Here is a 72089-nt window from a genome sequence, read left to right on the forward strand (position 1 = left end):
AGCTTTAGAAATGCTGAAACGATTATTCATCTACAACAATTGATGCTGATCAGATTAATTTTTGAAGCCAGAATCAAAGATTGCCTTGGGTATTCGGTATACAAAGAAGAGTCATGATGAATGCCCTTGTAGAGACAATAATCGACGTGAATCCCAAAGTGGAAAATCTAATCCGATGATATGAAGGAAATTAATTCAAAGCGAAAGCCTATGGTCGATTTTACCATATTGAATTTTCTTTGAAACTTTCTTTTTAAAATTTCTTTTTAATTGTTTTTGAAATATTTTTATTTTTCTTTCTTCTATTTTATTTCTCTTCATCTATAAATCCCCACCATTACTCAAATTCTACTATATCCACTTCTTGGCTCAAAGATTAAACAAATAACAAATAAATCAGGAAATTTCCTTGGTCTCTGTGGGATTGACTCTAACTTCTCTTTTAGTACGTTAAATTTTCTTTATTTATTAATTGAGAATAAGGAATTATTTTGACGCAAAAAACGACCACGTCACTGGGCCACCAAGGCAACCCCTAAATTTCAAAACCTATTCATTTTCTTTTCAAACATACTGAATTATATCATAAATAAAACATAAATAACTGTTATATAACATTTTACAAAACTGGAGCTCTGTGACACATAATTTAAAACCAAATAATACAACATTGAATTTAATAAACTGGATACATGAGTAAGGTTCTATTAATGCACATGCCCACTAAAGCTAAAGTACAATACTCTGTCGGAGATGCTGGAAGTCCTGTTACGACAGTTCTCCACGAATGGCTCAAGCTACTGACCTACCAATGAAAAATATCTGAAGGCTGAGCTTGCAAAGCCCAATACTTTAATTGCTAATCTAGAGCAACATAAGATTTTCATAAGCATAAGCTTATGAAGACATGGTACTAACCAGTAAGTACATGCATGACCTATATCAAGTGCTACATACTTAAGGCTTTACTGCTTTATCACTGAAGTATGGGTCTCATGCTTCCCTTAATCCTCTGCTAAGGGCCTCACCATGAGTACACCTCTAAAGGGTATTTAACCCTAATACTTGTACTAATACACATTACTTAAATGCAACATGAACGTACAATGCATTATCTGAATGCACCCTAACATGTTGTGCATTATCTGAATACATACCTAACTAGTATCTGATCTCACATAGTCATCAGACAATAGTTACTTGATAGAACCTCAGTGTCACATAGCATCAACGTAATTCCCACAAAACATACGAAATGATCTCCTGGTCCTTACATAGCCATCAAGTAGATCACTAAGAGGAGGCCAGTATCACATAGTATCGGTATAATTCCCACACAAACTGAAGCATTGGCTTGGTCTCACATAACCTTCAAGCTAAGCCTAATAATAACCGACGTAGTGAATTGATGAGGCTATACGTGCATGACAGACTGATAGATTTTGAAGAGGCTCAATTGAACAACCGAAAATATTGCAAAGGGGGGAAATTAATAAAATTTGTTTAGGGAGTAAGGAGAAAAAAAGATAAGACAATAGACATAAGGATTTATAGTGGTTCGAGTTCTCAAGTTCTCAACTAAGTCTACCTCCACTACATTAGCTCCTCACTAAGGATTTTCTAACAAATTCACTAATTTGTTCTTTCTTTTTCAAGGGCAAAGAGATAACCTTTCCAACTCCCTATCTTTTCAATTGGCTAAGATAGAACCAAACCCTTTTACAAAAGGTAAAAAGAAGTAAACAATAAAACCTCTTAAAGGTAAGGCGATTACAAATTTAGCTCACTAGAACAAAAATATTTACAAGAGAGATAAAATAAGATTGGAAAACTCTTCTCTTGTGTTTGATTGCTTGGATAGGTGTTCTAACCCTTCTTTAAGTATCCTCAACTTGTATTTATATGTTGGAATGTTGTTGTGGTTGTTTCTAGTCGTTGGGATCAATTTTTGTGCAAAATAAAGCTGCCCAAAACAGAGAGTATTGGTACTCCTAAAGGGAGTATCAGTACTACCTTTTTTATATTTAAATCAACTAGCCATTGGGGCCTAATGGTATTGTTGGAACCGTCTTTCGGTTGGGCCCCGGAATTGGGATTTGATTTAGGATAATGTGGATTGGGAGTCACCACCGATCATTTATTTTAAAACAAATGGGTTTATCAGATATCTTATTTCTTACCTGATCTGTGTCTGACCAAAGATGTGTCGGATTCGGGAGTCGGTTACAGTCTAGGAAGGGTTAGCACTCTTGAACTGCCCTTTCGGTACTACATAATTTCCAGTTGTCTTAAATTACAAAATTGTAACTTTGAATTAAAAGATAAAAATATTGATCCAAATTACTTACTTCCGACAGTTTTCAAAATGTACCTTTACAAAGTCAGGGAACGGGTTAGAGAACAATATAAATATAAATAAAAGCAAATAAAAATAAATAAGATAGAGAAAGACAAAAGGAAACAAAGAATATGACACGAGGGTAAAAGGATAAAGAGATTACAAAAGAACAAAAATAAAATGAAGAAAATAAATAAACAAATAAAATCTATATACAACCAATGAATAAGTAAATACAAAAAAAAGCATCAAAGGAACAAAAATAAAGTAAAAATAAAAAATGATTAAAATATATACATAATAAAATAAAATATAAAACAATGAAAATGAAAAAAAAATATGAGTAATATATATATAATAAAAATAGCAATTATAATAGTAAATCTAGTAATAAAATAATAATGATGAAAATAATAAATAAAAATAATAAAGAAATATATGTATATAAATAAAAAGATGTACATAAGAAAAAAATATATATAATAAAAGAAAATAAAATAAAAGAAAAATAGGTAAGATATATATATATATATATATATATATATAAAATAAAAATATAATATAATATAGCGTAAATAAATAAAAAACCAAAAATAGGAAAAAATATAGTAAATACGAAATATAATGAAATATATATATAAATATAAAGGGGGGAAATGAAACAAAATAAAATTAGATGGCCAACTTAGAAGATAACCGAGGGAATTAAAACTGATTTGGGGCTAAAATGAAGTAATTAAAACAAGCGAGGACGAAAACTGGATTTACCCTTTTATACACAAAACGCGCGGATCCTATATGGATGGGTCGAGTTGCAAACGGGTTATACGTGTTTACTATAAAGGTCAAAGAGCTTTAAAATTTCCATTTGTTTTCATTTGAATCAAAAGTTCCCCTTCCCCCTATTATATTCTCTCTAATGTTCTTCGGTAATGAAGAACACATCGGTGGGTTCCAGCGAACCCAGAAATCGGCTACGGCGCCGCTTCGTCGGTCACCGTTGACCGGCGTTGACCACCGGCGTCGACTACCGGTCATCGGCAGCACAATTTTTTTTTATTTTTAGAAACCTTTTTTATTCCTTTCTTAAAAAAACCAAAACAAGTTTGTTCAAACCAAGCCTCAGGGCTAGATCTAAAATGAAAAGTTTCGAAAGACCCCCTTATTTCATTGGCGTTTTTGGTACTCAAATCAGAAAAAGCAAGCATGCATGAATGATGAAGCCAATAAGGTAAAAATTTCTACCTTTTTATTTCCTTAAAAAACATTACAAATTCACCGAGTGGTTCGGTATTTCTCTGGTATGTTTCATGTGTTATTTTCAAGTATATTTGTGCGTAAAATCCATGCCTAATGGGTTTGATTACATCAACATTTATAGTGTAAATCTATGTTATTTTTAGACTTATTTTGAGTCCTAATAGAACTCTAATACCCTTGTTTGTTGGTGATGGATGAGTCATGCGAGATCCTTGCGCCTGAGAACTCGGGTTGTTGTTGATGCGGTGAAAACCGGTGGCGTGGGGTTGACTTCATGCGGCGTAGAGAAGAGCAGGGAGCATGCGGCGCTGGTGAGAAGCTGCTAGGGTTTAGGAACCCTAGCTGATCTGTGTTGGGTCTAGGTATTGGGTCCGCGTGGTGGGCTGCACTCCAACGGATCTTGGGCTTTAGCAGATTGTACTTGGGCCTGTACAAAAGAAATAAAATGTAAATAAACATATATATATATATTATAATTTATAATATCATATAATAATATTATATATATATATATATGTTATAATTTGTGTGGGCGAAATTAAGTGTCGTTAGGTATCAATATTATGCCTATGGTATCGATACTACTATGTAGAGTAGTACATGTACCCCTTTGGGTATCAGTACTATTTTTGTATTCTGGAATTTGAGCAATACTGGTAGTATCGATACTAATGTAGTATCGATACTACCTAGTGAGTATCGATACTTACCTTACCTTTGGTATCGGTACCATATGAATAATATCGGTATTGTTCATTAGGTATCGCAGTATCAATATTACTTGTCCAGAAAATCATTTTATGCTCAATTCCACTTTTAAATGGACTTTGAATTATTTTTTAATACTTTGAAAAACTTTGAATAAATTCAATTCAAGTCCAAAAACATTTTGCCTTAATTGTTACATCAAATTATAGTTCAACACGGACACAAATAGACATGAGGTGGGTCTGTGGTATGGTCGGAGGAATTTATGTAAATCTCGGAACAACACCCTAGTCTACCATGAATACAGATTATCGTAGGAATAAGAACCATAATTTATATGCATCAGAAGCTTACCCAACTGAATTAACCTGACATAACTACCCATGTATATCTAATGTCCACATGCCACATAACACTGACATTGCTAACGCACCCCTTGCGAGTTTTCTGGTATCGCACCCTAGTTAGTCCCTGAAGTGCCTCACATACTAATAATGTCTCACAAGGGGAACTAAGGTAACCTGAGTATACCATAACATAGCTGGACTCAGTAAAGTGAAGGCAATATCACACTAGCTACTATCTCGCTCGCTCTCTCATCTAGAAACTTATATAAAGGCTTATTTCATAACCGTTGAACTGACGAGCCCGATATCTGGCTCATATTCATTTTTGAGAAGCAATTCTCCATTCGATCTTATCGTACTTCCCTTAAAAACCCCTTGGACTGAAAATGATGGCTTACTCTTTTTAGGTTTATTGACATTCTCAAATTTTATGCTTTTCACTACCGCTGAATCTGACATAAACATAACACCGCTTATTGGATATCTCCTATAACAATCCTCGATCCCAACTATCCGTATACATCTTCATTTGAAGATACTTCACCGTAATATGCTTAATATGGTTACTTTTGATGTAACCCACTCCTATGAGTGTCTTTACGTATGCTTGGTCATTTATGTCCCTCAGACTAAGTCTTACTGTTACAGATCATATTTAGCTCTTATGGGCCTTAAACGGGTCAAAAATGACCATCTAAAGTGAGTAGTATCAATTCTATACTTGCAGTATCGATACCTTAGGGTCAAGTATCGATACCCCTATGAGTGCTGGTACCAAAAATGTATTCTGTTGTGAAATTGGGGCCTCAATATCGATACCTCTATGAGTACTAGTACCAAAAATGTATTCTGTTGTGAAATTGGGGCCTCAATATCGATACTTTCACCCTAAGTATCGATACTATAGGGGTAGTATCGATACTACAGGGGTAGTATTGATATTGCCGAGATCTATAATTTTTCCCCAATTTAACCATTATGATACTGTTCATCCCAATATCGATACTTGAACCTCGAATGACTTAGTTTAGGCTTTAAAAATACTCAAAATTCATTCTAAAGGTCATAGTTTGATTCTAAATCATGCACCAAAGTTATGAGTAGTTATTTAGGGTCTTAAGGTGTCATAATACACATATTAAACAACAAAATCATGATTTATGGCATGAAACAAAAATAAAACCCTAAATGCTCAACTACAAAAATCTTAGCAATTTGTTATGATTTATGAAAACTTAATACTCCAAAGGATTATAAATGCACTACATTGATAATTTAGTCCCGAAATAGAGCTATTTTAGCTAGCAACCACCCTAATCAAGGCTTGGATGATGAAAAACTCTTTTTTTCTTGTAAAATAAAACCCAAAGCATGAATCTTAAAAAATAAGGTTGTTGGGAGGTTTACTAGAAAATGAAGTATAAAAGAGATCAAGATCTTACCTTGCTATGGAACTTGGAGATGTAAGGATGAAAGAAGAAGATAGAGAGGAAATGGGAGAAACCCACGTCAAAAAAGGTATAAAACCCCAAATTTTAACTTCAATTTCTTTTAATGGTCTAATTGCTCTTTTAGTCTTCTGAATTTTGTCACGTATTTAAAAATCCCCCTTTTATGGCTAATTGGGCCCCAAAACCTGCCCAATTAAGCCCAACAACTTAATTTATAAAGTTCACGAGGTCCACTTACCTCTCGGACAAGCCCAAAACTATTAACCTAGAAATTGGGGTGTTACAAACCATTACATAACGTTCTAGATGAGATAATAATGTAATGATATATGTGTTCAAAACATAGCAACCCTATAAAATAAGATTTCATAAAACTACCGTTTGTATGACACTCGGGAAACAACAAGGACACCCGAGTTACTTTAGCAGTATGGCGATCGTCTTGTGTGTCTTGTTTGTTAGAATATCCGGATATGTCTAAGCAAGTGCACGAGGCACTTTAGTGGCTAACTTGGTCACAAGGCCTAACACTCACGAGGGATAGGTTAGTCGGGTGTTGTTTCCAATGCAAAATTTCGGATCTCACCCTAGGTAGGCTAAAGGAGTGTGAGTCCCAAGATGCTAAATGATCCTCCGACTACACCATGATACCTACCCTTGTTTGTGTGGATGTTTGTGTGTCGCATGATGATGGATTGTAGCATGATACTAAGGTTAGAGATCTGGTATACATTTACTTATGGCGAGGCCCTTAGTAGGGATTAAGAGAGGCGTGAGACTTACACTAAGAGATAAAACTATTAAACCTTAAGTAGGTAACACTGATTAGGATCATGCATGTACCTACTGTTTAGTACCATATATTCATCATTCTTATGTTTATGAGACTCATAATGTTTCTCTATATTAGCGATTATACTACATAGCTTTATAAGCTCAACGTTCGGATATTTTCTGTTCGTAGGTTGTTAGTTTGAGCTGATTGAGGTGCACCGTCGCAGTAGGAAGTCCAGTATCTCATTCAGAGTACTATACTGTACCTTTAGTGGACATGAGTATTCATAGAACCTTACTTATGTATTTGGTATATTAAACTCCGAGTTTGTATTATTTTACTTTTAAACAATGTGTCACGGAGTTCCAATTTTCATAAAGTGTTTTTAAAATAGGGTAAATTATTGTTTTCGTCTAGTTTTATTTTTAAAATTAACGGCTACTAATAAAATTTTGCTCTATATCATGTTTTTATAAAACATTTTCTTATTATTAACTAATATAATAATAAAATTATATTTCAACTTTTATAAAAAAATAATTTTAACCCCTTAAAAACCCACGGCTTCCCCTCCTGTTTACTTTAACTCTTAAGAATTATATAAAAAATACATAATATTAAAAGAATTCATAAAGTTTTGCATAATAATCATTTTGGTCACATCCTTTTTTGGAGTACTATAGTCTAGGGATACCAATAGGTAGAGTTTTTGGTCAACTTGATCCGGCTTGAAAAATATGTATCCTCCATCTGATCCGACTAAAAAATTAGATATCTTCTATCTGATCTGACCCAAAAAATATATATCATTCATCCGACTCCGACCCCACCTGTCCCAATCTAAAATAAGTACTTAATCAATAATAATAATTTTTAAAGGAGATTACATTATTATCCCGGGTTGGGTCGGGTAAGAGTTTTTCACCCTCAATCCAAAATGAACCATACCCAACTCTCTTAAAAAGTTGCCCCGACCCAACTCGGACCCTAAATTTAAAAAAAATATAACCCTATCAGATCATGTCGGGTCAAAACCTGTCAGTTTTGGGTTAAATTGCCATCTCTACTATAGTCCCGAATGTTTCATTTTGTGACAAATGATTCGCGATTAGATAAAAACAATTAGTTTAGTAACAATTAAAGTTTATTGTTGATATAACAAATCTCATGTGTCTAAAGTGATGATATGACATATATTAAGTGTACATAAGTAATGATGTAATGTGTGTCATATATACATAAATGATGATGTTGCATGTGACACATATTCAAAGTAATGTTGTAATATATACACATGTTAAAAGTGATGACGTGATATGTCACACGTACGTAAGTGATGATATAACAAATGTCACGTCATCACTTTGAATATATGAGATATTACGTTAACGATGAATTTTGAATATTAATTAATAAATAATTTTGATCAAACCAGAGACATCTACCTTAAAATAAATATTATAGATCAAAATATTTGAAAAAATAACTATTTATTAAATATTACGAATAAATTTTAACATTATATCTAAAAAAAATTATGAAATTAAATTTCTTGATCCATTATAATAGAAAAAAAAACGAAGATATCAAAACTTTGTTTTAGAAAGGCTTAATACAAAAATAAGTGTCTCAAAAATATTTTGAAAAATATTTTAGTGTCTAAAGAATTTTTTATAAATAATATGTGCCTAAAGTTTTATCCGTTACATTTTTGGATGCCTACCATTAAAAAAACGTTAAATAACACGTGTTACATCTTGTTTTTTTTTAAAATAAAATATTATTTAAAAATATGTTAAAAAATCTAGACGTGACACATATTACGTAACGACTTTTTTAACGGCAGTCACTTAAAAGGATAACAGAAAAAACTTTAAACCTCTATTTTTAATGAAAAATTCTTTATACATCAAAAATTAATTTTGAGTATAGTTTAATTACTTATTTTTATATTAAGCCTTTTGTAAAAAAAAATCAAAGTTATGGGAAGATTTTTTTAAAGCTGCCGTGATGTATTGACTGTTTTATTTATTATTTGTTTATTGTCCATGTAAAGGTCTGTTTTCTATTATATATTATTTAACCATTTATATTCATTGCAATAAAATAAACAATTTTTTATTAGTATTAAATGAAACAATTTAACGTCCTAAAGGCTTAGCATTATAATATATATTGAAATATTATTGTTTAAATTTGTATAATTTAAAGGAATATGTCATTATTTATCATTAAAATCATTCAAAATCTTAGCATTATAATTACAGAAAAATATTTTAAAATTCCAATAATTAATACTCAATCTTAATATTAAAATAAGTGGCAAATATGAGTTTTTACTAAATGAAATAATATGGAGTTAGCCATGGTCATAGGGTACATTGAGGAAACTTTAGCCCATTCTCAAATGTTAGGCTGCTAATATCTCAGCCCATGAAGCATACTATACTACATGCAGTGTTTATACAACGAGTCGAAAAATAGTTATAAGGTTTATATTTTTATGTATTAACGACATAAAAATTATAGGGTAAAGTATAAAAATGGTTCTCGACTATAAAATATTATTTTATTAAGTCACTCGACTATTAAAAGTTAAAAAATAGTCCTCTGACTATAGAGTGTTACTTTGTTGAGTCCCTTGACTATTAAAAGTTACAAAACATTCACCGACTATTCTTTGTGTTCCATACTTATATTTTTTATTAAAAAATTGAAAATATTTTAAACTGAACGTTAACCTACTGATTGTAATATAATAAAATATGATCCTAGAATCTCAAATGACTATTATATCTCAATCATTATGTTAACGTCCAACTTAGACAACTGTTATTTTTTAAACAGAAAATGATGAGTTTGGAACATAATGAATAATCGGGTGAACATTTTGTAACTTTAATAGTCAAAGGACTTAACAAAACAACATTCTATAGTAGGAGGACTATTTCATAACTTTTAATAGTCGATGAACTTAATAAAATAATATCCAATAGTCGGGGGACCATTTGTGTACTTTACCCTAAATTATAATTTTACGTTTTATCAGTTAATAGATGATAATAATTAAATCATTAATTCTAGATTAATTTAATTTAATTTATTGAATTTAGGCCGATTGTGACAAAAATGTTATTATATATACATGCTGTAATGGTTAAAGACTTAAAGTTGGAACTTAGTGAAGCATTTTATACGGACGCCATGTAATTAAGACAAAAAAGGTTTCGCTAATCACCATGTCTATTTTCACACATTGAACTTAAAGTATGTTATGATCTTTAATTAATGTATGAGACAAGCTCATGAAGAAAACAAAATTGGACTACCAATGGAAAGCCAACATAGTATACATTATTTGTGTTTTAATCATGTTTAATGTCTGTCTAATCACAACCACCTCAGTAATCCACGTTGAAACTTCAAAGCATCATTAATCAATGATTAAATTATTAACAATAATTAATGGGAGCAAGACATGGACCAACAAATCCTATGATCCTTTTTCTTGATCATGTTCTGGGTGACAAAAGTCTCCGGCCAAACAGTAAACTAAAGGGTAAATTACGCGTTTAATATCTAAACTATCAGTTTTTATCCGTTTTAGTACCTAAACTTTCAAAATTTTCAAAACTATACCTAAAGTTCAGCATTTGTTTCATTTTAGTGCCCACCATTGAAAACTTTAGTTTTTGTTTCATATTAGTTTCTGTGTTCAAAATTTAATGCTAATTTTTTTAAAAATAAAAGTCTAGGTACTAAAATGAACCAAAATTGATAGTTTACGTACTAAACGCGTTAAGTTTTTAACGGCGGGTTACTAAAATGAAATAAAAACTAAACATTAGGTATAATTTTGAAATAAATTAAAATTTTAAATACTAAAATGGACCAAAAATGATAGTTTAGGTACTAAATTCGTAGTTTATCCTAAACTAAATACCATATACTATTTATATATGACGTTATTATATTATAAACCCCAACTATTTATTTTTTGATGAATAACACCCTTATCAGATTTGTTAGAAGAATATCCCCAAAGTGTACACGTAAGACCAACTCGCGTCCTACCCAACGCGTGAACATGTCTCGCATTTCACAGGACGCGAGGTACTATGCACTTTTCAGATTTCTCAATTTAATATATTTAATACCCCGTGTTTCCCATAACGTGAGGTCCATGAGATATTGAATCGTCCCGATAAATTTATCGCGAAAAGTATTCAATATATCTTTCGTTTTCCAAAAAGCGAGGTATTTAGTTTTTCCAGCAAACCACAAGGTGTTTATAGGCATGTTCGGGGGGCATGTTCAGATATTTAATCTCGAAATTTTTGTAATTTATAAGATTCTTCACTTAGTATTGAAATTTATCTTTAAGTTGAGGCCAATATAGAGATATACGAAATATCATAATTGGGGTTAAAAATCGGGTTGAAAATAGTTCCAAAGCTTGTTTGGTGCTTGAAGGAAATGCTAAAATGGTTTGGTAGGCATATTCAAGGTTTTTTTTTTTGTAGTTAATTTGAAAATTTGTAGAATTTATAAGAGTAAATGTGTAGTAATGTAACTTATTTTCGATTGAGAGTAATATTAGCACATACGAGACATTGTAATCGAGGTAAAAATCGTGTTAAAAATGGTTCTAAAGCTTATTTTTCACATGAAGAAGATGCTAACAAACTAATCGAGATTAGGGTGTGATCGATTAGGACATTTGTTCTTCGAGTGTCTGGGATTCCTACAAATACTAAAAACCTTCGGCTGTTTGGTTCTTTCTCGATGGTTAACCAAATCTTCGTCACAGTAAATTCTCATTGATTGTGGACGACCCCTTATTTTTTGGCATTGTAGTGCAAAATCTGGACGTATTGTAGGTTTATTATCAACTGCATCCGAATTCCTTTCGCTTTGAATTAGAGGAAACTCATACCAATACACATTGAATACAATTTCCAGTAAGTACACGCGATCAACGAATTATATGTAGTCAATCCGTACAGAAGAACAAACAGTAATGACACGCATACACAAATATTTAAATATTTGGAATACTCTGCAGTCTCATGTTCTATCATGTAGATTGACGACGTATGCGTTATGTTGTATGCCTTCGAATGGCCTAAAATATTTCAAAACATGAAATTGATTTTGTTCGCGAGAGACACATGTCGCACTCATCGCGTTTGAGTGCTGGAGAAAGGTTAGCAATTTTCGATGGAGGTTTGGGTTGATTTTGTGACCACTTGCAATCCACTTAGCTGTTTGTCTTCCCAAGGTTGTAAACATGGTTGCCAAACAATAATATGTTGCTTTGACAACGGAAGTGATAGGCAAATACCACACTCCCTTCAGTGATGAATTGATTGCCTCAGCCAAGTTCGTTGTCATGTGACAATATCATCTACTCCCATCAAATGATCGAAGCCATTTCTCCCTCAGGATTTTAGCAAGGTAGTTGTAGCCTTCCTGATTCATGTTTCTCAGTTCTTCAAATAGCTCATTAACCTCGAGTGTAGAATGCGAGTGGCCTACCCATTGAAAATGGAACAATTAATTATAAATAATAAATGACAAGATATCTAAACCCAAATAAACTAAAAGATGTATACATTCGAAGCACCATTACGCGTTCACCTTCGTTCCTAAATTTCTGTAAATAATTTAAGGTAATATGGTGTAAACAATATCGATGATAAATATGAGAAGGCTTCTAAGAAGGCTCATGCACTCGATTATGTATCTGATTTCTACGCCTCTATAAAAAATAAGATATATCCTAGCAGGACGCTCTCACAAAACATTTGATAGAACATACATGTGTTAGTACTTAAAGAAGAATTCCCAATAGTGTATATTTTCCTTTTCTACTATTGCAAATACGATGGGAATTATTTTCAAATTGTCATCCTGTGTCACTTTCAACAACATTATTTGCTTGTATCTGTCGTACAACCAAGTGTTGTCGATATGAAACATCAGTTTACAATACTAAAATACATTAACAAAACGTGGAAATGTACAAAATAGCCTGTGAAATTGCCACACACCTTGTATGACACGATCGTTTTAATACGCCAACACAGTTTCCAGTTTGATGATCGTCCCTGATATGTATTTCTTCATCAGTTTCATCCATAGCCGCAACTCTTTGTACGTTTCTTCACATTGACCATACACTTTTTGTTCGGCATGATACCTAGAATACCATGCTTTATGGTAGCTAACAATGTATTCGTATTGAGATGTGATTGTAGCAATACAAATGGAAACCATAGTATGTGGATTTGCTTTGACTAGTAGTATGAAGGCATCACAAAGCACGTGAATATCTAAGTTTGGATGATTCTGAGTGAGCCTGCTGACAGTATATGTATGAGGTTGTTCATATTTTTTTAGCCTCCATAAGTTGTTCAACATCTTCATGTGTGATATACGAACCTCTAATTACATTCATTGGGCTTATAGAAACGTTTAGCCATGCACTTCTCTGCGTATGCTTTTTTCACAATCGAGTAACCGAGCGACGCATATTATAGTTCTTAATTACAGCCACAACGAGTTCTTTTATTCTGAATGTCATTCCAACATAGAGCTCACCATCACCATGTTCGTTGTATTGATCAAGCTGTGGGAATTCTGAAAAGTCCATAGCGTTTAAAGGTTCAATCTCAACTATTCTGAAGTGGGATGATGACTGGTAATAAGAAAAAAGAGGCACGACATGTGGAATGTCATCATCAAACGCTCACTCTGGCATGTTAAGGTCATCTAGTTGTTTATTGAAGGGGCCTACCTCGTCGCCATCTAGGTCAATGTATCTTAATGATTCTTCGTTAGAAGTATTCTCATCAAACCGAAATAGTTCAGTTTTGTCGACTACGATGATAGCAAGAGACCACTCATAAACCGTACTATGAAGATCAAAGTCGACAACACCATCACAAGAATGTCTCCCTAGAAATGTTGGAAAATCTTCAAATGGGTTAAACACTTTATCTTCTTGTAACCTCATTTCATGCTGCGATGATGATGTACCCACACCACTGCTGTATGGATTATACGATCTAGATTGCAGATTCAAGTCAAAGTCCAAGCTAACAACGCAAAAACACCTTGGCATCGAAGAAAATGATGAACCAATTTTATATCCCCAAGCAGTAACACTCAATAAGTCAATGCCGTTACGTAAATAAGCTGTCAAACTATGGATATTATGATTAAAGTTAAAATCAGCCCATCTCCAATTTGAGACAGTAGTAGCATCATTATCATATGAGAAATTTGCATACAGCTTAGGTGGCCCTCCTAATAAATATTATATGTGGTAATCAATCATCATGTCCATATCAATATTATCGTCAATGTTGCATATTGAGTATGTTAGTGGTTCTAACAACGTCGGTAGTCGATAATTCAACGTTCTCAATTTTTTCTCGCAACCATGTGGAACAACATTATTGACTTATTTCATCAATTTCTTATGAGTTAATTTCTTCGGCAAGGTTATCGTCACAGTATGTGTGGACTGAAAGACGATGCCAAGATATTTATGATGCACCATTTTGCCATAATAGTATACCATAGAAGCAACAATTCCTCTCCTCAACATGTTCTGAAAATATATACGATCATGCAAAGAGAATACCAAAATATGCACAAAATTACAATCCCTTCAAACTATGTAATAATCAAGAAGCGTCAAATAAACTTACAAGTGAGATTAAGCTTGCTGATCAATTTCATTCTTTGCTTTAACTTTGTGTGTGTAGTTTGCTTCTTCACCACTATTTGCTTAAAATATGAATTGGAATAAAAGTCTCCTTTTTTAGTAGAATAATTTGTTAATAAAATGTGGAAGGGACTTGAGCGGCCTGCAAATAATATTCCTGGTGTGGAAGGAACCTTGTGTTTTACAATGCGTTAGTTCCAAATATTCCTGACGTGGCAGCAGCTGATTTGACATGGTGGTTTGACAAGTGAGATTGAGAATTTTGCATAATAATAATTTTACTCTGATTGATCTAATCAATAATCACTATAATAAACATTACTTCTAAAGATTAACACAATCTTCCAAATCTCGTACACCTAAAGTAAGGAAGTGAAACACGTTTGTGTTACTCTTTTTAACAAGAATTTTGTTTAAAAAAGCATTAATTATATATCAACTAGAAAAAGAGACTAATCATTTTTATTAAAGTAATAGATAAATAAAATTGTTAAATTACAAGTATTCTCTTTAACCGTTCTTTATTGTAATTCACACCCTAAAATTTGCATACAATTCAAGTGGCCCTCCTAATGAATATTGCATGTGGCAATCGAGCATCATGTCCACATCATCATCATCGTCAACGTTGCATATTGAGTAAGTTAGTGGTTATAACGATGTCGGTAGTCGATACTTCAACGTGCTCATTCTTTTCTTGTGACCATGTGGAACAACATTATTGACTTCTTTCATCAACTTTTTATGAGTTAATTTCTTCGGCAAGGTTATCGTCACAATATGTGTTGAATGAAAGACGATGCCAAAAGATTCATGACATATCATTATGCCATCATAGTATACCAAAGTAGTAACAATTCCTCTCCTCGACATGTTCTGAAAATATATACGATCATGCAAATAGAAGACCAAAATATGCACAAAATGACAACACCTTCAAACTATTTAATAATCAAGAAGCATCAAATAAACTTATGAGTGAGATTGAGTATTCTGATCAATTCCCTTATTTGCTTTAACCTTGTGTGTGTAGTTTACTTTTTTACCGCTATTTTCTTAAAATACAAATTGGAATTGAATTCTTTTTTTAGTAGAATAGCTTGTTGACGAGATGTAGAAGGGACTTGGACAACCTACAGATAATATTCCTGACGCTACAAGAACCTCGCGTTTTGCAAAGCACGAGTTCCAGATCTTACATGGTGAAACACAAGTTACTCAGATATTCCTGACTCCCAGCAGTAGATATTCCTGACTATATTTGCCTATTTAAATTCCTCTTGTTCCACTGAATCAAACCAAACCATCTCTGCGAAATCTTCTCGAAAAACTTCTAGTTTAAAAAAAATACATCCTCTTTTGGTTTCATCTGCATTTCCTTTGCACACTTCTCGAAATAGTGCTGCGTTTTTTTCCTTTGCATTTTGTACCCACGGTACCAAGAACAGTGTTAAGGCATCATCTTCTAGTAGCATCTAGATTTTTGTTTAGGCCTTTCGAGAAACTTCTTCCTCCATGAATTAGCTCTAAACGAATAACCTTTGTGAAACGCTTCTGAGCTTTTTACTTGGTGCTCAATGCAGACTGCACGAAGAAAGAAGATGGAGTTTTCCTTTGTGTTTCTCTGGCACGGCAGTATCCGTTAATTAAAGAAGGCAACATCTATTTCTCATTTCCCTTCATGTGCGATAAAATTAAAATGTACAAATCGCTTAAGTTATTTACATAAATTGTACCTTGTTTACAATTTCCTATATGTGTTCACATCAGCTTCAATTGAAATAGAAGGTACAAAACTACGCTTGTAACCTCAAACATTTTCATAAATGTTTCGTTTAACAATCCAGATTACTCAACGAAAGTTTCTATCAACCAATTTAATAATAAGGTCATTATATTTTTTATAATTAAGACCTCACGTTGTATAAAAAACGAGACGTATCTCGCATCGTATGGAATACAATTTCCTTTTGAACTATTGGATTTTATTCGATTTAAAGTGTCGCACCTTTACAATGTACCTCGCATCCTAGGAAAAGCGAGGTCCATCAAATCCTCGCTTTGGGATGGGTGAGAGGCTTGTTATAAATATGTGCCAATTTTGGAAGGTTTTCTAAACTGATTTCAAAGTAAAATGCCATTTTTTTAATATTTTCAAATTCCCGAGAGATGTCTTAATAAAAATTTTATTTCATGTTGCTTCTAACTCCATCCTCTATTTCGTCAACACGCAGTTGAGTTGCAAGAGTTTTCTTGAAGCTGCTGATCAATATTACATTTTCCAGAACATTTCCATGAAGAATATTAGCATCATGCCGTGGGATCAACTCGAGAAGGTGGCTCACCAAATATGTCTTCATGCTAACAATCCTGAAGCTTTATACAGAGAGGGCATGTTTAAATTTTTTAGTTGAACAAATTCAGAATTCGACCTATATTATTTGAAGCAAGCAGCCGATAGAGCTCACATTCTTGCCATATATGTCTATGGCCTTATTCTAGTTTGTTTTGGTGGCAAATGAGGGATGAAGGACTTCAAATCGTGAGAGCTCTTGATCCCACGAAAATAAAATTACTACCTCTTCGTTCGGAGATGAATATTTTTTTTACATTTATAGTTGTGGTATCGTCACCACATTGCCTTCCTAGAACAAATCGAAGATTGCAGTTGTCCTACCAACTGTGCGCGTAATTTAGACCTCCAACGTTGGCACCGACATTATGACAATCTATGTACTTGTCATGCTTCTTGTTTTTGGAACCACGAAACAAATTTGTTTCGTCAAGTTGTACATGACTGTCATTTCACTGTTATTAGTGTTTATTGATCTAACAATCTACTTTTTAGAAATGTTATTGCCCTAAATATTATGTAATTAAAATATAACGTTCAAACTTTATATAGGGTAAAGGTTATGTAAATTTTTTATATTAAATCCTATTTAAGCAAGAAATGATTAAATCTAACCCTAAAATCAAAATTATTAAATTTAATTTGAAAAAGCACATCATGCCTCACTTTTTTTTTGGAAGAAGTGAGGTACCTTGAATACCACTTACTATAGATTTATCGGGACGATTCAATTTCTCGAGGATCTCGCTTTACTCAAAACTCAAGGCGTAAATACCATTATTAAAATTTTCCCTCTGAAATGTTCGTCCAGGTAGGACGTGCCTTGAGCCTTGTAGAAGGCGAGGACTTGTCGCACGTCTCGTGGGACGCGAGTTAGTATTACGTGTGCACTTTGAGGGGTATTATTCTAACAAATCTACTAAGGGGTTATTCTTAAAAAATGGGGGTTTTAATATAATAACTCCTTTATATATCTTAAAAAGATTGTTATTGTGGTTTTAGTCCATGTACTATGATGAAATTTAAAATTTAATCTCCCTACTTTAATTTGATATAATTCGGTTCTACTTTTATGTTGTCATTAACTTGTAAGTAAGCTAGACTTCATAGCTATGTTAGTTGTTGTTATCATGACTATATTCGAGCAGCTTTATGGTAGGTTCAAATCATATTAGGTTTTTTTATCGCAGGTTCGTCTGTCAATGTATTTAAAGCGCTCTTAACTCTTATCATGATTATCCAGAGTCAGCTTAGAGGGGGGCAACCAACATGAGCTTAAACTTAGGGTTTTATCTTCCACATTCACAAAATAATAAAGGTGACGTGCTTAATAATATTGTAAGTTAGTAAATGCTCTTATTTTTAGTTGTATCTAGAATGTTTTCTCATAACAATATCGATCATCGTTAGGGTTTTTACGGATTACCTGTTTGACGCCGCCTCCAATGAGTATACGAAGTTATCTCAACATAGATGAATGCAAGAAACATTGAAGATATATTTCTTAAACAATCCAGAAAATGCAAACAATTTATTCTTTTCATATCATCAGTCATTGCAATGAATTCTTCAGTACTTCTTGGATCAATAAACGAATAATTAGGATATTGTCTGGTAAATGACATTTTGATCTGATGTGAGGAATCTTCAGATCATCTTCTCCATCACGTTATGTCCAAAAACAACAATTACAAGTACGCACGTGCCACTTGAGAAGATCCAGCAGCTGATAATATTTCTTACATACTGCTTCTTCTCCACAACATGCAGACGACAGGAAGCTAGAGTTCTTAGATACATCATAAATATTCAATGCTGTACCTCATGCAATGATCATCGAAAGTTTTTTGTTATGTTCACTCACGTCAGGGACATACACATGAGTTTATGTCGTGGGGTGAATTTGAACTTATACAATTTCAGAGACGAACTCGAACTTGTAAAATCCTAGGGGACGAAAACAAAATTTTAGTAGAAAATACATACATAATATCTAAAATATATAATAATTTTAAATTTTTAGGAGGGACAACCGCCTCCACCTGCCCTGTCTAGGTCCATCCCTGACTCTAGGGGCGAACGTACTTGACTCCCTAGGGGTCCAAGTGCATACATATTATTTTGGGTAAGTTATTAAATATAATTCAATATATTAAAGAAAGGAGAATAAAACAATAATTTTTGCATACCCATTTTATTTGAAAAAAGAGTATTAAAATTTTTAAACTCACATTTTTTAAAATTCTTGGATTTGCCACTGTTCGACTCGCATCATAAATCACTTTTTCTTGACGTAAAGAAAATCATTTGTCATAATTTGCATGCTTGATTAACACTCAAGGAAACAAAATAAATATGAAAGGAAATCGGTAGATTTCATACGTGAATTTCATGTTTTCTAGTTCGTGCTTAGTCTAACTTCCTTCGCCAACCAAACTCCACAACAAGGGGTCGTTATTGTAATATTAAATTATTTTCATGATCGTGGTTACATGTGTAATGTCATAGTTACAAATGTTACGAACGTTATGACATGATTTATTTCTTTAAATAATAATATTTTTAAATTGTGGTTACGGTTGTGATTGTGGAGTCGAAAGGTCGTGATTGAAGACGGACAATGGGTGACTTTTGATTAAATTTAAAGGTCAAATTGATATTTTATCTAAAATTTAAGGGTCAAAATGACATTTCACCTAAAGTTTGGTGGTCAAATTAAATAATATCTAAAATTTAGGGATCAAAATAAAAAATAATCCCTTTTACTAAAGTATCACAGAATCAAATTTAATCGATAGGGTAACTTTTTTCAGAATTGATGATCAAAAGTGAACATAATTAAAACAAAATCAATCATTTCATTAGCTAATCCTAAATTTATATTATTGAATTACATTTTGTATTTATTTTTAATTATACTTTTAAATGTAATTAAAAAAATCATTTTTACCGATAATCAATATCTTATAATTTTTAAATTTTATTTCTTTAATTTAATTTCACATTTATTTTTATAATTAAGTTGGTTTATCCAATCTCAATAGTTTTTGTACTTAAAATAAAATTTATTATAAAATTGAACTCAAGAATCAATAACAAGGGAATATTCTCTCTATTAAGTAACTCAGATTCAAAACAATAGTATTTGAAGGTATACATGAACTTATCTTGATTCAAAAATGAACATAGATAGTACTTTAATTTTCTATTACTGTATTAAAATTTATTAAATAAAATTATAGTACATATACAAATATAATTTATTAAATAATTTGTTTTGCAGTTAAGTCCTTCAACTTTCACTTATTCCCCCTTAACAGACCTCCAGTTTTCCATTTTACGCTTTGCCAGCATTAAAGAGTTCGCTTGTAAAATTGAGGATTGGTAATGGTTTAGTGATGGTTTCACAGTTTATGGTTGAGTTGCAAGGGGGAAGCTCCACCTAAGATTTTACATTTGAATCCTCGATTGAAAGGAGATTGGAGTCACAAACCAGTCATTGAGCACAACACATGCTATAGAATGCAATGGGGTAAAGCTCAAAGATGTGATGGTTTGCCATCCAAGGATGATGAAGACATGCTCGGTAAATTTTTATCAAGCATCACTCGTTTTCAGTTTTGTCCCCTTTTCTTATTTATTTTTCCTTTTAAAACTGAAATTAATCGTGCATTTATTTGGAGGGATAAAAGAATTTACGTAATAACTGTTTGAACACAAGCCATGCTATGCCGATTTTGTGTTTGAGGATAAATAAATGTGACTACATGGTCAAGAAACAAGAACTTCACAGAAATTTATGAATCATGTTTTTCTTCATAATAGACTCAATTTCCTTAATATATCAATGATGATAGCCTGCAATTATCTAGAAAAACTTATGTTATGATCTTTGCTTAAATGCTTTAACAGTATTTCTTAGAAAGTGCTTACTCGGAGTATTAGCAGAGACGGGGTTAAGATAGCGCAACGTGAGCGACGGAACATGGCCTTGGAATAGCAAGGACCCAAAAAAGTAGATTTATTACTATTGTTACTATAAAAAAGCAAATAAAGTATTATGGATCGGTGGTAAAATTTTTGAGCCCAAAACCACATATAATGCGGTCAAATCTTGTTGAAGTCATATGGAAAATATCAATAATTAGTACTGTGCTACAGCTGTAAAATTTATCTCATTTTTTTTAAGAATTCGCACAGAGCCTCCAATGTCCTAGCCCCGACCCTGAGTATTAGAGGAAGGCATGTAAGCTGGTAATCCATATGGAAGTTGTTTCCGGTTGAAAAACTTTGTAGTGCTTGTGTTCGAATGTGGTTACATGCTAGCAGAATAGGAGGGATGGGCATGTTTCATGTTTGGTATTTTGCACGTGGAAGACAGAGCCTTGTTGTACTTTTGTGACTTTGTTCAGTTTATGTCTTCTATTTTTTCATGTGTTTTGAGTTTTGAAATTTCGAACGACATTTATCAAGTACCTATACTTTTGGCGGTTGATGGACAGCGAAAATGTGAAAAATGGCTTCGGAATGATGGTGCAGACTCGAAAGAGTCCAAGACAACTTCTTGGTTCAGGCGGTTCATTGAACGGGAACAGAAACCTAAAGTTACCTGGCCATTTCCTTTCGTGGATGGCAGGCCGTTTATCCTGACTCTTCGTGCTGGCATTGATGGATATCATATCAATGTCGGGTGGTCGACATGTGACTTTATTTGCATATCACACAGTATGTTGCTTAATTTCTGTTAGATTTGGCTTGAAATTAAGTTGGCAAGTTGGAAATTTTATTTTGGTTGGTGACCAACTTATTGGAAATTTCATATTGGTTGGTGGCCAAACTTTGAACATATGAATTTCATATTTGGTGGCTAACTTGTACACATTGAAAAAATTTTTGGTAGGTGTCCAAACTTTGAACATATTGTTCTTAAAACTCAACTATAAATAGGCCTAAGTATTTTCATTAAAAATCATCTCAAAAACAAGTTCTCTCTTCCTCTTGTATTCTTCATTCTCCCACTTTGGGAATTCTAAAGAATTCCATTTGTTGTAATATTGGCAATATAATGAAGTTATCATTCGGTGTGGTGCCCGAGGAGTATACGATATTCTCGTCGAACCTCGTAAATTTGGTGTGTTCTCTCCTTTATTATTTTTATTCGGTTCTTTTCCATTGTGTTTCAATATTCAATAGTTTGACAGGTTTATCCGCTGTGCAACCTTTGGTGGTTTTAATCTTGACATTTTAGGTCAATTTTAAAACTACGTCTGTGTGGGAAATAACCCGTTTTCCCCAACAATTGGTATCAGAGCTTCGGTTGAGGTTATCCTGGTGGTTCCGTTGCTGAAAAGATACAGTTTGTGATATTGAATATTGTTCGTTAGAATTAAAATGCTAAAATACGGATCAGTTGAGACATCAAGCTCTTCATCTGGACCAATGAGGAGGGTGATGTCAAATGCAAATTTTTCGGTGGAGTTGTTACATGAATCCAATAATTTTGGCATGTGACAAGGCGAGGTGTTAGACGCTTTATTCCAACAAGGTCTAGACATCGTCATTGAGGAAGAAAAGCCTGAATATATGGAGGAGAAAGAATGGGGAACAATCAATCGTTTGGCGTGCAGCACGATTCGATCTTGTCTTTCCAGGGAGCAGAAGTATGGCTACAAAAACGAGACTTCTGCAAGTAAGATGTGGAAAGCTTTGGAGGAAAAATTCCTAAAGAAAAGCTCTCAGAATCGTCTTCACATGAAGAAAAGATTGTTCAGATTTGATTATCAACCAGACACCAGTATGAATAAACACATCACTGCGTTCAATGAGCTAGTGGAAGACTTATTGGGCATGGATGAAACCTTCAAAGATGAAGATTTGGCTTTGATGTTGTTGTCATCTCTTCCAGATGAATTTGAGCACCTTGAGACAACGTTACTTCATGGTAAGGATAATGTTACCCTTAAAGATGTAACTGTTGCTTTGTATAGTTATGAACTCAGGAAGAAAACCAAGAAGGAGAGCAAGTACGAAGCAGCGGAGGCCATGGTGGCAAGAGGTCGCTCGAAAAGTCAAAAGCCAAAGTGGAGAGGGAGATCAAAGTCGAAGTCCGGACTGAGAAAAGATGAATGTGCCTTTTTTCATGAGAAAAGCCATTGGAAGAAAGATTGTCCAAAGCTGAAGAAGAAAGGAAAAGCTGCTCCAGATGCATGTGTTGTAGAGCATGATGCACATGACTCTAACATATCATTGGTTGCTTTATCAACAACATTCCATTCCGATGAGTGGATATTAGATTCGGGTTGCACCTATCATATATCCCCTAATCGGGAGTGGTTCTCAGATTTAGTGGAACTAAATGCAGGAGTTGTTTATATGAGCAATGACAATGCCTGTAAAACTGTTGGGATAGGTTCAATTCGATTGAAGAATCAAGACGGATCAACCAGAGTTCTGACGAATGTCCGATACGTGCCCAGTTTGAAGAAAAATCTCATCTCGTTGGGAGCCTTGGAATCCAAAGGCTCAGTAGTCACTATGAGAGATGGAGTCTTAAAAGTCACATATGGCGCACTGGTGATGATGAAGGGCATCAGGAAAAATAATTTGTATTACTACCAAGGTAGTATAATTATTGGAGCAGTTGCAGCAGCTTCTGGAGGTGATGATTTGGACGCAACCCAGTTGTGGCATATGCGGTTGGGACATGCTGGAGAGAAATCCTTGCAAATTCTGGAAAAGAAAGGATTGTTGAAAGGTGCGAAGGCTTGCAAATTGAAATTTTACGAGCATTGTGTTCTGGGAAAGCAGAAGAGAGTGAAGTTTGGCACCACTATACATAATACAAAAGGTATTGTGGATTATATTCACTCAGATGTATGGGGTCCTTCAAAGACATCGTCTTTGAGAGAAAACCGTTATTTTGTAACTTTTGTAGATGACTTTTCCAGAAGAGTTTGGGTGTATCCGATGAAGTCTAAAGATAAAGTGCTTCAAATTTTCCTGAAATGGAAAAATATGATCGAGAACCAGACTGGTAGAAAGATCAAACGTCTTAGGACGGATAATGAAGGGGAATATAAAAGTGACCCATTTTTTGTCATTTGCCATTAGTATGGTATTATTCGACACTTCACTATTAGACATACACCACAACAGAATGGGGTGGCAGAGCGTATGAATCGAACACTATTGGAGAAAGTTCGATGTATGTTGTCTAATACTGGGTTAGGCAAGACATTTTGGGCTGAGGCTGTGACATATGCTGTCCATCTCATCAATCGTCTGCCGTCATCAGCGATAGGAGGAAAAACACCATTGGAGGTATGGTCTGGAAAACCTGCTACTGATTATGATTCCTTACATGTATTTGGATCCACTGCTTATTATCATGTGAAGGAATCCAAGCTTGATCCGAGAGCAAAGAAGGCTCTCTTTATGGGAATCACTCATGGAGTGAAGGGATTCCGCCTTTGGTGTTTAGACACCAATAAGATAATTTGTAGCAGAGATGTTACTTTTGATGAATCTGCCCTAGTAAAGAAGGTAAAAAGTGAAGCTGTCTAGACAAGTAGTACTCCGCAGCAGGTGGAGCATACTCCAAAACAGGTGGAGTTTCAGCAGACGATGATCCCAGAAGTTGATGCAGTTGATTCTTCAACTCCAATAGAAGAATCAAAAGATGAAGAGGTTCAAACCCAAGAACCATTGGAGACACCAGAACCACTTGCAGTTATAAGGCCAAGGAGAGAAATTCGTAGACCTGCTCGATTTGTTGATATGGTGGCCTATGCTCTTCCAGTTGTTGATGATGATATCCCTATCACTTACCAAGAAGCAATACAAAGCTTGGAAAGTGATAAGTGGAAAAGTGCCATGGATGAAGAAATGCAATCTCTCCAAAAGAACAACACTTGGAAACTAACACAATTACCGAAAGGTAAAAGAGCATTGGATGCAAGTGGGTATTTGTAAAGAAAGATGGATCTCATAGCAAGAAAGATGTTCGCTACAAGGCACGGTTGGTAACTAAAGGCTACGCTCAAAAGGAGGGAATCAACTACAATGAAGTATTTTCCCCTGTTGTGAAGCATTCCTCCATTAGAATATTGTTGGCCTTGGTAGCACAGTTGAATTTGGAGCTAGCTCAACTTGATGTAAAGATGGCTTTCTTGCACAGTGATTTAGAAGAGGAGATCTATATGACTCAGCCAAAAGGATACAAAGATGGTGGTGGTGAGAAATGGGTTTGTAAGCTGAACAAATCGCTATATGGATTGAAGCAATCTCTGAGGCAGTGGTACAAGCGATTTGATAGCTTTATGAGGAGACAAAAGTATACTAGAAGCAAATATGATCATTGTGTGTATTTACAAAAGCTCAAAGATGGATCTTTCATTTATATTCTCTTGTACGTTGACGATATGTTGATCGCTTCGAAGAGTCAAAAGGAGATAGACAAATTAAAGGCTCAATTGAATCAGATTTTGAGATGAAAGATCTAGGTGAGGCCAAGAAGATTCTTGGTATAGAGATAAGCAGAGATAGACAAAGAGGGAAGCTTTGTTTAACATAGAAGCAATATCTGAGAAAGGTATTGCAATGTTTTGGCATGAATGAAAATACCAAACATGTAAGTATCTCATTGGCTTCTCATTTGAAACTTAGTTCTCAATTATCTCCTAAAACTAACGAAGAACGAGTGTATAAGGCAAAAGTTCTATATGCTAATGCAGTTGAGAGCTTGATGTATGCAATGGTGTGTACGCGTCCTGACATTTCACAAGCAGTTGGAGTTGTGAGCAGGTACATGCATGATCCTGGAGAAGGACATTGGCAAGCTGTGAAATGGATTCTACAGTATCTCCAACAAACCGTGGATGTTGGTTTAGTTTTTGAACAAGATGAAACACTTGGTCAGTGTGTGGTTGGATATGCTAATTCCGATTATGCTAGTGATTTGGATAAGCGTCGATCAACTACTGATATTTGTTTACTCTTGCTAAAGCCCAGTAAGTTGGAAGTCTACATTGCAATCTACAGTAGCCTTTTCTACTACAGATGCAGAATACATGGCAGTTTCAGAAGCTGTGAAGGAAGCAATTTGTCTTAACGGGTTGATGGAAGACTTGGGAGTTGTTCAAAGTCACATTAGTCTCTATTGTGACAGTCAGAGCGCTATTCACTTTGCGAAAAATCAAGTTTACCATTCAAGGATTAAGCATATCGACGTGAGGTATCACTTTGTGCGGGAGATCTTTGAAGAAGGAAAGATTCCACTTCAGAAAATCCTGCAGATATGATGACCAAGGTGGTAACAGTAATCAAGTTCAATCATTGTTTGAACTTGATTAACATCCTGAAAGTATGAACACCTTCGGGTGTGTGGCGCTTGTGAGCGCAATTAGAGGCACTACAAATTTGGGGAGATGAAGAAGTTGAGTAGGCTTGGTAATTTCAAGCCAATGTGGAGATTTGTTAGATTTGGCTTGAAATTAAGTTGGCAAGTTGGAAATTTTATCTTGGTTGGTGGCCAACTTATTAGAAATTTCATCTTGGTTGGTGGCCAAACTTTGAACATGTGAATTTCATATTTGGTTTGTACACTTTGAAAAATTCTTTGGTAGGTGGCCAAACTTTGAACATATTGTTCTCAAAATTCAACTATAAATAGGCCTAAGTATTTCCATTAGAAATCATCCCAAAAACAAGTTTTCTCTTCCTCTTGTATTCTTCATTCTTCCACTTTGGGAATTCTAAAGAATTCCATTTATTGTAATATTGGCAATATAGTGAAGTTATCATCTGGTGTGGTGCCCGAGGAGTAGACGATATTTTCGTCGAACATCGTAAATTTGGTGTGTTCTCTCCTTTATTATTTTTATTCGGTTTTTTTCCATTGTGTTTCAATATTCAATAGTTTGACAGGTTTATCCGCTGTGCAACCTTTGGTGGTTTTAATCTTGACATTTTAGGTCAATTTTAAAACTACGTTCGTGTGAGAAATAACCCGTTTTCCCCAACAACTTCAATTAAAAAGTGATGTTTCTGCTTTCCAACATCTATATCAATGCATCTTTCATGGTTTGTAGCCATGGAAATCTCACACTAAGATCACATAAAAACTATTTTTTCAGGGGTTTTCACTTGAAGATGCAACAGGGCTGGCCATAAAAGGAGATGCGGATGTTCATTCAGTTCATGCAACCTCTCTTCCCACCTCTCATCCAAGTTTCTCCCCACAGTGTTGGAAATGTCACCAAAATGGAAAGCATCTCCCTTGACATAAAGACCTATTCAACTTTTTATTGGGATTCTCTCTGCTACCAATCACTTCGCAGAACGCATGGCAATTAGGAAAACTTGGATGCAGTCTTCGGTCATCAAGTCTTTAAACGTAGTAGTCCGATTCTTTGTTGCATTGGTAAGGTCATTGAACTTTCTAGATTTTAAAATCTTGTTAATACTCGACTGTTATGCATCCTAAGTTCAGTTTGTTTCACAAATAACAATGTGATGTTTGGAAAAAAGGCTTGGAATGTCTGTTGCCCTGGCCAGTGTGGCTTTTATCTATTCTATACTTTCTGGTTCTTAAGTAATTGTCCTTTTCAAGACATTCTTCTCCAGGCATTAATGTTCAAATTGCTTGTATTACTCTGTGTCTCTACTTATTTGTGTAATAAATTGCAGAATCCAAGGAAGGAGGTGAATGCAGTGCTAAAGAAGGAGGCAGCTTATTTTGGTGATATTGTAATTTTGCCATTTATGGACCGCTATGAGCTCGTGGTTCTTAAAACTATTGCAATTTGTGATTTTGGGGTGAGTTCATGGTATTACTGTCTTCCATTTCCTTTCTCTGAAAGGCCGTCTGTTCATATTTTCTGCAATTCATTATTATGTATTTAAGTGCTTGTGGTCCATGAATATGGATTTATGTGTTTCTCTGGGTTGAATTTCTTTCAATGGTGATTCTAAATTTCCAAATTTTATCGTTTCAGGTGCAAAATGTGTCAGCTGCTTACATCAAGAAATGTGATGATGACACATTTGTTAGACTCGATACTGTCTTGAAACAAATTGATGGCATCTCTCCTAAAAGGTCACTTTATATGGGCAATCTCAACCTTCTGCACCGTCCTTTGAGAAATGGAAAGTGGGCCGTCACTTATGAGGTATGTCTTTACTCTCTACTATCAACTTTGGTGTATTAGAAGTATTCTTAGAAATTAAAAAGTAATTACACCCTCTGGCTCGTAATTTGTATATGTTCCTTCAAGAGTTAAATTAAATACAGAGCATTCCTTAATGGATTATCGTCTGATGTAACAGGAATGGCCCGAAGAAGTTTATCCTCCCGATGCCAATGGACCTGGATACGTTATTTCCAGTGGTATCGCCCAGTTTATTGTTTCACAACATACTGATCGAAAATTAAGGGTTAGTTATAAATTTATAAATTATTAAGTGCTGTCTTCAATCTACTGCTTCAGTTTGATCAACCCCATTATTTTTTACCCTCAGCTTTTCAAGATGGAGGATGTAAGTATCGGAATGTGGGTCGAACAATTTAACCAGACCACAACCGTCCAGTACTCCCACAGCTGGAAGTTTTGTCAATATGAATGTTTGGTAGACTATTATACTGCACATTACCAGTCCCCGAGGCAGATGATTTGTCTTCGGGACAAGCTTTCGAGAGGTAAGGCACACTGCTGCAACTTCAGATGACAAACGACAATTCTCGGTGTTCGTTAGAACAATTTTATGTGCCTCACCTTCCTCTGCCTTGTATTTTACGTTGCTTTCTACCCATTTTTGTGCAGTTAAGTGAGCTCTAGGGGGTTCAAGTGTAACAAACCTTCTAGTGCATGATATTGTTCTGTGATAACTTCTGATTAGTAGGTTATTAGCTTGAATTGTATACGTATTGTGAATATTCATGTAATTTGAACACTTGGTAGCGAAGCCCTTTGCCTTTAAAGTTCTTACTTTCCTTGCTTGCAAAAACTGTATGTTATCTTCTTGAAGAATAATAAAATAATATAGCACTGAGCTTATGGAAACTAATTCGTCAATAGCTAATTCAACAATTCATAGGATGCCAACAGGAGATGTTGAATTCAACAATTCATTTAATTAAAAACCAAGCCAACAAAGTATATTGCTCTATGAATCTTATCGACAGAGGAAAAAACAATAAAATTTTATCTAAAATGGAGGCTGATGTTGAGTGGACTTAATGATATATGGAGAAATGGAGCACATCAAGCTTCAATGTCGGTTCAGCACAAGTCCCTCATGTCATTTCATACCAACACACTTGGGATTTTCAACTTCTTTATCAACATATTAGTTGACTTGTTCAGCAAGGCAACATCTCTTATTGGTTCCAGCTGAACTTTGATGTCTGTCTAATGTATCCATCTAACAGATGAAGTTATATCAAGTTATGACACTCAGTATTATCAGGATGACGCCCTAAATAGGGGGAATGGAACACATCAAGCTTCAATTGTATGATGCGCCTGTAAATCCATTTGTCTTCCTGTGATAGCTGTGAATTTGTTGAAAACGGTGTTGAGATCCGAGAATAAATTCGGGTGATTTCAGGACTATATCTTGCTTGATGAGCATTCTTAGTGCCTTTACTCTCAATTCATTGAGCTTCTCTTTGAAACGTATGCTACCAACTCTTGGTGCAGCGAAAGGAGATGACGCTGATGAAGAGATCGGAGGAAGTAAATTGTGGTGTCTTAGGCATTGAGTACTACTAAAGCACCTCCAAGGCCATGGCCACGAACTGTCAAGCTTCGCCACTGTCTTGTAAAAATGCGACGAGTCTCCGAAATTACCCGGGTTTATTCTCGACTACTCAATAACTAATTGAACTGACTTCTACGCATCCTCTCAATTGATCGAAGAAAAAAGCTTGTGATGTATATGTTATTCTGTAACTGGACTTCTTTTTTATTTACTGCAAATGCCATGGAACTTTCTGCAACTTTCCGAGTTATGAGCTGCCATCAACATCTCGATGGTCAATTATATAATAAAATATATGACATCGACTTATATAATATCATCCACACGTAAATCCATGCATGAATCAGTTATTTATTTTACTACATCTAATTTTGTTCAAATCAGCTCAACTGGATCCCAGTTTTTGTTTAAACGAAGTTGAACAGCTACATTGACAAGATCATCCCAAGTCGCATGAGTGGGAGGAAGATCATCGAGTGAACCCCAAACCCTGTCGGCATCGACCTCCTCCTGGATAAAATCCAGAATCTGCTGAGCAATGGGTTCAAAACAGGGAAAACTCCATCGACAAAACCAGAACCATATTTCCATCCTTGTCCTCTTAAAGAACCACCTACATGAAGAAGATTTAAGTCTTGAAGACAATTCAAAACTGATAGATTCAACTATAAAGCACATTATTATTTGCCTCGTTTCCTGAATAGTTTTTTTCTTTTTGGGTGATTAAAGGTCCTCAATTTGCCTAGTTTGTCAATGTAAAAACCAAAACGTTTCAATCTCTCTGTAAGTACATCACTTGAAGAACTCTTTGTTATCCATCTGAAACTGGGTTAATAGATTCTTAGTTGAAGGTAAACGTGGTGGACGGTGTTCCCGGTAACCAGCCTAGAAAAGGGTATTGTTTGTTTATTATTGTTTGTTGTGTCAACGTATCACCGTTATGGATTTGACTTCTTTATTTTAGACACCATTGATGATGTATTATATTTTTTTGTTTTTCCTGATTATTTGACATTGTTTCATTCTCTTAGATGGCTTTCCTTCTTATACAACTTGGAGGAAATAGATGATAATCAAAAAGAAAAGCTATCAAAAGTGATTGTATAAATCAATTAAACTAAACCCGAAGTTTATAACTCATCCAATTTCAGTTCCGGCATCAAGCGGACATTGGCAAAGTTCTTTGTTTTCAATTCCAGTGATGAACTAACAACATTTGACCGAATTGGGAGTCTCGAAACAAATGTTACATAAAATAAACACTTGTAGATAGTCTCAAATAGTAAGACAAGTTACTCGACTTCGGCCAAATAATCATCAATTTCAGCAGGCGTAAGTACCCTGCAAGATAAAAAAAAAAAGCACATTAAATCCAAAAGGATCACTTACGGCACTTCTTAAAGCTAAAAGATTATTTTCCCATCAGCATAATGCCGGTAAAATACATAGGAAGGAGGAAAGAGTTGAAGGCTTGAAGCAGGGACTTGCCTGAACTTTTTGTCAATTCCAATAATCCCGATTTCAATGTTTTTCCCTGAGATTTGTCCTTCAAATCTGCAAAGTTGAGAAGTGGCAAGTAAGATTAGTAAAGATGCACAGCGCTACAAACCAACATGGACCAACATTTTTCCCGAGGTTCTAAATTTTGCAGATAACCAGGTGGAGGAAATTTAACTCGACTTACCCCTCTTTGAGAGTCAAGATAGCAGTATGAACGGCATCATCTAGCTCCATATCATCAGTGTATCTACAAAAATGAAAAAACCAATCAATTGAGTTTGCAATGTTTCAACAAGGAAATGTAAAGTAAAAGAAAGTCCAGCTCAATTCTGGAAATGAAGCATAGCTATTTGCCATCATAGCTTATACCATCTATATGAAGGTAACAAGAAAAGTTAAGACTACTAGAATTGGATATACTACAAATCTCTTCATATACCAGAATGAATAGAACATATGCGAGGAAACTTACAATCGATTTGGTTTTGAATGCTTTACAAACTAGATTTAATGGTAGGGTACCTCTTCTCAAGAAATGTTTTTGCATTGGAGACGTTCTTCCCCATTGCTGAGGCTTTCCATGAGAAATATGAACCAGAAGGATCCACCTAGTAAATTGTTATAGTATCATACAGCTGAAAGCAAATAAAACATTCTATGCGCTGCAGCGCTCCCTCGTACAATCCAATATTAGCTACGAGAAATACCTGATACAATTGTGGACCATTGTCATCATATCCAGCAACCAGTAGAGATACACCAAAAGGCCTTACGCCACTACAAATGAAAAGTAATATGAGTCCAGAGGATTGCAAGTGTTTCAATTTCCAATTTCTGATCTAAATTCAAGTCGACCCAAAATGTAGTGGTAAGGTATGTGAAAAAGTACAATCTACAGCATGCAATTTTCTCAAAAAAAAAAAAAAAAAAAGGAAAAGAGAAGTCCATTCAAATATTCCACTTTCGGCCCCCACATGAGGCGGAATCTTAAGGCCAAAATTAAATTCGAAGAAACTTTATTTCACAGGAAAAACATTTTAAGATATATATATACTAATGAAGTCACATTCTTTTTGGCCACCAGCTATCATGAAGAAAAGCACAGCCTGAAACTGAAAATAGACTACCAAGCAACTTAAACTCTTCGATACAATTCTGAAAGTAGAAGTAAAAAGGTGTGAATAATAGTTCTTTTTTATTTGCATAAGGATATAATTCTTACCCAGACTGAGTGAACTCCTGCATAACAGCTGCAGTTTCCCTTACAAGTTGTGTTACTGGAATTGGTTCCTGGAAAAAAAGTTCATGCAATTATGAAAATCATGCGAGGTAGAAGACCACATAATTTTTTATGTTGGAAGTAGTAAGAAAAAGTTATTGAACAAAATTTATAAAGATAAATATACAGAAAAGATTAACTTTGACCAACGGATCATGGCTGCAATACAACCACAACGTGATATGATAATAACTTTTCCCAGATGCAAGGCAAAGTAGCTCATTAAGTAAAAACAACCATCACTGAAAAGCCTACCATACCTTATACAACCTATGATATTGTTCAGCTTGCTTCCTACTTTTCCGAACCAAAACTCGAAAATCAGGACCCATACCACTGCAGAACAGTATGAAAATAAAAGGGAAAAAAAGCGTATATGTATAAAAAAATAGAGAAGTCATATTACAGAAAAGAACTGGATTAAAAGTTAAAGACACATAAAACATATAAGTTATATCAGCAACCCATGAATATGATTCTATATTTACTCTTATCAAAAGAACTAAAGAAATTAGCTTTCTAATGCTCGTGGACATGAAAATCAAACCTGTAAACAACTCCAATATTTGGTGTCAGGAACTGTATTTTCTGAACCTGAAATCAAAACACCAAATATTTATTAAAAAAAACCACATTTCTTATCCCAGGAAGAAAACATGAAGCATAATTAGCTGTCAGTTCGTTCTAAGGCAGATTCGATTTGGTTCCGAGATCGCATCACACCATAGTTGATGGCAACATCATTGCCATTCATTTTCGTTCTTCAATTTACATGCAAAGTTACCATTTCATATATTCTTAAACAGTAACAGATTATAACTGCAAAAATGAAATCTAAAAATCCAAAAGCATCAAAAACAGATACTCACAGAGGTTTCATCAACTAAGATTGAAGGCAATTTCTTCTCTGTAGCGATTACGACTCCATTAGCAGCTGCAGATCAAAACTCATCATCAAATTAAACCCGACGTATTGATTTATACGAATAAGAATATAACTCACTAGCCACTATTCCACTAGTTTCAAAACCCTAAACCAATCACTTAGAAATGGGAAACGGGAAAAAAGTACCTTTGATTCCAAGAGATGTTTGACCCGAACCCACCGCCGTCAGGGCGTGCTCGATCTGAACTAGCTTCCCCGAAGGACTATTCAAAAACACAAAAAAAAAAAAGATGGGTTTACTCAAAATTTAATTTTGAAACAGTTCATGAATGTAGTTATGAAAAGGACGAAGGGGTTACCTGAAAGTTGTGAGGGAAAAAGAATATTGACTGTCACCCATGGCTACGAAAAATCCAAAATCCTGAACAATGAATAAAAAGAAAAAGAGAAATTAAAATAAAAAGGTGATGACAATGAAGATTATGATGAGAAAAAAGAATTACTTTGGGGTGTTTCTGAAAGTGAAGAAGGCAAAAGACGGGGATCCCTTTTATATATTTATTTGTTCCAAGTAGGCTATAAAGATTTCTTGGGGAAGAAGGTTAAGATTACAGAGAGGCGAGGTTCTGATTAAAAATAGTTGTTATTCTTTAAATATCGAATAAAAAATTAATTCCTTGAATGGAATCAAATTTTGTTCATTTTTATATTTAACAATTAACTCGTATTTTAATTTTAAAGAAAAATCAATTCTTATATTTGGTTTGATGATCAAATTAATTATAATCTTAAAATACACTCCCAAACAATCCTCGAGAAGGCACAAGAAAAGAACAAATGATCTCTAAATTGAGGATGACCATAAAAAATACAATGATTATGCACTGCGACACTCATCTCCCATTTATCACTCTAGCAAAGAAAAAATCATTATATCTTTAACATGCGTTCTGCTTCAAATTCAAGAAATAATAAGAAACCTCCCATTTATCACACTCTAGCAAAGAAAAAATCTATGTGCTATACATAAATTGTAGATTTAACCTTTTTTTTCTCTCTCTAATTCAATTATAAGTCATTGTACTTCGATCATATATTTAAAATTGAAAAAGAAAGGGACTGAAATTGACCAAATTTAAATACATGGACTAAATCCATAAATTAAATACAGTAAAGGACTATTAAAGAATACTACCCAAGAAAAACCGCTACAACCCCAAGCACGCCTATAAGTACCATGGCAGAGACGCTTGCAGGCACACGGATTTTATTTTCATCTCTCTCTCCAAAACCAAAGCGACGTGTTTGTTTTTCAAAACTTCCATTTGGAATTCGAAACATAGCCTTTGTTACGGCCCTTGTCGAGTCTACAAAGCACCTCTTTTCTCCGTTTAGGTAACTTCCTTTTTTTTTATTCTGCAAATATTTAATGAAAATTTATTTTCCAAGGGTTAATTATCGATTGAAAACGATAGCATGAACTCGGCGTGGGTTTTCCGTTTTCGGTTTTGAGATTCTGCTAATCTTCGCTTTCCTGCTTTTATCTCTTATTGGTATTGATTTTATTTTTGCATGATGATTTTCTCATTGCTGAGTTTATTTTTTTGCTGATCGTTGTTCTCTGGAAAATAATAATAATAATTTGATAGGTTTGCTGATTTAGGTATTGTTATGGTGCGTGCAGTAGTTTTCCGATTTATTTTTACTTGAATATTTAGTCTTTAAATTGCTTAGATTAAACACGAAGATTAGTAGGTTTTGATTGTTGAAGTAATTGTGACTTTGCTCTTTTTGGATTTTAGTGTGTTGGCTTTGGTAATTAGTAGTACTTATTTAGCATTATTCTGATTATTCATCCATTTAAGTGTTTGCTTGTAATAATCTGAGAAATTCAACTGTATTGCTGTTTAAGTCTCTGAATTGGTCAATGAGATGATTATAGCTTGCTGGTGATTGGATGAAAATATTGTATTTAAGTTGATTGAGATATTTGCGACTTATATTTGAAAAGAGGGGGGGGGAGTGAGGGGAAGGGGTATGTTGTTGGTTGAAGATGCTTTGTAACTTAAAAGAACTTGGCTACAATATGTTGGTTCAGTTTCATCAAAGCAATGATTCTGTTTTTGATTTAGTCTCTATAACTAGTTAACGTTAGACATATAAACCTTTATTTGGTTGCTGTTATTGTCGTTATTATCATTGACTGGCAGCCCGTCCTTGTGAGCAAAATGGGTGATGCAAAGAAAAATGGTTTTCCTGGAAGTTGTCCCGAGTTTGGTGCAATTTTAATGTCAAACCACGCTACAAGAGAGGAATGCTTAAGAAGGAAAGTTTTTGCCCTCCCATCTTCGCAGTCACACTTTGTGAAACAGGTTAAATATGGGATGATTTCTATTCCTGTTTGAATTTGAGAGGAGAGAACTACATGGTGTTTTTCAAGCATGCTCTGATGGTGCAATGAATATTCTGCCTGGTGGATTCAGTTTTTCGGGGAAGCAATTCCCTGCACAGGTATGGGTACATTTATTTCTATTGATTTTTATGGTTTTTTATCCCTCAAAGAAGGATGGAGAAGGATATGTTCGGGGAGATGTTAATCCTTATTGATTTTTATCCAGGTCAAATTCACCCTTATGTGGTACTGCCATCCTCTTTCTGAAAATGAATTTCATGATGCTATCAGAGAAAACTATTTTTCCAAAACTAAGTTTAACTTTGGACTCTCTGAAGATCAGGTTTTCCTTTTTGCTATCAAAATCCAATTTGATAAATTGAAATGGCACCTTTAAAAAATGTTATAATATCTCTTTATTTAAAATGTGCAGGTTCGAAGGCTTCTATCATTGTTCAGTTTGAAGAGGATGGAAAATAAGGCACCTCCATGGTGGTTGATCGAAAGTAAAGTTGCAAGGAAAAGTGGGTACTCTACAAGTGAAAATAAAAGACTAGATAAGTCTACATTGAGAAACCATGGAAAATTAGTTGATAATAGAAGCCAAGTACCAAGTGAATATGGTGTGGACAACCATCATGAACCAGATATTTCCACTATTCACCGAGGGGACTCTTTCTATAATGATGACAGATCAACTGATGATGGCAGATTTGGAACATGCACAGGGTATAAGCATAAAGCTAGTGCCTTCTTAAATGAGTGTTTTCAGGATCTTATGTGTAATGAACATACCACAAGTGACAGGGTGGACACTGAATGGAAAACTGGAATTGACCTTCAACAAGAAGTTTCAATTGGGTATTCTTCAGGTAATTTCAGAAGCATTTCCAATGATGTTAGGTTTGCAGAGAGTGATAGAATTGAAATAAAATGTTACAAGGGTGATGGTTTTGCACCAACCATCTCAACAGCACATCCTAGTTCTTTTCAATCTAAAGTTAATCCACTGGTGTATTCTAGCAAACATGTTCTAGAAACAGATTCATTTGTGAATGATCCAACTAGGCCGTCTCCAATGTTCCTTTCCTCAATGGAGATGCAAAATTCCAATGTTAGTTATCCGATTAATTTTGAATATCAAAATGTTGCAAATAGTATTCCTTATGATCCCAATGTCCCTACTACGAATTATAGGGGCTCCTCATCTTTGGGGTTTAATCAGGGCTGTGCTTCATTCCAAGATGCTAGCTGTGATAGTTTTGTTGGTCATGCCATTGGTACTTCCAAAAATCAATCATTTCCTCCATTGTTAGAGACTATAAGGACTCCCATAACCTCTGATGTCAACTCTGGTTCTAGGGACTTTGTTACATTGCCTTATTCTAATTCATATGAACACTCCAGCAGGACTATCCTGCAAAGGGCTGACTATTTAGATGACCTAGCAGCTGAATACTCTAAAATAGAAAGCTGTGGAGATCGTTCCCTTCCAAATCCCTCTTTATCACCTGTTCCTCCTGAAATTAGAAACAATGGCAGGATCGGTGAGCATTCATCACCTTATAGAGCCAGATCTAGCAAGTTCCCTTCTCTTACATTTTCTGACAGGCATCCTATGTTATTACAAGATAGGCATGATTTTCAAGTGTGCAAGCGTGACAGGTATCAGACATTATTACAAGACAGACATGATTTTCAACTGCAAGAGAGTGACAGGTATCCTACATTGATACAAGACAGACATGATCTTCAAGTGCAAGAGAGTGACAGGTATCTTACATCATTACAAGACAGACACGATTTTCAACGGCAAGAGAGTGACAGGTATCCTACATTATTACAAGACAGACATGATTTTCAAGTGCAAGAGAGTGAAAATGATGCACAATTTGGTTATGATGGTTTTATGTTTAAAGAGTGCCAGCCCCATGGTGGATCTTTTGTTGATAACAGCACAATCAAGGATGGCAGATTGGCTATATTCAGTAAGGCGGAATATGAGTACGAAGAGGGCCAGCAGCAGCTGCATGTTCATGAACCGATAAATGTTGACTACCATGAAGTTACTTCATTGGGAACTGCTCCGTATCAGAATGCTGATTGTAGGAAGAAAAGGAGTAGTGTGTTTTCTCGCTTGGCTTTGCCTCCTAAGATACGTAAAAAAGAAAGTGACACCTGTCCTATCACTGCTGACAATGATAAGCATACTTCAATTGATGAAGTCATGGGCATTCTGCACCAAAGGCGTAAGCATTGGGCGAAGACAAGTGGTAAACCGTTAGTCAAGCACAATGCTGCTGCCGCTGCCAACCTTAGAGATAAAAAACAGACCACCAGGAACGATGATCATCCTATGATCTCAAAGGAGATGAATCTGAAGTCTACCTCATTCAGCAAGGAGAATAGCTGCAAAAAAACTGGAGAGAATACTTTTGTCGATTTCAAACGTCGTAGTGCAGTGAGAAAGAACCTTGGAGATGGTAAGACTGGGAACCATTGTGAAACTCAGAATGAAAGGATTGCAACAGCTGCACAATGCAAAAGGAGAAAATTGATCAGGCCAGACTTTTGTGAGAACGAGTCATCTGACAGGGGCATATCAGGTGATGCTCCTCAACTTTCAATATTACCTTCAACAGAATGTTCTGTTAAAAAAAATGCTGAAATTATTAGGGTTTCTGTTGTCCATGTTAATGAAAAGGATATATCGCAAAATGTTAAATTGCCAAATGCAATGTGCCAGACTGCTGTTGAAGGCAACAACAGTGACAAGGGAAGTGGCTCAAATTCAGATCAATTTAGTGTGAAGAAGTCTCTTGATTCAGGAAGTGCAGATGGTGGAAAAGAATCATCAAAACGTAACTGCATCTCATGTATGACTTCTATTTCTTGTAGGAACATGTATGTTGAAGTTGAGCAAGATATGACCCCTAAAGATACAGGAATGGATGGATTGTCTCAATATCGAAATGATGTGAGCCACCATTCCACCTATGACCCGTCTCCAAAAATCTGTGAAGACCATGATGATGATGGAGTTGCAAAGAGCGAGTTCATTCACAGTATCGAACAGATGAATGAATTGACTCCTGGATTGTCTCAAGAAGATCAAGATGATATGAGCCACCATTCTGCTCATGAGTCATCTCAAACAATCTGCAAAAACAATGATGGTGATGGAGCTGCGAAGAGCGAGTTCGTTCACGATGTTGAACAGATGAATGACTTGACTCCTGGATTGTCTCAAGACCGAGATGATGTGAGCCACCATACTACTCACGAGTCATCTAAAAGAATCTGCAAAGACGGAGTTGCAAAGAGGGAATTTGTTTACTGTATAGAACAGATGAATGACTTGACTCCTGGATTGTCTCAAGATCAAGATGATGTGAGCCGCCATTCTATTCACGAGTCATCTCAAAAAACCTGCAAAGACAATGATGGTGGAGTTGCAAAGAGCGAATTTGTTTATGGTATTGAACAGATGAATGACTTGACTCCCGGATTGTTTCAAGATCGAGATGATGGGAGCCACCATTCTACTCCCGAGTCATCTCAGAAAACCTGCAAAGACAATGATGGGGGAGTTGCAAAGAGAGAATTTTTTTGCGGTATTGGACAGGTGATAGACTTGACTCCTGGATTGTCTCAAGATCGAGATGATATGAGCCACCATCCTACTCACGAGACATCTCAAAAAATCTGCAAAGATGACGATGGTGGAGTTGCAAAGAGCGAATTTGTCGACGGTCTTGAACAGATGAATGACTTGACTCCTGGATTGTCTCTAGATGAGTCATCTTCAAAAATCTGTGAAGACAAAGATGGTGATGGAGCTGCAAATAGCGAGTTCATTTACAATAATAATTAAATGAATGATTTGACTCATGTTGGTGTTGAGATATCCATCAGCACTCTGAATTAAGGGATCTGAACGCCAAATGACAAAGGCGGCCCTGGAGGTCTTGCATTAGTGTACATATATATATTTTGTTGCAGAAACGGGATTCTCCTGAAATCAAGCAAAGGCCATATTTTGAACTTTTGGTAAGAGAATGTGTCGACTTTCGGAAGCCACCAACTGCTTCATATGCACGAGTAATGACAATAAAATGCATGTTGAAATGTTATTGTGGAAGTACTTTCTACAATCAGTGAAGGTTTAAGCTGTGGAATTAGTTGCAATCAATGCTTTTCGGAGAAGCTGTAACGTGATCATCAGGTAATGAAAGATCGTCTCGTGCAAACCAAACTCATAAGTCACATCATGAGAACCGATGTACAGCTCATATGACATGGCTTAGGAGGGTTTTCTCCTTTTGTTTAAACACAACGATGTTATTTTTTTTAAACACAACTATGGCTTAGGAAAGTTTTATCCTTTTGTTTAGTGGAGGTAATTTGTTTTATTGTACACTTTTTTCTGTTGGTTGTAAAAAAGAACTGTGGTGGCAAATTGCTTTCATTTCGTTCTTTATAGGAACATGTCTATTCCTCCTGGCTTGAATGCTAGTATCCTCTCTGTTTACTCACATCACCATTATCAGTGCATAGGACCTATCATCTATGGTGTTCGGGCTCCATCTTTCTTTAAATACCTTTGTCCGACAGTCGTGGATGTCACACTCATGTTGAATGCATACCCGTATTTGACTTGCACAGCCGAGTCTGAGCTATGCAGATGGTTAATCATCATTTTTCATGTATGTGATAACACGTTCACATTGTGCTGATATTTATGTTAGCTTCCAGAACAGTGAAAGCCAAAGTAATCAGGATACAACCTGCTCTTACAAAGTGGTGCTTTTGAAGGATTTTGGATGATTTCATTTCGAGAGGTTTCTGTTCATTTATAAAAACATTGCTGTAAATCATCATTGGGAGGGTAATTTCTCCAGTTTCGGATCTCGAACATGAATAGTAAAACCGATACTAATTTTCATACATCTTTATATGATCCTTACGAGTTTTAAACAAGCAAAAGGATCATAAATTTCCAAAATATACAGTACTTAACAACGAGGCAAGTTTCTAATCCATGGCATTGGGCCCAAAGCATCTTCCTTTCACAGGATTCCAAACCCATTGAACCAAAAATCTTCTTCCTCCAACTCCATTCACATTATAGCCATTTCCCCAGGCGTCCTTGTAAACTTTACCCACATATCCACCTCCACCACCAGAGCCATACAAACCTAGACACAAGTCCGCGATTTCAGTTGGTGCAGTCGGATCATCTCCGGCATACCATGCATTAACCAGCGGATTACTCGACACTTCCGCTAGCTCATGAGCGATAACACTGATCATTCCGTCCACCCCTGCATCCCCGTTCGGCGAACGCATTATGTCATTACTAGGTGGCGGCTTCCCTGAGTACTTAGGCCAAGCAAATGGATAAGCACACATGCCCGGACATTGACTCCCACTATAACCAACCCAGGCATAAGGAACCGTTACACCAACAACCATAGGGAAAGTAAAGTAATGAAAACCACATACTGCCCTGCAGAAATCCTCGACCCGAACATCATCGGAAGTCAGCACCAAATAGAGGCCTTTGTGAGGATCGAGAGGCAACGGCCTCGAACGTGAAGTGACCGCAGTTTTGATGACGGATTGCATCGATAAACGACTCAGAAATATTCCATGAGAATATCCGGTATCATAAAACTCACCTGAAAGGGAAATAGAACCTGTGATGTTTGATCCTGTCTGGTCAGTGTAGAGCCTCACAGTTTGCCACCAGTCAGCAACAGAAGGATAAGGAACTGAAGAAGAAGAAGATAAGGAATCAATGAAGTCCCTTATAGTCCCTTGGTGAGTAGGACTCCATTGACCATACCAGATGATGTACAAATTCACAGCTGATGCAAGGACTGGTCCCATGTGGTATTGTAGGCTAACGAGGTCTGAAGAACCCTCATAGTTCTCAGCTTGGTTAAACTGTGTGCTCCATGAAAGACCTTCATGGAAACAAAGCAATAACAGCAATAGCAAGAGACCATAACAAGACAAAAACTTCATTTTTTCCTTCTTCTTGTGACAGTTGAAAGAACTGAGGTTTGGTTCTTATACAAAAAAAAAGGATCATGTGGAAGATGACTTTGATTGAGATTCTTCTTTATTCAGTGGACACTGTTTTTGCATGTTTGCATTGCATGATTGGATTTTACTTTCATTGTCCAGCTTTTTTAATGATGATGACTATGTCGTTCTCCCCTTTTGTTTAATCTTTACACATAATACTAACAGAATTAAATATAGTTTTTGCTTCCTTCAATCAAGTAATTGCGGAGTTTTGAGATTGAGAAGAAAAGTATATTTTTTTCCTAATGGTGAAGTCAATTGTTGCTGAACATTGTGATCAACAAGAAAATCTACTTTGTAACAGCTGTTACTGCATCTTTTGACTTGACATTACTCTCTCTTAATCATCTTTAGGCCTTCATTTACCTCTCTTAAATGGTTGTTGTCCATGTTAACTTTTCTTATTTTACTTCTTCCCCTTTAATACTTTTGACTGTCAGTGTTTTCTAGAGGTACAAAAGTTTTCAAATATATAAATGATGAAATTACTTAGCAGGTAAGGATGGATTGAAGGTTAATGATCAAAACAGGAATATAATCAAAGTTAGGTGATAAAATTTATAATTTATCCAAAATAAAAAATAAAAAGATAGAACTGCAATCATGGAGAAGAAGGAGATGCATGTGATGAAAGCATAAGCATCTTCTTATTTCCCATGCCCTTAATTGTAGGGGTTGATTGATTCCGTAATAAAGGAACTCCGTGCACCCACCTTATCATCAAAATAAAGTAAGTTTTTTAAAACATAATATTCAATAACTTAAATCTTCATATCCAAGACTTGTATTCTTTTTTTTTAAAGATTAAACTAAACATCTACTAAATTTAGATTAACATTTTATGCAACTACTTGTACAACATCATATTAAGCCAGTTTGAGATTTGAATCTCAAAATCTTACAACCCTGTGAGTCGTTTCTACTCTTTCTTCTTGACATGTGATATACATGTCATTTTTCTTCCACTGCAGTAACTTTGAACATAAATCGCAAAATAGATAAAAATATCGGAAAAAATCATTGCACATATATTTGGTTGGTTGCTTTTTCCTTGCTTTTGGTCTGTGAGTTTAGCGATCATCAAGGAGAGATTGAATGAAACAAATCTAAAGGGATTGAAGGGTAGAATGTCAACTTTATTTCAGCTTGTCTTTTGCTGCTAAAATCTACTAAAAGACCAGACTATGATGAATCAATGGCTCCCTCTCCACTTGCATTAACCAAGGTCTTGGATTCTAGACTTTAAGACTAGTAGTCATATGCTTTAAGGTTTAATCATATTGTACCCCTTTTATATCTTCTTCGAAAGTCATATCTCCATTGTCAATGTTTTGCTAATTGAGGCTTCTGGAGAAATTTCTCCATTGATCAAAGCTTCTGGAATTTCACATCTCCGAGCTAGTTTTATATAATCTCTTGACATAACCACTGACAAGTTTGAATAATCGGACATAATCAAATATGTTACCTGAGATTGACAGACACTCTTATCTATCTCCCACCAACCTATAGATAACCATCATGACTCTAAAATCGACGCTAACACGAAAAGTCAATATGTATATCACCATACATTATTGGAGAATAAAGTTTGTGTCGCAATAGTCCTTCGGATGGTCCTGGGATCACATTTCGATTTAAAAGTGAATTTTACCTTTTTAGAGTCGCCATCAACCTTTTTGGATTAGGTAAGGTTGAATACCTAAATTTTACCTTTAACCGGATCTACATCTTACCAGAGATTCACTTGGAAGGGTTTGGGAGTCTATTATATAAGGGGAAGGATGAGCACCCCTTAATTATCCTTTCGGTACCAACACGGTTACAAGTTGTCTTAATAGTGAAAATTGAAGTTACAACCAAAATTTAAATAAAAGATCCAAATTATTTACCTTTGAGATTTGGTACCATGAAACAGACTAAATTAAGGTTTAAGAAAAAAATTAAAAAAATAAGAAAAATTTAGGTTTAATAAGCAAACACGAAATAAAAGGGTTACGAATACCAATTTAAAAGAAACATATATAAAAATAAATGGAATTATTATTAATGTACAAAACTTAAAAGGCACATACAATAAATACAATGATTTGAAAGTAAATGAATAAAATAACATTAATTTAAAAAAATAAATTCTTATTATATTAAATAAAAAGAACGAATATCTAAAAATTTAAAAGTAAATAAAAAAATGAAAAGAAAAGGTTAAGTAGTTGCATCAAGTGAATTAAAAGTAAAAAAATGAAAGAAAATCTAAGAAAATATAGGGTAAAAAATCAAATTAAATGAAATTGTTGAATTAAATTTAATGAGAAAATAACATGTTAGAAAGAAATAATAATATTAAAGAGTATTTAACGAGAATCAAATTTAAAAGAAAAATTAAATATGAAATTTAAGAAAACTAATAAATTAATAATGAAAATACACGATGGAGAATAAAATAATTTTAAAAAAAAATAAATAATAAGAATAACAATTGTAATTATCTCCTACCCGCATAAAATATATGGATCCCATAGAGATTCGGATCGGGTCATCAGATCATTTAATCAAATATTAAACTTAAAAAATTTCAAAATTAGATCAAAATAAATAAATAAAATGAAAGATAAAAAAAAATCATAGTTCAAGATCCATCATCGATTTTCATCTAGAAATCTCAAGGAAGGCTAAATCTATGATGATTTATTTAAAAGTCTTTTCCTTATTCATTGATTCTCTCTTCGAACGAGATTTTTAAACATAAGCAAGATCGAAGCAATAGACAAAAAAGTAAAATAAAGTAAAATAAAAAAATCAAATATAAAAGAAAATTATCGATTTTCATTGAGAAACCTCAAGAAATGTTATATTTAGAGAAATCTATTTAAGAGTTTTTTCCTTGTTCATCAGTTTTCTCTCATTCGATAGAGTTTAAAAAACAAGATCGATGTCCATCGAAGCAACAAAGAAAAAAAAAGAATAAAAAGAAATTAACTTTAAACAAAAACTCACTTTTATTACTCTTGTTCTTCAAATTACAATGAATGATTCTTTTCTCTTCTTTTTATTCCTCTCATTCTCTTTTTTTCTTTTTCTTTTTTGTAACTCTAAAGAGATAGAGAATTCCTCTATTTATAGATGAGCCTCCAAACATCTAATGATCTAGATTATTTACATCGACTACTAAGATTTTCCCAAATCATAAAAGATCCCTCCATCTAAGGAAATATCTACTTTTATTTACCCAAATCAATTAGTATATTAATCTCCTTTTAGAAAAGATCACACTCGATGTGGAAATGTTCCCTCAAGATATTCTTTGATATGATGTCACTTTCATTTCCTCCTGTGTTAGTGTAAATGGGCTCTCTAGCATTTAGATAAGTCTGGAGCCCGGAAAAAAAATTGGGTATTATAACTGCCCCTCTTTGCTCACTGGCGTGAAACGAGAGTAGGGCAAAGATAAAAATAATTGTTTTTGTACGATTATGGTAGTTTCTATTTGCATGAACTTGGAAAGTTGATTTCAACGCCATTTATTCGATCCACTTTGATGGTTGATTTGCTACATCGTTGCTTTTTAAAGATTAATATGGAAAAAGTTAATGATTTGATCCATCATATATTTTCTTAAATGAGACATGATTGTTTCTTTTGTGCATCTTCAAGGATGACTGACCTTTTTTGGAGTTCAATCTTTGGTCATGTCTACATCTTCTACATTTTCAAGTGCATGGGTGTTTGAAAATCTTTATCTAGCTCATCTCAACCCCAAAGTAGTTGAATCTACAAAAGTCAACATAATCATTTATTAGTATGTATGTGAATGTTAAAGTTAATTTGGATTATTGGTCCCTCTGCTTGAGGAAGTGAAGTTGAGATTGACTCATTCATTGCAAGTTAAGTCAAACTTTGGTTATCTTTGAGTCCAATATCATTCATCGTGAAGTAAAATTTGACTCAAGAAATATTTGCAAACCCTCTGCGAGTTAAGTTGGATGAAAATAGCTCATCGCTGTTGAGTTAAACTATGTTGTGGATAACTCATTCGTCGTGAAGTTAAGCCGATCTAGGATTACTCGAGCTTGATATCCTTTATCGTGAAGTTAAAACCCAACTCAAAATCTAGGATGAAAAATAGCTCCTCGTTGATGAGTTAAGCTAAATTTTGGTTGACTCCTTCATCGTGAAGTTGATTCGATCATGCATGACTTAAGCATGATATCCTTCGCCTTGAAGTTGAAATCTAGCTCGGAATATAGACTGGGAAATAACTCAACGTTGTTGAGTTAAGCTAAATCGCAATTGATTTTGAGTCTTCTTTTAGTCCAATATCCTTTGTCGTGAAGTTAAAATTCAACTTGAAGACCTTGGTTGAAAATAGCTCCTCGCTATTGAGTTAAGCTAAATTATGGATGATTCATTCGTTTTGAAATTGATTCAATCTCGGATGACTTGATCATGATGTGTCCTTCATCGTGAAGTTGAAATTTAGCTCGAAATTTGGACTGGGAAGTAACTCATCGTTGTTGAGTTAAGCTAAATCGCAGGTGATCTTGGGTCTTCTTCTAGTCTAATATCATTTATCGTGAAGTTGAAATTCGACTTGAAGATCTTGGTTTGAAAATAGCTCATCGCTGTTGAGTTGAGCTATGTTATGGATGACTCTTTCGTCGTGAAGTTTAGTCGACCTCGAATGTCCTTTGAGTTCAATATCCTTCATTATGAAATTGAATCCAAAAATCTATAAAATTGTACACATGTGTAATGCTATGAATATGATGCCCTTATGTATGAAAAAAATGTATATACAAATATGTTGTTTTGGGGATTTTATGTCTCAAAGAGAAATCTTGATCTTCTTCTTCCAATCTTGATCTTCTTCTTCCAATCTTGATCTTCCTCCACTTTCAAAACCTTTGATGTCTCGTGATTGACTCCAATCAATACATTTCTTTTGAGAATTAGAAAAAATGCCTCGAAATGGTGTTTGAGCCATTCCTCTAAGTACATGCCAAAACCCATATCACCTTCTAAGTACATGTAATTTTCGAAATTGTTTTGTACATCAATACACAATGATCTTTCTTCAAAGTGAATAAACTATATGTATTTAAATTCAATGAAAGATGTTCATTTTTATTTATATAAGTGAAAGGAGTCTTTGGCAAGTACATGGAAAACTTTTGAAAGAAGAGTAATAAAAAGAAAATTAGGTGCTCCAGATATCAATGATGTGGAATCCTTTGAATTGGCACACCGTAGAACGACTCAAGTGTAGCTTCTGTCGAGGAGACCTCGAAGGTTGTGACAATGCATGAAGAATGCAAAATTCCTCCCAAATCAATCAAGTCTGTCATGCATTCAACTTCAATATGATGCCTTCACTGATAATTTCATCTTTACTAAGACCTTTCCGTGTGCAAATCCTGAATTGTTACTCAAGTCGTCTCTTCGGGTTTTCAACTTAAGATCTCATTTGGTTTTAAGACGCCCTTTGTGGGTTTTTATCTTGAACTCTCTTTTATTATTTTTTCATTTTTCTAAATCATGCACTAAAGTTTTAGAAAAAAATTGGAAATAAAAGATTAACCCTGATGTGCGGAATAAAATAAGAAGATAACCTCTTTCACTTAGAAATTCATGTATGATTAGAAAGGACTTTTTAGGAACGTAATGTAGGCCATGGATCACGATTATGAAAGAAAGGGATAGATAGGCCCAAACATGTGTTTATTGGTGATTGAACCAATGATCAATGCATTCATTCCTTATTGCTTGAATCTACTTCATCTTGCTTTTTCTCTTATTCTTTTTTGGATCCCTCTAGACTACCCATTCATGGGTTTTCACCCTAGAGGTCATTTCCTTTTCCAATGTCCTTGGAGTTCGTGACTTTCTCATTGCGATAATCTGGATCTTTTGAATCAACTTTAGTTGACCAACATTGTGGTTTGATATCTAAAATCTTTATATGCACCCCTTTTTCCTCTTTATTTGTTGAATTTGAGACCTTAATTTGATTTGAGCACAAGTTACTCTCATGTTTAAAACATCTCTTATCATTCTTGATTTGATTTGAATCTTGAAACACATTTTATATAGTTAACCTTGCGGTGTTTTACGGATGTGAGCAATGTTTTTCGCCTTGCCCCCCATTGTGGGGAGTGATCCTTGGTTAAGGTTAAATCCAAAGAAAAGTATTTCAGGCTCAAATGATTACATCAATGGATATTTTTATAATTTTGTGAAAGGATAGTGAAACAAGGCCATTCATCATTTTATACATAAAACTCTTCGTGAAAGAGGTTCAAAATTAATCTTTTATTCACTGAAAAAACAAGTCATTAATACATGATGATTCTTTAATTTTTATTTTTATTTTTCTTTTCTTTTTCCTTTTTTTAATTTTTTCTCCAATCCTCATAAGGTTGATACGGGACGCCCTTTCTTGTTTTCTTGTTTGCCACCTTTTGGATTTTATTGTGGTAGAAAGAGTTACCTTAAGAAGATAATGGTGCGATTCTGATGCTACACAGAAGGATTGTTTCTTGACTTATTTTATTCTAAAGGCATTTCAGGTATTATCTACCTCAATTCTGTTGCACCAACTTGCAATTTGGCTTATCTGGTAATTTATGGACTAACACATTTGTGTCAAATCCAGACATATCATGTTAGGATCATGTGAGCCCATAAAAAATTTTCGTCCTTCAAGCAGAAAGTGTTATGTCTATCTTCGAAAGGTAAGACGCATCCTCCTTCATTACTACACTCATCGATTTCCCCTAGACACATGGGCTACTTGAAATCGATCTCCGGGTTAGAATCATTGTCATTCATACCATTGATATCTAGAAATCTAGAAGAAAATAGGGGAAACGATATATACATATATACGTATATACATGTGAGAGAAACTATCTCACATGAGAAGTAGAAACAAATATAATATACATATATACAAAGATGAATGGAAAAGATGTTTGCCAAATTAAAACACATAATGCATCTTTTATTAAAAGTAAATAAAAATAGTTCATTCACCCTTACAAAGATCAACTATTGCCTCAAGTATGAGCAAATAAGGAAAGTTTGAGTATTACTCTGAAAAAAATTTGAAAACCACAGGTAACTCTTCAACAGTCTAATTGTTAAACATGAACCCCGGTGGTAATGGACGGACCCAAGACCTATCAATCTCTTCAGCACCTTCCTCCATTATGGCATTAATATTCAAGTATATTAAAGAAACTTTTAAGGTGCCCCAATACATTTCCAACTGTGATTACCAACTTTGGCACATGTTACATTACTGCTCCTTCAGAAATACCTTGCGCGATGGAATATGGAGTAGCCTTTTGGTTCTAAATCATATCTTATTTTAGTTTCAATAGATCATCTTCTAACTTGACCAATGTTCGTTCCAGTTGCTTTGATTTTGATTGAATGTTGTGAGGATGTAGTGGGTTCAATCCTTATTCCTTTCACGACAGAGTTTTCTCCATTAGTCACTTATATATAATGAATACAGATTAAAATGTTAGTAAAATTAAAATGAAAAATGTATGATAAATGCATGAAGATTTCAAGGCATTGATCCCAAAAGTGTCTATCATAATAAATAACCTCCGTTCGAACAAGTGTTATTACAATAAGATTAAAAATATTCTAGAGGTACACTTGAGCTAGATCTTCTAAACTCTAGACAACTTCTAGTAGGTTGACAAGTCTTCTTGCTTCAATGGTCATTGGTTGAATACTCTATTTCACTATCTAGAGTTTTTTTACCATTCTATTGTATCCTTCCAATATGTTCTGAAGGTTTTACATTCAATGTTTTCTTGTTCATTGTGCTTTTGAGGGGACCTCTTTAATCTTTTTATTTGACTCGATTTACTCTCGCAATCTCTTTCAGATTTAAAATGAATTTGATGTGTCTAGGCTCTTTTATAGTGTAACAAATTCGTGCATTCCTCGATAGTGGGTGGCCTATCCTCCTTGTTAAAGGTGAAACATATGTATCACGAGTTCTAGAACTAAACCAAGGCTCGGGTTGAAGCCTCATCCACTGTAATATAGAGCAAAGGGGCGATGTCGCCATAACATTAGTAGAACTTCTGTTTCTTCTCATCCTTCTATTTGTCCCTCATGCTTCGTAGCTCCTAGATATTGTTCTGCTTGAGGCTTATTGAAGCGTAGCCAGCCAAATCCTACTTGTAGCTACCTTACAGACTGTCTCTTTTTACTTTTTGAGTATTCTCTGACCATAGTTGTACCTTTGTTTTTTTTAACCTCTTACATCATAACCCTTATGCCCATTGATGAAAACTATTTGGAGTTGACAAACACTTCATAGATCAACACCTTTATTTAATGATGTTGATGATAAGAAACAAGTTAGTAAGGAAAAATAATAGCTAAAATCAAAATAATAATTCCTACCCCACATGATTTTGCTCTTACCCGAACATGATTTCTATCCCACATGCTATTTTTACTGAACAAATTCTAACCTCATGTATTTCTAGTTCGCTTGCTTTGAACAGTAAATATAAAGCAATAAAGTAAATCAATCATTATAAGTTTTGATGTGACTTTGTGGTGGGCTCTAATTCCTTGCAACAATACGGTTTGGTTCTAAAAAGGGACCCAAGTTCTCCTTGTTAGTTCCTCCTTGGGCTTGCTAGACCCTCAGTTCTAAACCCACCATAGTCTCATGTGGATTGAGTTAAACTCGAGAGGATATATATTCACATATTCATGTACGAAGAATAAATTCTCACAAAGGCATAAAGTATATGAACCCCAAATATTACTTACTAGGCTTGTATGGATAATAAATCCTCACGAAGGAGTCGCTTTCACCTCTATTTAAAAAGGTTTGGAGCTCGGGTAAAGATCTTGAGATGAGTGTTTTTTTTTCTTTTAAAAAAATTGAAATCATTAGAAAATAGTTAGTCAAACTATTTATTCAAAAAATAAAATAATCAAAGATAAATAAAATGTTATCTAAAAATTAAAGAAAGTCTTAAACTTACAATTTTCTCTTAAAAAGATAACAAATAACTGATTATGACTTGACTCTCTTCATTCCCAAGCGGAGTCGTCAAACTGTCGTAAAGATCCTTTCGGGTGGTCTCGAGATCACATTTCGACTTAAAGTGAATTTTACCTTTTGGAGTCGCCACCAACCTTTTTGGATTAGGTAAGGTCAGATACCTAAATTTTACCTTTAACTGGATCTACATCTTACCAAAGATTCACTTGGAAGGGTTCAGGAGTCGATTACACGTGGGGAATGATAAGCGCCCCCATATTGCCCTTTCGGTACCAACACGATTACAAGTTGTCTTAATAGTGAAAATTGAAGTTACAAACAAAATTTAAATAAAAGATCCAAATTATTTACCTTTTAGATTTGCTACTATGAAACATACTAAATTAGGGTTTAAGGGAAAAAAATAAAAAATAAGAAAAATTTAAGTTTAATATGAAAACACGAAATAAAAGGGTCACAAATACCAATTTAAATTACATAAAAACAAATGGAATTAGTATTAATGTACAAAACTTAAAAGGTACATACAATAAATATAAACAATAAATACAATGATTTAAAAATTAAATGAATAAAATAAAATAAAATAAAATAAATTCAAAATTAAAAAAAGAAATTCTTATTATATTAAATAAAAAGAAAGAATATCCAAAATTTAAAAGTAAATAAAAAAAGTCAAAAGAAAAGGTTAAGTAGTTGCATCAAGTGAATTTAAAGTAATAAAGGAAAGAAAATCTAAGAAAATATATGGTAAAAAAAATCAAATTAAATGAAATTATTGAATTAAATTTAATGAGAAAATAATTTGTTATAAAGAAATAATAATATTAATGAGTAATTAACGAAAATTAAATTTAAAAGAAAAATTAAATATGAAATTTAAGAAAACTAATAAATTAAGAATGAAAATACATGATGGAGAATAAAATAAATTTAAAAAAATAAATAATAAGAATAGGAGTTGTAATTATATACTACCCGCATAAAATATATGGATCCCATAGAGATTCAGATCGGATCATTGAATCATTTAATCAAATATAAAACTCAAAAAATTTTAAAATTGGATCAAAATAAATAAAATAAATGAAAGATAAAAAATCATCGTTCAAGATTCATCATCGATTATCATCAAGAAATCTCTAGGAAGGCTAAATGTATGATAATTTATTTAAAAGCCTTTTCCTTTTTCATTGATTCTCTCTTCGAATGAGATTTTTATACATAAGCAAGATCGAAGCAATAAACAAAAAAGTAAAATAAAAAATTAAAAATCAATATAAAAGAAAATTATGGATTTTCATTGAGAATGTTAGATTTATAGAAATATGTTTAAGAATTTTTTTCCTTGGTCATCGGTTTTCTCTCGAGTTTAAAAATTAAGATAGATGTCCATCGAAGCAACAAAGAAAAAAAGAAATTAACTTTAAACAGAAACTCACTTTTATTGCTCTTGTTCTTCAAATTATAATAGATGATTCTTTTCTCTTCTTTTCCTCTCTCTCTTTTTCCTCTCCTTTTTTTTTTGTCCCCCTAAAGAGATGGAGAAGCCTCTATTTATAGATGAGCCTCCAAACATCTAATGGTCTAGATTATTTATATGGACAACTAAGATTTGCCCAAATCATACAAGACCCCCTATCTAAAGAAATAACATCTACTTTTATTTACCCAAATCAATTATCATATTCATCTCCTTTTATAAAAGATCACACTCGATATGAAAAGATTCCCTTAAGATATTCCCTGACATGATATCACTTTCCTTTTTTCCCGTGTTAGTGTGAATGGACTCTCTAGCATTTAGATAAGTCTGGAGCCCGGACAAAAATTGGGTATTAGAGCTTGAACTCTCTTTTCCTTAAATTAGTTATCGTCTTTAGTTCACCGTTTATTCATAAAACTATCGGTTTTAATTAAAAAAAAGTTGAATCAACTATAGCTGTTAAAACTAACATTTTACCATCGACAAGCCCCATAAGCAATGTGTGCATGTGGCTTCACGTGTGAGTCATGCACATGCATAGCAAGCAAGTAGTAAAGAATAAGAGAGAGAGAGCTAGAGCCTGCAATTTCTCACCAAATCAATGAGGGAAAATTTTGAGTAAAGAACAAGAACAATTACCTAGATTAATGAAGGTGGGATCGAAAATCTCAAATATACATAACCAGCTATTGTTGTCGGTGAGTGATTGAAGCTGCAAGATGACCTGATGCTCAATCAAATCTGCATAGCTATGTTAGTCACCAGAACATGCTGGCAGCTTCAACCTCTCAAATTAATAAGGTTTTCTGGACCCTTTTAAACAGAATCTTTTTGGTCGAACTTATGTTGATAACATGAATTATTATGTTGCTTTGAAGATGGGATTTCCGGAGGCCACACATTAGTTATTCAGATTTTATGTTCATAGGATATGTACCACCCATTTGATAGAGAGTTCCATTATATATGAAATTAATATTTTATTTATTTAAATCTAAATTTAAATATATTATAATTTTTAATTCGAATATTCTTTTTGTAGATATTAGGACTGTTTAGGGGTGCATATCGAGCGAGTCAATCGCGAGTTGGGCAGTGCTCGACTCGTGCTTGTTAAAAAATTTTGTTGCTCGACTCGACTCGTTGCTCGTTAAACTCGTTAAAATTTTTCTCGATTCGTTGCTCATTAAGCTCGATGCTTGCCTCTTTGTTCGTTAAGCTCACCGAAATTTATACTTTATCTTAATTATAGGTAAAATTTACTAATACTATATAGAGCTTAATATAAGCACAAATTAATAAATTTAACCAAAAATGATCAAAAGAGCTTATGAAGTAATTTCGAAGTCTAAACTCCAAAGTAACAATCCATAAATACAATAAAATAATGAATAAGATTTGATTTTTGAGTGTGTGAAATAAATTTTTAAGAGAACTACTGAAAAAATATATATAAAAAAAATTAACGAGCTGCTCGCGAACTTATCGAGTCGAGTTTTTACTAAATTTTGACCAAGTCGAGTTCGAGCTACTCAACTCATTAAGCACTCCTTACTTTGTTAACTGTTTCACATCTCACAATGACAAAATCTAGAAAGCAATTGTCAATAGATGTTATTACGAATATCACAATCATACAATAACGGTGTTTTGAATGACACTGTTATTGTTATTGTTATATAATGACCACTATACTAATGATTAACTGCTATTTAAAATATCTGGCTCACACATCTGTTGTTTTTCGATAAAATTAGGGTAATCAACATGGGTAGACTATGCATTTTGTATCTAAACTATTAATTTTGGTCCATTTTAGTATCTAAACTTTCATTTCATTTTAGTACCATGCTAGTAAAAACTTAAGACTTTAGTACCCAAACTATCAATTTTAGTTCATTTTAGTACTCAAACTTTCATTTTCTTCAAAATTTAAAGTTAAATTTTGAATGATGATACTAAAATGAAAAAAAACTAAAGTATTAACAACAAGTACTAAAACGAAACGAAAACTAAATTTTAGGAATGATTTTGAAAAAAATTGAAAGTATATGTACTAAAATAGACCAAAACGGATAGTTTATGTACTAAACACGTAATTTACCCAATCAAAATATTGAGCAAAATGCCATAATCGAATTTGTTGATGCTTAGAGTTGAATGAAACCAAGTTAATGCGATTTCATTTGAATTAATGAAGCCAAATCATCATCAAGAAGAAAACTACATAAACTTTGATCCAAACAGCTAAATCGATAACCAAAAGTCCAAAATCAAATCCCAATAATTATAACGTCTCTGAAACAAACAGAAATCAGATTACGAACAACGATTATTCATATAAACTATAAATCCATCTCTAGCAAATTAATCCCCGCCAGCCTTCTGGTAAACATATGTAAGCCCTCACTTACCGCAATAATGCCTATCAAAATGGTTAGCCATGAAGGTTCCCGCCCACACTTGAATTTCCTTTGCATTTTTTGAAAATAACTTATCATCTGATTTTTCGTAAGTCAATTTACGAATTTTTCGCTTCAAAACATTATTATTTTATATTTGTAATATTAATATATTATTTTAATAACATTTTAATAAAATTTTAATTATTAAATTATATTTATTGATAATTTTAATAATATAATATTATCTTTTATGATTATATTTATATTATTATAATATAAAATATTATACTTTCATTTTAATAATATTTAAAAATTGTGAATAAAAATTAATATTATTTATTAATTTCATAAAAATAATATTATTGAATTGTTGAATATTTAATGTATACTCTTTAAAATATAATATAATATTATTATTTTAATATTATAATTTTTAATATTGTAATAATAATATTATTTTAATAATTAATTAATAATATATTATTCTCATTTTAATAAATAATTAATATAATTTATACTAATTTTATTTTAATGAAATATAATAATCATAATATTTTTATTTATAAAATTATAGATATAATATTTTAATAATATTATTAAATTATTATTCTAATATTTTAAAAAATTTGCTAATAAATAATATTATTCATTGTATATGATGTTTATAATAAAGAACTTTTAAAAAATTTATCAACGAATTGCACAACATCATTCAAATATTGTAAAATAATTTTTAAATAATAATTTTCAAATAATATGATTTATTTTATGAAATTTAATTTCTAAAATTTATTTTTCGTGAAAGAAACAAAACCTTAAAAGTAAAACAATTGACATTAGACAAACACCCGCCACCTTAACTCAGCCGGTAGAGCGGGTAGCTCTTAATCACGTGTTTATGGGTATGATTTCCACGGATGGCGTTATATGATCATTTTTAATATTTTTGCGCGAGAGAGTATGGTGGTGATCGACCGCTTTTTGTCAGCACTTGACCCTATAATCTCACTCTCACATCAACTGATCAACTCTACAACGTTTTGCCTTTTTGTATATTTATCTTGATAGTCTCCAGCACTTTAAAACTTTGGCTTAATAGCAAAATAAGTGCCCAAACTATACCTAAATTCTCAAATAGGTGCCTAAACTATTTTTTGACCAATCCAATGTCTATAAACATTAATCATTTAGGTGTCAAGGCTATCAACGACGTTAATTTCCTCTTTAAGTAACATGTGTCACAATATGGTGATTTTGAAATTTAATTTTTTAAAATACTATTATATTATAAAAAACACTAATTTCTATTTAATTATAAAAAAGCCTCAAAATACCTAAAACCCCCAAATCATATCCTTAACTCACCACAACCCTCCTTTCCAGCCGCAATCACCGTCGTCGAGGTAGTCCCTACCATCTTCCTAGTCATATGCAGTTGTAGTTGTCGTCGAGATCACGTGGGGTCGCGATTATTATCCTAGGGTTCGCGGAGTATAAAATGTTGATTTGTCGTTGATTGACCATCGATCGATCATGATTTCATGGGGGTTTTGGCAGTCAGGGGACATGAGGTCGGGTGGAGCTTCGTCGACAATAAAGGGCAATGGTCAGTGTGGGTTTAGGGATTGAAATAAATGTTTTTAAAGTTTTTGGGGTTAATTCAAAATGTTTATATTTTTCTTTATATATATATATATATAATTTTAATTTTTTAATTTTAAATAAAATCTTTAAAATACCAGATTGTGATACGTGTCATTTAACGGGGAAACTAAATGGGTAATGTTTGTAACGTTAGGCACCTGGATGAGTCATAAAATAGTTTAGGCACTTATTTCAAGAATTTAGGTATAGTCTGGGCACTTATTTCGGTATTATAGACACTTAATTTCATCCGGCTCGATTCAATTTTTATTACTGTTAATAATGAATTTATATTACATATTGATTTATGTCATTTAATATGGTACATGCATTTATACTACATATTTTATTTTTGTACCGGGTCCAATATTACAATGTAAGACCCAACAGAGGTCCACACGTGCCTCGTCAAATTCCAGCTGCCACTTGTAGTTGTTGACACGAGTAGTGGTCTCAAGCTAAATCCCACATGCGCTGCAGTCAACATGCAAGGGGGAACTGCCAGCCAATTTCCACGATCAACCATCCCCGAGCTTTCCGGCGATCTCTCGACAACATCAACAAACAACAACAAGTTTGAGTCCCATGAGAACTTTAATCTCACTAAAAATAGCATTTTATTAGGCTATAAATTAGTGTAACATCAAGCACAAGGAAGGGGAACTTACACACGATGTACACACAAGAAATACGAGGACAAAAGTAGAGAAAAAAAGAGAGAGGGATGAGCTATTTTTCATTAACTACAAACCAAAAAAATCGAAGCAAAAAAGACCATCATCGAGCAAGCCAGTTAAAGAAAAGAAAAAGCGAAAAAGAGAAGTGGAGAGAGCTTATCTTCTTCGCCTATCACCGGGGTGTTAGAAGGTCATCGGAGTCTAAGTTGTCTAGAGGTACCTCCCTAGATCTAGGGTTTTCTATTTAGTTTTTTGATGAAGAAGGGTACGTTTTCGGGTTATAGTTTGAGTGACTAGTATTTTGGGAGCCTCGTGTGAGCTTTGTTGAATGGTGTTTATATCGGTGTTAGAGGAGAGTTGGAGATGGGGGAAGAAGTTTGGTTCCTGGAAAGAATGAATAAAAGAAAATGGAGGGGATATCCTTTGTGGGTCACGTGTTCTGGAAATTAAAAGGGGGTGTTCGTTTTTTTTAATATTTGGTTTAATCATGTGTTAGGTCCTTATATTTACAATAACTTTGCTGTTGTCATTAGTTTCAAGGTCTAATTACTCATTAATCCCCTTACCTTTGTCGTTTATTCATAAATTGATCACTTAATCTTCTTTTTTTTATTTATTTTGATTTCGGCTCACTGTTTCATTTTATTTTAATTTAATCATCATTTTTCCATATTATTTATTTGAAATCTGCTACTCTTGTTTTATTTTGGTCTTTTAAATTTTTATTTTGATTGTTTATTTTATTTTATTTTATTTTATTCTAATATTTTATTTATACATTTTATATATATTACTATTATTCTCTTTCTTTTTTATTTATCTTTTTTTCTTTCTTTATTTTTTTCCTTATTTAGTTTTATTTTATTTTTGTTTTTATTATATATATATATATATATTTTCTTTATTTTATTTGTTTCTTTATTTTTTGTTTTTATTTGTTTTATGTTCTTTATCTTCGTTTTATTTATTCTGTTTACTTTTTTATCTTTGTTTTATCTTTATTTCATTTTCTTTATTTCATTTGTTTTTTCCCTAATTTTAGTTTCGTTACCTTTTTTATCTAACACTTTTCTTGGCATTTTTTTAAAGGGATACTTTCAATCGATCAAATGTAATTAACTCGAATCGGAATTTTAAATTTTAATTTTAATTTCTAATTTCTCGCAATTAAGACAACCGACAAATTAATTGGTATCGAAAGGGCGGTTCAAGGGTGCTAATCCTTCTTTGACCGTAACCGACTCCCGAACTCGACACATTTTTGGTAAAACGCATATGAGGTAAGATGGTGTCTGATCTACCCAAATATTCTTTAAAATGATCGGTGGCGACTCTAACTCATTATTTCAAGTCGAAGCCCGATTTCAGGCTCAACCGAAAGACGGCCGCGACAACTTGGTGACTCTGCTAGGGATAGGTAAGTGAGTCAGGCCGAAATTAATTTTCGGTTGTCTTTTTAAGCGAAAATGGTAAATTTAAATTTAAATTTATTTATTCGATTCAAATTATTTATCTTTGATTATTTTCAAATAAATAGTTGTACTGGTATTTTTTAATGATTTCATATTTTCAAAATTTTCATCTTAGGCTCTATACCCGAGCTCCAAACCCATTTTAAGTGGGGGTGAAAGAGACGCTAACGTGAGAATTTATTCTCCGTATGGGCCTAGCAAGTAACCTTCGGGATTCATATACCTTATGTCTTCGTGTGAATTTATTCTCCGTATGGGCATAAGAGAATGTATCATCTCAAGTTTAACTTAGTCCACATAAGCTTGTAATAGGCTTAGGACTAAGGGTCTGGCAAGTCCAATGGGGCACCAGCAAAGAGAACTCGGGTACCTTCTTTAGAACCTAAACTGGGAGAATACAGGGAATTAGGGCCCACCCTAAAACCTCATTTCAAACCTTAAGACGCCTGAATTATTTCCTGCTTTATTTTCTGTTCAAAGCATGTGAACTAGAAATTTATACGGTTATGACTAGTGTAAAATTAACATGTGGGATAGAGATCATGTTCGGGTAGGAATAATAAGCATGTGGGGTAGGATTTTTTATCTTCATTATTGTTTTGATCTCACTAACTTTTCTTTTCATTGTTTTATTTTTGTTTTCTTTCATTTTATTTTTATCATTTGCATCATTCAAAAGAGGTATTGATCAACTAAAAACGTGTTTGTTAAACGTAAATAATTTGCATTAATGGACAAAGGGGTTATAACACAAGAGATGAAAAGCTCAGAAGTCCAGTATGGTAAAAGAATACTCAGGATGGACCGGGATTTACACTGTGCACACTAAAAGTTGACTTTTCGAGCTGGCAAAGATTACAGAGGCAAGACAAGAAATATTGACTTAGAGAGTCCCTTCAAAGACACCGGGTCATTTTTGACAAATCCAAGAAACAAACAAGTGAGTTTCAGATAGTTCTCTTCAATGGAGGCTTCCAAAGGCGTTGTCGTTGAGGTCAGACTCAGCAGAGAGTGAAAGCCAAAGATGCAATCATTTGAGACTTTTTGGAGCAAATATCTCATCACTTGCACAGTTTAGCCAGAGAAGTCAGAATTGTTCGACAATGTATTCAACCGGTGACATAAAGAAAGGCAGAAGATGAATCAACCTGTCAGAAGCTGTTCGGGGTCTATACCTTTAAAATGTTTTTTGTCTCCTAAGACGTAACACTTTTGTCCCTAATAAGGATTATTTATAATAACATACACATTTTTGGATCAATGCCTCAAACATCTCATGCATCATGCATTTAGACATATTTTGTATTTTGTTATTTTCATTTCTTTACATTCGCATTAAATAACAAAAGAATGTCTCCTCAAAAAAGGAACACATACTGGATACACCACCTCAAGCATTGGACGCGCCCCATCCGCATAACACCCGCTTAAAAAAGAAGAAGATGAAAGCGAAAATTGTGCAACTCGAGGAAAATATGCATAAGTTACAGAGAAAGCTAGAAGATAAGATAAACCAGAGCAGTCTAAGTACTCTGGATACAATCATGAAAAGCCAAGAGTCCTTGGTGGATCAAATTATGGCCAAGTTATCTGGTCTACATCAAGTAAGTGCACCTGGGGCAGGTTCATCGGAAGGGGTAACTATACCACCTACCCCATAAGTGGATGTCTCACCCAGAATCTTACCAGAACTTCAAAGGGACTCATCTACTACAAAAACGAAGACCCCATCTGCTGCAAAGATACAGACTGTTATATTTAACCCTGAGAACAAGCTGGGTTATTACCATATATTGGATTTGGACGAAGAGGACAAACCAAAGAAGATGGAGGAGAAAATCAAGCAATTGGAGGACCAAATGAAGGTAGTTAAAGGATACCATGACTACCATGGAGTCGATGCCGCAGAACTCAGTCTAGTCCCAGACTTGGTTCTTCCTCCAAAATTCAAATCCTCAGAATTCGAGAAGTTTGACGGGAATAGTTGCTCATCTGCTCACATCACCATGTTATACCGAAAGATGATAGGATATGGAGGAAATGACCAACTCCTGATCCACTGCTTCCAAGAGAGTCTGTCGATCTCAGCCATCCGATGGTACAACCAGCTAAGCCGATCCTATATCAAGACTTGAAAGGACTTGGCCAAGTCATTTCTGGAACAATACAATCACGTCAATGACATGAGGCCAAATCGAGTTATGCTACAAAACATGGAAAAGAAGCATAACAAGAGTTTCAGACAATACACATGAAGATTGACGGATTTGTCTGTGCTAGTTCATCCACCTTTGGATGAAAATGAAACCATGAAGCTTTTTGTACAGACCCTGAAGGCTCTATATTTCGGACACCTGGTTGCAATCACATCGGGAAGCTTTTCAGACTTAGTCATGGCCGGTGAGATTATAGAAACGACCATAAAGCAAGACAAGATTAAGGATGGAGAGGCCAGTAAGAAACCTCTTGTAAAGGAAAGGGATGGAGAGATTAACAACGTTAACACCTACAACACTAATAAAGCTGTTACAATCTCCAAACCAAAATCAAATGCAGCTGTACCGTCAGGTACTTCTAATCAAGATTCCAGAGAACCTAAGAAGAAAAGGGAACATTTTGACCCTATTCCCATGACCTACAAAGAGCTTTACAAAGAACTTTTTGACACTCACGTAGTGTCACCATATCCGGTGGAACCCATGAAGCCCCCATACCCCAAGTGGTATGATGAGAATACTCATTGTGAATATCATGGCGGTGTCCCAGGGCACACTATTGAGAACTGTTACACATTCAAGAGAATTGTGCAGGAGATGTGTAACAAGAACTGGATCGACTTCAACAACTCGGGGGCATTCAAGTGAGAAGGAATATTATTTCATTATTTGCAGCATCCTGCCTGAATTTGTTTTTTTAATTTTCTAATATTTTGGTGTAACTTTTTTTTAACTTTCCTTTTTGAACATTTAAATAAATTTATATTACTTTAAAGATGGCAAGCAATGAATCAAATTTGTAAACTTGCAATTATTTGAATATAAACTAAATTAAAAAGACTCTGTAAATGATTCAAAGTTACAGATCTTTGACAAAGTAACATGATTTAGACCTTACCCAAGAAGATAGGCTCAAACACCGTACCATTCTCTTACAAATAACCGATATAGTCTTCTCCTCTCATAAAGGAATGAAAAGAGGCTTGGTATTTAAATGTGCATAGGTGCAGACAACGTGGGGCATCTTTTGCATATGACATTACTATAATTTTTGTTTAAGACGTTCAATGATGATCATGATCTTTACAAATGGAATATTCAAGTAGGTGAATCTAGTTTAGGTCGGTTGCTTGAAATTAAACTATAAAGATGAAATTTTTAGAGTTTCAACAAACACCTACACTATAACAGGTTCTTCTTGATAATCTTAAGAAATTAATATGTAAAGCTGAGCTATTATACTAAGACAATTGGTTATAGAGGAAACTCGAAAGCCATGGCTTTATGAATAGATTGTGTTCAACCCATGACATTACTCGGATACTTGGCAATTCGGTATTTGCTCCACTGCTATTGTCAGACCGAAGACTTTGTGATGAGATGAACCCTTCAGTTAACCAGATAAAAGTGATTATAATATTAAGATATCCCTCTAAAGCAATTGGTTAAACGCCCCAACTTTATAGATTTGGCTAGCCAGATAACGACAAATTAAATCAAATTATCTAAACAAGAAATTTTCGTGACTAAGGGAGTTAAGGAACACCTGTTATAGTCAATTTCACACGAGCACTCAAGAATTTCATTTTTAGACCGATATTTTTGCAATGCCTTTGTTAGAGGAGCCTACGAAGCTTGAAAAAATGGAAGAGTTCAGAGGATCGAAATAAAAGGTCTAGTAATTGATTATGCTAGTTGCGTCATTTTGTCCGCATCCAATTAAAATACCAAGCCAAGAAAAAGGCATGTTGTAGTGATCGAAAAAATGACATTTTTTTATGGTTGAAACCTTAGAAAATAGGAAGCCAACCTAAAGTCAACTCATCCATTTGAACATTTGTCAAAGAGTTATAACTCCGAAAGCATGAAAGAGCTATTGATTCTTGTGATATTTTTTGAACTCATGTTTATGATTTGATTCGATTGCGAGTCTGAATTAAGGATCAATGTTTTACAGAATTATTCCCTCTTAAAATAAGAGAAAGGAGAAAAACATTTTCAAACAGGACAATCTCAAATGTGAAAGGCTGCAACCCGAGAAGAAAATGGGGCATGGTCGATTCCGAGTACAAGAACGACAGACAAAATGTGGCTCCATCCAGAATATAAAATAGAACTAATTCATGTTGCATGCATCTTAGACATACTAAAGAGCATCACATTTATCATTCTTTTTAGCATACATATTTTTTTTTGCAGTTTTTAAAGTCAAGTTTCAACTCCAAGATGAAAGATACTAGATTCAAAAGCACCTTCAACGAAAGACCTTTGAGTTCAATTACATTCAACTCAAAGGCGCATCAAATTTGTAGCATAGTTCAAGACGAGAAGGGCTATCTGCCAACAAAAGACCTTCGAGTTCGATTATACTCAGCTTAAAGGCATGTCCAATTGACAACATAACTCAAGGCGAGAAGGGTTATCTGTCAGCCAAGACCTTCGAGTTCGATTACACTCAGCTCAAAGGCGCATCAAATATGCAGAATAGCTCAAGGAGAGAAGGGTTATATGCTAACAAAAGACCTTTGAGTTCGATTACACTCAACTCAAAGACACATCCAATTGATAGTATAACTCAAGGCGAGAAGGGTTATCTGTCAGCCAAGACCATCGAGTTCGATTACACTCAGCTCAAAGGCACATCATTTGCAGCATAGCTAAAGGCGAGTAGGGCTATCCTCCAACAAAAGACCTTCAAGTTCGATTACACTCAGCTCAAAGGCACATCCAATCGACAGCATAACTCAAGGAGAGAAGGGTTATCTGTCAGCCAAGACCTTCGAGTTCGATTACACTCAGCTGAAAGGCACATCATTTGCAGCATAGCTCAAGGCGAGAAGGGCTATCTACCAATAAAAGACCTTCGTGTTCGATTACACTCAGCTCAAAGGCACATCCAATTTACAGCATAAGTCAAGGCAAGAAGGGTTATCTATCAACCAAGACCTTCGAGTTCGATTACACTCAGCTCAAAGGCACATCATTTGCAGCATAGCTTAAGGCGAGAAAGACTATCTGCCAATAAAAGACCTTCGAGTTCGATTACACTCAGCTCAAATGTATATTAATTTACAACATAACTCAAGGCGAGAAGGGTTATCTGTCAACTAAGTCCTTCGAATTCGATTACATTCAGCTCAAAGGCATATCAAATTTACAACATAGCTCAAGGCGAGAAGGGCTATCTGTCAACCAAGACCTTCGAGTTCGATTACACTCAGCTCAAAGGCATATTAAATTTACAGCATAGCTTAAGGCAAGAAGGGTTATCTGTCAACAAATACCTTCGAGTTCGATTCCATTCAACTCAAGGGTATGTCAAATTCACAGTATAGCTTAAGTCGAGAAAAGCTATCTGTCAACAAAAACTTTCGAGTTCGATCCCATTCAGTTCGATGACATATCAATCGCATTGTAGCATCAAGAAGCTACTTTCTGGTTGAAGCCGAGGTCTTTAAGTCAAGAAGAATATCTGAGGCAATCTCTTAGCTTAGTACAACATAACTCAAGGCGAGAAGAGTTATCGGTCAATGAAAACTTTCGAGTTCGATTCCATTAAGCTCGATATCGTATCAACTACTTTCCGGCTAAAGTTTAAACCGAGGTCTTTAAGTCGAGAAGAAGACCTGGGTTAGCCATGCCTTAGTGACAAGAAACCATTTTCCAACAACATAGCTTAAGTATAGAAAAGCTATCAGTCAACAAAGACTTTTGAGTTTGATTTCGTTCAGCTCGAGGGCCTATCAACCACATGGTGGAGTCAATGAACTATTTTCCAGTCGAGTTTTTAAACCAAGGTCTTTAAATCGAGAAGAATACCGAAGTTGATTACAATTTGGCAACGATAAGCCATATTTCAATTCAAATTCTGAATTACGGCTTCAATTCCATATCATTTCAATATGGACTCGACTTCGCGACGGAGGAGTCATCCGCAACTCATTTTGACAGGGAGTTATTCTTAATTGAATTATCAGAATCAATTTTCATCTCCACCGAATGAAAATTTGTGTCTTTTTATCTTTGCCCTATTTTCGTTCCACGAAAAAGTTAAAGAGGAGCAGCTGTAGACACTTAATTTCGTCTGGCTCGATTCAATTTTTATTACTGCTATATAATGAATTTATATTACATATTGATTTATGTCATTTGATATGGTACATGCATTTATACTACATATTTTATTTTTGTACCAGGTCCAATATTACAAATAAGTCAGGCCCAAAAGTCTATATACAATGTAAGACCCAACAGAGGTCCACACGTACCTCATCAAATTCCAGCTACCACTTGTAGTTGTTGAAATGATCAGTGGTCTAAAGCTACATCCCAGCAGCGCCGCAGCTAACGTGCAAGGGGGAACCGCCAGCCGATTTCCATGGTCAACCATCCCCGAGCTTTCCGGCGATCTCTCGACAACATCAACAAACAAAAACGAGTTTGAGTACCATGAGAACTTTAATCTCATTAAAAATAGCATTTTATTAGGCTATAAATTAGTGTAACATCAAGCACAAGGAAGGGGGACTTACACACGATCTACGTACAAGAAATACGAGGAAAAAAGTAGAGAAAAAAAGAGAGGGATGAGCTATTTTTCATCAACTACAGACCAAAAAAATCGAAGCAAAAAAGGCCATCATCGAGCAAGCCAGTGAAAGAAAAGAAAAATCGAAAAAGAGAAGTGGAGAGAGCTTATCTTCTTCGCCTATCGACGGGGTGTTAGAAAATCATCGGAGTCTAAGTTGTCTAGAGGTACCTCCCTAGATCTAGGGTTTTCTATTTAGTTTTTGGTGAAGAAGGGTACGTTTTCGGGTTATAGTTTGAGTGACTAGTATTTTGGGAGCCTTGTGTGAGCTTCGGTTACCGTTTGGGGTCATAAACGACACTGTTGAATGGTGTTTATATCGGTGTTAGAGGAGAGTTGGAGATGAGGGGGAAGAAGTTTGGTTCCTGGAAAGAAAGAATAAAAGAAAATAGAGGAGATATGCTTTGTGGGTCACATGTTCTGGAAATTAAAAGGGAGGTGTTCGGTTTTTAAATATTTGGTTTAATCATGTGTTAGGTCCTTATATTTACAATAACTTTGCTTTTGTCATTAGTTTTAAGGTCTAATTACTCATTAATCCCCTTACCTTTGCCGTTTATTCATAAATTGATCACTTGATCTTCTTTTTTTATTTATTTTGATTTCGGCTCACTGTTTCATTTTATTTTAATTTAGTCATCATTTTTGCCACATTATTTATTTGAAATCTGCTACTCTTGTTTTTATTTTGTTTTATTTTGGTCTTTTAAATTTTTATTTTTATTGTTTATTTTATTTTTTTATTTTATTTTTTTCTAATGTTTTATTTATACATTTTATTATTATATATATATATATATTACTATTATTCTCTTTCTTTTTATTTTTTTCTTTTCTTTATTTTTTTCCTTTATATTTTTTTCTTTATTTAGTTTTATTTTATTATTGTTTTTATCTTTATATATATATATATATATATATATATATATATATATATATATTTTCTTTATTTTATTTGTTTTTATTTGTTTTTTGTTTTTTATCTTCGTATTATTTATTCTGTTTACTTTTTTATCTTTGTTTTTTCTTTATATTTTTATTTTCTTTATTTCATTTGTTTTTCCCCTAATTTTAGTTATTTTCGTTACCTTTTTTTTATCTAACACTTTTCTTGGCCTTTTTTTAAAAGGGTACTTTCAATCGATCAAATGTAAGTAATTTGAATCGGGTTTTTAAATTTTAATTTTAATTTCTAATTTCTCGCAATTAAGACAACCGACAAATTAATTGGTACCGAAAGGGAGGTTCAAGGGTGCTAATCCTTCCTTGACCGTAACCGACTTTTCGAACTAGATGTATTTCTGGTAAAACGCAAATCAAGTAAGATGGTGTCCGATCTACCCAAATATTATTTAAAATGATCGGTGGCGACTCTAACTCATTATTTCAATTCGAAGCCCAATTCTAGACTCAACCGAAAGACGACCGCGACAGATATTAAGCCTAAAACTTTATAAATTGGTATTTAATAAAGGAGGGACTTGGCTTTGTGAGCGCATGCACTTAGATTGGTGAGATGTGTACTTATTGTTCTTTGTTTTCAACCAATACAATATCATACATTTGTTCATCCACACAATGGAGGCAATCCGAACGTCGTCGGTAGTTTCCCATAAAGAAAATCATCAAAGTTATCAATTGAATCTCATGACAATTCAAAATTCCAATTTTTGGACTATATTCAAATCGTTCATTCCCAAAAAAGTGTACCCATTTCAATTTGTAAGCTTAATATTGAAAAGAATTTTCACTATTAAGCTTTATTGATATACCATGTAAACGTGGATGATCTTTGAAGGTTTTTTTTCTTTATTTAAATGGATAATTACATGCATAGAGAAACCATGCATAGTTTGATGGCCATAAAAAAAGATATGAAAAAGAATGACAAAGATATTTTATATTAGGGTTGAGAATTTTTAAAATTTTAAGATGAGGTGAACTTATAAAATAACGAGAGATAAAAATAGATTATAAATATAAAATATAATGAAAATATCTGAAATATATGATCATTTGAAACGATTACCTTAATTATTCCTTTTTTAGTTCGGCCAAATCATGAGTGAGAGAAAAGGATATCTAGGTCGTGAAGAGGAATCTAAAGAAAAATATTAATTTTATTTGAGAACAAGAAACGAAAAATTAATATTTTACTCCTAAATTATAATTCTAGATATAAAATAACCGTGAATGAAAAATGATAAATTTTCTGTAAATTCAATATATATATATATATATATATATATATAACAAAGCTTATTATCTTAACTTTTATTACTTTTTAGTTAATTCCAATTAGGAAAAAAAATATTTAGTGTACCTAAATTTAGATGAAATGTTTAAATCATTTGCATAACATTTCACATTTAAAATATAATAATGATTTAAAATATAATAATGATGTAAAACGTAAACGATATCAATAATTAAAAAATAATTATTATTTCTTGAAACTCTGAATTCAAATAATATATATAAGGATACAATTTGCGGCCGCAATTTAATACCATGCATCATATCTTTGTATTGTTATGTACTAACTTCAAGTGAAAAAAGCGGTATCTATATGGTTCATCTTCCCTGTATTCTGCATTCCACATTCATGGTCAAATAGGAGAGCAGGGAGAGGGGGTGTGGGAGAGAAGATTCTGCATTCAAGAACCAGTGGGATTTTATTGTTTATGCGTACCTCTGATTTGAAAATTGGACCGGACCGACCGGTTCAATCGGGAACCGTTGCTTAGTCCGGTTCAATTTAAACCGGTTGAACCGCTATTAGTAAACCGGTCAGAACCGTTGAACCATTCGAACCGGACCGGTTGAAAACCGGAAAAAATTGGGATTTTTATTTTAAAAAAAAAATTAAACCAAACAACGTCGTTTGTTAAACGAGCCAAGTCGAACTCGAGTATTGCTGAGCTCGACTCAAACTTGAAAACTTTAAAAGTAAGCTCAATTCAACTCAAACTCACAAGGTAAAAATTATCAAGTTCAACTCAAACTCAAAATATAATATTGAAACTTGAACTCAAAAAGGCTTGAACTCAAAAAAAATTTAGAAGCTCGATTGAAGCCTAAAATTCGAGCTTGATTGAAGTGAAAGAATAGTTCACTCAATGCTCACCAAAAGGCTCCATGATTTTGAATGCCAAATTACCTCTATTATTTATAGAAGTTAGTTGTGATGCGCTTCTATGTTTCTTAGCAATGTGAGATTGTTTTGTTCTCATATTTTCTCTTTAGACTTTTAGGATGTTTTTCTATGTTTCTTAGCCATGTGGGATTGTTTTTAAAAAAAAATTAAACCAAATAATATCATTTTGTTATGATTTTTTTAACCCCAAATTTATTTTTTTTATTATAGTTATATAATTATATTTATTATTTAATATGTTTTACCTTAAATATTATGTTGTAGTTAATTTGAATCATTTTGTTTCACTTGATTTTATAGTTTTTAACTTATATATGTTATGACTTGCTTTGAATATGACTTGTGATATAAAAAATTATTTTTTATTAAATATTTTTGGTATTTTTATTTAATTTTTTAAATAATTATGACATCGTCCGATTCTTTCGACCAGTCGGACCGATTCGATCGGTTGAACCAGTGAACCGATAGCATGACCGGTTCGCTAACCGGTCCGGTTCTGAAAACATGATGCGTACCGCTTCGATGAAAGTCTAATGGACTTCTTGCTGAAAGAACCTTCTTCTGTGTTATCATTTGCATTCTCATTGACTTTTCGATGTTGCAGCTTATTGTGTCGTTGCAGACCAGTCAGCCGGAAGGCAAATACCTATTGCTTTTCTGGAGCGTATCAAGGATGACTTTGTGTCAAAATATGGTAGTGGAAAGGCTGCTACAGCTCCTGCAACAGCCTGAACAAGGAATTCGGGTATCCATCTCTTGACTAGAACTATCAAAATCCTTAACCGGGAGATCTTTTCTTATTATCATAGCAAATATAATGTTTTATTAATTACAGGCCGAAACTGAAAGAACATATGCAATAGTACTGCATTGAGCATCCTGAAGAAATAAGCAAGCTTGCTAAGGTTAAAGCTCAGGTTTCAGAAGTCAAAGGTGTTATGATGGAGAACATTGAAAAGGTAGATTTGCTTGGGTGTTAGCTGCAACATGGTGATGGTCCTGTTGTTATCTCTGCTACTTTTTACTTGTCCTTTACACTTAGGGTAAATTTTACTAATTAGCATAGTGACACGTGTCTTCGATAACCCTAATATCCATGATATTCCTTTATTTTATGTGGAAGTTCCTCTAATACCTTAACTGTCTTCGTTGAGTTTGTCTGGGATTGAATTTATCAAACTTTTCAAGTAGTTCAAATGGTTCGATACGTTTTCAAATGCCTATACGTGTCCTGTGCCTCCGTCGAACGATCTACTTTAGCTTCTTAAATATCACATTTTCTGGTAGGTCTTGGTTGATGTTGCCATCCTGCAATACTTTCCGGTAAATCGCAATTTGCCAACACTAAACTATGATAAGATTCTGGTACACGATCATATATTTGGTAGTTACTGAATTTTGTTCCTACGGGTGTTAGATAGAGGGGAATGATATAAAGCTGCTTGTGGATAAGACTGAGAATCTTCATCATAAGGTCAGTGGCATAATTTAGATGTAGTTGAGTATGCTAGATTGCTGCAGAACTCGGCAGAAAAAAAATCATGCGAGGAGATGAATTGCATAGCTAATGATCTCTTTGCAGGCTCAAGACTTCCGAAGTACTGGGACAAAAATCCGAAGAAAAATGTGGTTACATAACATGAAGATCAAGCTCATTGTTCTGGGAATACTGATTGCCTTGATCCTCATCGTCGTCCTCTCTATTTGCCACGGCTTCAACTGCGGGGAAAAATGAGTGGTTTTATCAGCTTCTGCGATAATATTGCTGAGGTGAAGATCAAAATACATATACACTTTATATATTTCATTTAGCAATCACCTGATGTTATTTTTTACTGTGAACTTATCCTATAATTTTTTGTTTTGTTTACATGAATGTTATTTTCGCAACCATCGAACTTCATTCAGTTGGCAAATTGTCTGTTCTGTACAGTAACTTGTTTTATGTTCTTCTATCCCTGTCTCAGTATTGTCTGCATGTTCGAAGTTCCCAAAACATACATGGAAATGCTTCTTTAGTCTCAATATTCCTTTAGCTCAAAGCTTTGCACCACTCAGAATTACTTTAGGACTATGAAAGGTTCAACATTGTTGCAGTTGAAAGGTACCCAGTGGCCGGTTTTCTAGTTCGGTTCTGAAAGTGCTTTCTAAAAATGTTGTTTTTTCCGTCAAACACGGTTTTCGAACAGCTAAATGCAATAATAAACACACACATTTAGGCCAGTGGACAGTGCCTTTGCCTTTACATCTTCATCTTTAGTTTGGCTTAACACATTTTTGCAACTAAAAGCATTCAAATGCACCCTTTTGCTTCCACCAAAGGGAAATTTGCCACCGTTATTACCACTTTGGTTACCTTTGAAGCTGTTCGCTCGACGTCCAGAAAGAGCGACAATTCTTCTCCATGAGCACCACCTACATCAGGGAACCCTGGTAACACCATTCAACTACTTTCTTACATAATTATAAAACGTGGAAAAGGGTGTCTTAAAAACGCTTTCACAAGTCAATTTATGCACCATCCAACCGCTTACAAGAGGGAACATTTCTCCTCTGAACCTGCAATCATGTCTAATTCCTTGTCAACTTCAAGAGTCAATGGACACCTCAAGTTCCACAACGAAAAAAAGATGTAAAGTTTCAATGGTAACTTGAAACTTTGACCAATACAACAAAAGAGGGTTCCCAAAACCCAGAACCAGCACAATGAGAAAGATATACAGCAACCCCACAATGAAGAACGTTTACCAGTGAAAGCAATGGTGTTTGCATTAATAGGTACCACCCACCAAATGATGTTTTGACTTGACCTGGTTTTTGTTGGATCCAATGGCTTGACTTGATCCCAATATCAAACTAAATATCAAACTAAAAGTCTTAAAGACCGTCTGCTCCACTCTATTTTTAAATTATAATTTGAATTCCAAATCTCAGCAAAGTCATCTACGAGGATCAACCATCAAATTTCTCTTACAGAATTGTTCCCACATCAAGGGACCCATCTGGAATCATAGTTCCATTGCTCTTAACAATGCATGTGTTTTGCCTCTCTGTACTCTTCATAAAACTCTGCGCACACACAATCATTAATGCTAGGGTCAAGCAGCAATCAAATACTCGAATTATTTTTGACAAATAAATAAATTAAAATTGGTGATTTGTATGCAATTAGCAAGTGGGGATGAACTGAGCATAGATAAATAAAGATTTTCATTGTCTATCTAGCTTTTTTTTTATCTACATTATATTTTTTCCTCTCCTTTATGAGGAGATCATGTGGGTTGTTGGCATTATCTATTCTATTCAAAATAGGAAAATTGAGAGATGGGGATAGGTGACAATTGAGTTGTGTCCCATTCAAAATATTTTTCATAATTGAATCGAGTCGACTTTTTAAACAGATTAATCAATTACGAAACAATGAGGATAGAGTGACAAGTGGTGTAATACACTAGGTGTGTATTTTTTTAGGAGCGAGTATTTGATCGAGTAGAATCAAGAAACTTTTAGTTAGTCAAG

At 34.1% G+C, this 72089-nt stretch overlaps 3 protein-coding genes and 1 pseudogene across 10 annotated transcripts; 2 read left to right on the forward strand and 2 right to left on the reverse strand.

Moving 5' to 3' along the window:
* Window positions 1-19587: 19587 nt before the first annotated feature.
* On the forward strand, window positions 19588-28712 carry LOC120121244 (annotated as a pseudogene).
* A 2105-nt stretch (window positions 28713-30817) lies between these two features.
* Window positions 30818-34005, reverse strand: LOC120121256 (proteasome subunit alpha type-2-A-like). The gene is made up of 12 exons (XM_039140658.1): window positions 33895-34005; window positions 33751-33812; window positions 33578-33654; window positions 33375-33439; window positions 33053-33099; window positions 32766-32841; window positions 32449-32516; window positions 31934-32003; window positions 31749-31834; window positions 31411-31473; window positions 31215-31280; window positions 30818-31067 (listed from the first exon to the last, which is right to left on the reverse strand). The coding sequence occupies exons 2-12, from the start codon at window positions 33789-33791 to the stop codon at window positions 31019-31021; spliced, it is 708 nt and encodes a 235-aa protein (XP_038996589.1). The 5' UTR covers window positions 33792-33812; window positions 33895-34005; the 3' UTR covers window positions 30818-31018.
* Window positions 34006-34674: 669 nt separating this feature from the next.
* Window positions 34675-40236, forward strand: LOC120121210. 8 transcript variants are annotated; one of them, XM_039140630.1, is made up of 5 exons: window positions 35413-35902; window positions 36010-36126; window positions 36217-37394; window positions 37449-37502; window positions 37611-40236. In XM_039140630.1, the coding sequence occupies exons 1-5, from the start codon at window positions 35849-35851 to the stop codon at window positions 39655-39657; spliced, it is 3450 nt and encodes a 1149-aa protein (XP_038996561.1). In that variant the 5' UTR covers window positions 35413-35848; the 3' UTR covers window positions 39658-40236. The 8 variants fall into 8 exon arrangements, with proteins under 8 accessions (XP_038996554.1, XP_038996561.1, XP_038996556.1 ...); XM_039140623.1 differs by adding an exon at window positions 34675-34786 and having other exon boundaries at window positions 35602-35902; window positions 36217-40236; XM_039140625.1 differs by having other exon boundaries at window positions 36217-37556.
* A 468-nt stretch (window positions 40237-40704) lies between these two features.
* LOC120121257 (protein EXORDIUM-like 7) lies at window positions 40705-41882 on the reverse strand. The gene has a single exon (XM_039140659.1). It carries the CDS (start codon window positions 41811-41813, stop codon window positions 40818-40820), a length of 996 nt encoding a protein of 331 aa, XP_038996590.1. The 5' UTR covers window positions 41814-41882; the 3' UTR covers window positions 40705-40817.
* Between the last annotated feature and the right edge of the window lie 30207 nt (window positions 41883-72089).

Source organism: Hibiscus syriacus, unplaced genomic scaffold (genome assembly GCF_006381635.1).
Source record: "Hibiscus syriacus cultivar Baekdansim isolate YM2019G1 unplaced genomic scaffold, ASM638163v2 tig00110365_pilon, whole genome shotgun sequence".
Taxonomy (NCBI): domain Eukaryota; kingdom Viridiplantae; phylum Streptophyta; class Magnoliopsida; order Malvales; family Malvaceae; genus Hibiscus; species Hibiscus syriacus.

Coding starts and splice junctions, on each gene's coding strand:
- LOC120121256 (XM_039140658.1), bottom strand. CDS start 33,791: ATGGGTGACAGTCAATATTCTTTTTCCCTCACAACTTTCAG. Junction 32,842..33,052: donor AATATTGGAGTTGTTTACAG/GTTTGATTTTCA, acceptor ACTGTTCTGCAG/TGGTATGGGTCCTGATTTTC. Junction 31,835..31,933: donor ATGGTCCACAATTGTATCAG/GTATTTCTCGTA, acceptor ACAATTTACTAG/GTGGATCCTTCTGGTTCATA.
- LOC120121210 (XM_039140623.1), top strand. CDS start 35,849: ATGAATATTCTGCCTGGTGGATTCAGTTTTTCGGGGAAGCAATTCCCT. Junction 35,903..36,009: donor GGAAGCAATTCCCTGCACAG/GTATGGGTACAT, acceptor ATTTTTATCCAG/GTCAAATTCACCCTTATGTG. Junction 36,127..36,216: donor TTGGACTCTCTGAAGATCAG/GTTTTCCTTTTT, acceptor TAAAATGTGCAG/GTTCGAAGGCTTCTATCATT.
- LOC120121257 (XM_039140659.1), bottom strand. CDS start 41,813: ATGAAGTTTTTGTCTTGTTATGGTCTCTTGCTATTGCTGTTATTGCTT.